The sequence below is a fragment of the Homo sapiens genome, chromosome 2, assembly GCF_000001405.40.
Source record: "Homo sapiens chromosome 2, GRCh38.p14 Primary Assembly".
In the NCBI taxonomy this organism is placed as follows: Eukaryota; Metazoa; Chordata; class Mammalia; order Primates; family Hominidae; genus Homo; species Homo sapiens.
Window position 1 is genome coordinate 166,659,966 of NC_000002.12, and position 72,089 is coordinate 166,732,054.

Genomic DNA, 72,089 nt, shown 5'->3' on the forward strand with positions numbered 1-72,089 from the left:
TAAATTAAGTTTGCAAAGATGTAAGCAGCAAAAGCTATTCTCAGTTTAGAGATTTTTTAAAAAACCAGATGATCCTCATAGGCATATGGAAAAATATTTGTGAATGATTTATGTTATTTCTGAGGTTTGTACATTTTAAAGTTCCTTGATTACTTATTCAGATTTGTTCGACATCTTAGCAGCTACAGTCAAGCACCACTATTCAAGGTGGTATGGGCAATGTGGTTGCCTTCAAGCAAAGCCAAACAAGACAAGAAAAAAAAGAAAAGCAAAAAATTTGTCATGTTTAACCCTTATTCTAGGGCCATGACTGTTCTTTTGCTTAATATCTTTATAAACAGAGATATATTGCTCGTTTATTCACTTGTCCAGCATCAAATATTTGCTGAGCAGCTACTATGTGCTGGATGCTGGGTATAAAGCAGTAATAAAAGTAGGCAAAGTCTGTCTTCATGGAGCCTGCATCTTATTCATGAAGACAGGCTGTGAAGTAAAGAATGAGCCATGCTAACACGTGGAGGAATGAGTGTTTGCAGCACAGAGAACAGCCATTGCAAAGCCCCTGAGAAAAAGCATGTTAAGCATAATGGAATAACAAAAAGGAGGTCAGTGTGACCAGAGCAGAGTGAGCAAGAGGAACAGTAGTACAAATGAAGATGGAGAAGGAAGCAGGGCCAGTTAATGTGTAAGATTTAAGCCCAAGGTAAGAAGATTATATTTCACAAACTTAGCACACGTAAAACTGTTAGATTAACACATTTTGCCACTCATTTAACATGACTTTTTCCTCAAACATTATACTTAATAAATGTGACATAATATGTGACATTTGGTAATACAGTTTCAGAAAGGCATACTCACCAACTTACTTGTTACAGGTGTTTTATTTAGAGAATAATGTATAGAACAAATATGAATTGTGCACCATGTTCAGATAAACCCATAATGTTTGGCTTTGTATAACTATACCAAAAAAGAGGTGGGCAGGGATAGCATTTTCTACAATATTTGACCTGCTAAATGCATGTGGTCTATACATGTGTTTCAAGGCATCCTTTGATTCACCTAAATTTTGCCCAAAAGTTATTTTCTGTGCTATATCTTATTTTTTCAGTGACATTTGTGTAAGGTGAAAAGGTTGTGAGGAATATGGTACAGAAAGAGGAACTTACCAATAAGAGGTGGCTCCGTTGCATTCTTCTCTCCACCACCCACCATTCACTATCAAGACTCTTTCTCCTTGGCTTTTGACTCTTTAAAAAAAATGATGTCAAATCGTATCTATTGTATTCACTTACTTTTAGTTATTTATTATTTATATTAGTTTATTTTCATTATTCAATTGGTATATTTTCTAACTTTGAAAATTGTTTGGGTTTCTTTGGTTGAAATACATTACATCATAATAATTTCCATGAAAATTAATGTTTCTTTAAAAAATTAACCACTTTTCACTTATGACAGAGTGTTATTAAATTAACTTCAGTGAGGGAAAGCTGTGTTCTGAGATGGAAGGCCCATGAAGAGCCCAAATAATTGAATATAGTTGTCTGTTTCAAGTTGACTTGCTCTCTGCAACTCAAGATACAGTGACAACTTTTAAATAGCTATTTATATTGCTAATAATAGCCTGTGACAACCACAAAAATAACAGCAAAAGTTCTGCCTTCAAGGGCACCTCACATGATTACTTAGCGAGGCACAACTGAAGTAAACTTTATGTTTATCACAACCCGGGATAGAGGTAGAATGCCAAAAATTTGAAGATTTAGTTTTGGTAAAAATTATTTTTAGAAATGGGCTTTTATTCAGAATCTTCAAATCAATGCTCCCTTTCCTTTGTATTGCAATATATTTTCATAAATTCCTTGTTTTCTCCTTGGAATGCCTTTGAAGTATTCAGGATAAATATTTCTTAATATTCATGTTATATGGAATGTTCTTATCCCCGTCACTCTTTTCCTTTTGGATCTAAATTTGGAAAGCCCCAATGTGGTTCCCATCAGATATTTATCAGAAGCATATCTGCTGGACAGAGCTGGGGCTTTCTTTGGTCCCTGTGTTCTGTCAATGGAGGTCTGCAATTCTTTAGAGAATGTAGCTCCGGCAGATATTTATCTACTCCTCATAGTCAGTTTAAATGGGTTTCACAAAACTCAAATTATCCAGTGGTTTTACTGACCCTTTAGCATCAAGGGTCTCTTTTTTCCCGCTTGAACACTGTACCAGTAATATACTTCCTTTCATTTCAAATACCTGTTAGCCATTTGTATGTCTTCATTGGAGAAATGTCTATTCAAGTCATTAGTCTATGTTTGAATCATAATATTGTTGTTGTTGTTTTTTTTGCTGTTGAGTTGTAGGAGTTCCATATTTGTTTTGTAAATTAAATAATTATCTGATATATTGTTTGCCAATGTTATCTCTCATTTCATAGGTTGACATTTCACTCTGTTAACTGTTTTCTTTGCTGTACAGAAGCTTCTCAGTTTGATGTAGTCCCATTTATCTATCTTTGATTTTATTGCCTGTATCTTTTGTGTCATATGCACGAAATCATTGCCAAGACCAAAGTCAGAAAGCGATTCCCCTATGTTTTGTTCCAGGAGTTACACAATCTCAGGTCTTACATTTAAGTGTTTAGTCCATTCTCATTTATGTGTATGGTGTAAGATGAATCTAATTTCATTTTTTTTTTTTGAGATGGAGTATCGCTCTGTCACCCAGGATGGAGTGCAGTGGTGCAATCTCGGTTCACTGCAACCTCCGCCTCCCGGGTTCAAACGATTCTCCTACCTCAGCCTCCCGAGTAGCTGGGATTACAGGTGCCCACCACCATGCCTGGCTAATTTTTTTGTATTTTTAGTAGAGACAGGGTTTCACCATATTAGCCAGGATGGTCTCGATCTCCTGACCTCGTGATCCTCCCGCCTCAGCCTCCCAAAGTGTTGGGATTACAGGTGTGAGCCACCATGCCCGGCCTAATTTCATTCTTTTGTATGTCCAATTTTCCCAGCAGCATCTTTTGAAGAGACTCTCTTTTCCCCTTTGTGTATTTTTCATATTCTTGCCAAAGATCAGTTGATCATATTTATGTGGATTTACTTTTGGGCTTTCTAGTCTGTTCCATTTGGTCTATATGTCTGCCTTTATAATAGTGTCATTCTGTTTTAATTACTTTAGCTCTTAATACATTGTAAAATCAGGGACTATGGTGCTCCTAGCTTTGCGCTTCATGAGATATAACTTCTCATCTATTAGAATAGCTATTATCAAAAAAACAAAAGGCAACATGTATTGGCAAGGATGCAGGAAAATTGGAACCCTTGTTGACTGTTGGTGGAAATGCACAATGGCGCAGTCACTATGGAAAACAGTATGAAGATTTCTCAAAAAAGTAAAAGTAAAATTACCATACAATCCAGCAATTTCAGTTCTGGGTCTTTATCTGGAAGAATTGAAATCAGGATCTTGAAGCTGTATTAGCAGTCCAATGTTCATTGCAGCACTATTCATAATAGCAAGGGCATGAAAACAACCAGCATGTCTGTCAATAGATAAAGGGATAATGAAAAGGTGGTATATGCATATAATAGAATATTATTCCGCCATAAAAAATGAAATTCTGCAATTTGTCACAACATAGATAAACTGAGGACATTAGGCTAAGTGAAATAAACCAGTAACACAAGAATAAATACTGCATAATTCCACTTATATGAGTTATATAAAAAGTCAAATTTATATAATAAAAGTAAAATTGTTGTTACCAGGGGGAAAGGAGAAATGGGAAATTACTAATCAACTGGCATAAAGTCTCAATTATGCAAGTCGGGTAAGTTCTAGGGATCTGCTGTAAAATGTTATCCCTAGATTAATAATACTGCATTATACACTTAAAATTTAAGAGGGTAGATTTTGTGTTGAGTGAGATCTACTTAATCTATTATAAAAAAAACTAAAATAAAAATGCTCCCTATCACTCTTTTGCCTTTTCCTGCCACTAAAAGGTAGCACTTTACTTTTTTACTTTTCTCTTTGTCTCTCTTCTCTTCTGTCTCCTCCAACCCCCATCTTTATCTCTGTTCTTACATCTCTTTCTTATTTCTGCCATTACCTCTCACACTTCAAATCCCTAAGAGACAATCTTTCTGAGTTTGTCGTGGGCAGAGCTTTTATACCAGACTCCCTTGGGACTCTGGTGAGCCTACAGATAACTGATTTAGTTCATACACTGTTCCCTGACCTAATCTGTTATGCCAAAGAATCAGGATAAAATGATATGAAGCACTGCAACCCAAGAGTACGAACTGATTTCTGGGCTCTTGCTCTGAAGAAGGCTGTTGACTTAGCAAGAACTTAAGGGTTTTATTTTCAGAATAATCACACACACACACACATGCACACACACACACACAGACACACACACACAGTCTCTCTATCAGGATGTACTAATCCCCCAAAAGACTTCTTGTTTTGGTCACTTCTCAAAGAATTGCTAGGTTGCTGTGAGAAAACTGTATAACATTGTTCATCTTCATTTACTTCCTGATTTTTTTTGTACAGTAGAGACATGTTCTCTAAGTAGAGACGGAAATTATTATGTTATTAGGATTAGATAAAGAGCATGACTCTGACTCTGAGGATGATTTCTGTGTAGTTGAGGTATGCAAATATAATTTTAGGTCTAAGTTGCTCTTAAACCCCAAAGATGGGAAAGGTATTAAGGATGATTTACAAGTTTCTTTTATTCATTGGGAAAAAACAATGTTCTTCTGTCTATAAGGGTAGACTACATGTAGTCTAATAATTAATCTAGTTCCAATAATGATAAAAGCAAATTTCTTCAGATAACAATATTGTTATCTTACACTTCTATTACTAGATTTTTTTTATTTTGGAAATTTTTATAGATAGTGCAATGAGTATACTGATTAATTTCAAAAGTCCCTCTTAATCTTCTATCAGATACAGCCCGAAGTCTAGGCCCAAGTTTAAAAACTTAAATGATTTAGGGACCAAACAGGTAACATAAATAAAAGAAGCAAGCAGAATTTAATATGTGTATAGTAATGTGAAGCATCACCAAGCAGAAAACATATGCCATGCCTAAAATTATTCAAAATAAAATTTATATTTCTCAAAACCTGAGTGTGGCAAAATAAATACATTCATGAGCCACGTGGGACTTTTGGACTTCCAAATTATAACATCTGCTGCTTTTTTTATTTTCAATTAACTCACCTGGTAAGAGAAGAAGAAATAGCTAGATATGGTCCAGCATAGGACAGAATTTCTTAATGTTTATTTAATTTAAAAAGATCAGGCCATGTTTATGAAAAGAAAAATGTTACAAATTATAAAGGAGAAGAGGAATAATGAATTGAACCAGTGCCAAACCTAGAGGAGAACTTTGGAGATGGACATTTAACGTTATATAAATGGATTATTTTTTCCTGAGATTCAGTGAACATTTCATGTCTCAAGGCTGTTCAAAACTAATCTCAATGAGGCCTCCTATGATCAGGTAATTTACTATTGCAAGCACCTAACATTGCTGATCCCTGTAACCTTGCTCCATTTTTCTACTTAGCTTTTACGTTAATACTGACCCATGACACTAATATCATATATATAATAACATTTATCCATTATTATTGTGTAACAATTTATGTATGTCTTGTAGTCATTGCTTAATGTCCATTATCCTTGCTAGGATGTAAGTTACATGAGGGCAGACATCTTCATTAGTTTTAGCTTCTGATATATCCTAAGGTCCTAGAAATAGACCTTGAAACATGACAGGTGCTCAGTAAAGATTTCTCAAGTGAATGAAGAAAATGTAACTAAACATAGGTATGAATAATTATTGGTAACAAATACATTTACTATTGAGTGACTTCATATTCTTGCCAAATAGGAAGGAAGGTAATCTGCTCAAAGATAAGGAACTGAAGTACTACCAGGATCTTTGAGTAGAATGCTGAAGTTACTAATACCTTAAGAACTAAAACCATCAACAGAAAATCTTCTGCTCTGCTCCACTGAAACTCTTTCTGAAGCTGAACACTAATTTTGCAATGACCAGCTTGATTCTGTGATTTTCCTCTAGCAGTACCCTGGCAAAAAAATCATGTGCTTAAATTGAACTAAAGTAGTGGATTAGTGGATTGGAAGTGGTCCAAAACCATGGAATTCTAACAATGATTCAAGCTCTTATACATTGCAGAGTCTACAGATGGAAGTAATGGCAATGTAAGACATTAGCCTGGAAGAAAATTAGGGCTTTCTTAAGCACAGAGAGATATCACAGAGGCAGCAAGCAAGTATACCTGGAAAAAGGCATGGGAACACTGTGGTTAGAGTAGCCTTTGGTAAAAGCAAGTTTTAAGAAAGCTTAGATCTGTTTAGATCATTGCTGTATGATGTACTCAGAGGTACTTGGCACAGAGTAGATGCTTAATGCATTCTTGTGGGATGAATGGTGAGGTCCAAATTGTGATCATGAGAGTAGGTTCCTATGAAGGAGGACAAGTAATATAAATATAATTATATGTAATATATATTATATAATAGGGTTCCATTCCATTAAAAGAAATGAAATAATGTCTTTTGCAAAAACTTGGATGTTAGACAAGTTATACATATATATATATATATATATATTTTTTTTTTTTTGATGGAATGTCACTCTGTCACCCAGTCTGGAGTCCAGTGGTATGATCTCAGCTCACTGCTGCTACCTCTGCCACCCAGGTTCAAGCAATTCTTCTGACTCAGCCTCCTGAATAGCTGTGATTACAAGCATCTGCCACCGCACCCAGCTAATTTTTGTAGTTTTTAGTAGAGACGGAGTTTCATCATCTTGGCCAGGCTGGTCTTGAACTCCTGACCTCATGATCCATCCACCTCAGCCTCCCAAAGTGCTGGGATTACAGGGGTGCACCACTGCACCTGGCTGAGGACAAGTAATATTTGTGTGATAAGAGGTAGAAGAGTATCTGTAATCAGATTGCAGAATAATTTACACCCAACCTTAGATGAATCTGTGATGATGTGGGAATAAAAACAGGCACAACAATGAGGGCCCATTGTTAAAGACCTTGAATAGCAAGAACATATGGCCAGAAGGTAGGTTGATTAGAAGTTAGAATAATATAATCTTGAAAGAAAACAGTTTTCTACGTGAAATTTCTCCATGAAATGATCTTGAAGTGACAAAAGCCTGTTTGGTGCATATTAATTTTGTCTACAACACCTGAAATACAAGATTATGGCTGATACATCAAATTCTTGTTCAAAAGTTACAGCAGGAAAAAGTCAAATTTTATTTAAGGCAAAGGAGTAGAAGTAGCATTCTGTGAACAATTTGAAGTATAAGACTGATTTCCAATGGAACAATTTCTCTAGATGGGGAGAGGAAAAGAACTGAGAGGCTGAGGAGGGGATAAGAGGAAATTATGTTTTTGTTGCATTTGCTTTTGGGGTCTTAGTCATGAATTCTTCACCTAGGCCAATATCTAAAATAGTTTTTCCTCTGTTGTCTTCTAGAATTTTTATAGTTGCATGTGTTATACTTAAGTCTTTGATTCGTCGTGAGTTGATTTTTGTAGAAGGTGAGAGATAAGGATTCAGTTTCATTCTTCTCCATGTGGCTTGCCAGTTTTCCCAGCACCATGTATTAAATAAGGTGTCTGTTCCGTTAAGGGGAATGAAATAATGTCTTTTGCAACAACTTGGTTGGAGCTGGAGGCCATTATTCTAAGTGAAGTAATACAGGAGTGGAAAACCAAAAACCGTATGTTCTCACTTATAAGTGGGATCTGAGCTATGGGTACACAAAGGCATACAGAGTGATATAATAGACTTTAGGGACTCAGAGGGGGAAGGGTGAGAGATGGGCTAGTAATAAAAAAAACTATACATTAGGTACAATGTACACTACTCGGATAATGTGTACACTAAAATTTCAGAATTCAAGGCTGTATAATTGATCCATGTAACAAAAAAACCACTTATACCCCCAAAGCTATTAAAATAAAACATAAATAAATGCATACATACATAAAAGATGAAATTGTGGGGGGAGATTAAATTCTTTTGATGATAAACTGTAAAGGAGACTGGACAATAATAACATACCAGTATCCCTGGAAAAGTATTAAGAAGCTTTTCTTATAAGAAAAGTGCCCAGTGTTTTGAGAGAATTCAAACTGTATTTTAGTGGCATTAGCATTTATTATTTGTAACTAAAACAAAGGTACTGTTATGCTCTGAGTATATCACTATAATTCACATCTATTTATTGAGCATCAGTATAAATACTCTATTGCATTATCAAAATTAATTCTTATCCTATGAGATGGCTATTATTATCCACAGACTGGAGCTTAGGGAGGAAGAGTAACTTGCCGGAAGTGACAGATATCAAATGGATGAATTGGGACTTAACAAGGAAGTTTGAATTCAGAGCCCTCATTTTTAACCACAGATACATCTACCATGCTTGAAATTCCAAGGTTCTTTAACTCTTAATATGAAATAGGTTTTCCTTCTTAATTTAGTTCCAGGTTTTCAGGGTACTAGAATATACGTTCCGAGTGCTTACTGCTAGCCTCCCTGAGGAACATAAACATGAAACTGGAAGCTAATAATCAACTTTGAAAACTTTCACTGAGGCTACTACATACTGTTATTTTAAAATAGAAACCCTAAATCATTTGAAATTTCTGTGGTGCAAATATATTTTTTAAAAAAACTTCTCTGAAAACAGTGGACATGTTCTAATTTGTTGTATTGGGTATTGGGAAAGGGAGTAAAGAGGAGAACTGACCTTTGTATGCCTACTATGTATTTCAGACACAGGATTCATAAGACTAATCTAATTAAATCCTCATAAAAATTGTGTGAGATGTATATTTAAATGAGGAAACAGGTTCAGAAAGGTTATGGCCATAAATTTATCAAGTCATAGAACTGGGTTTTCTTTTTTTTTAATCAAGTGCAGAATATTTGAAAACCTCCATTTTCTTCCACTACTCTATGCTTCCCTGAAGGAATGTGACCCTATTGGTAGAATTTAGCCCTGTACTCATATTTTATGGTAAACTACATAACTAAAAAGGCATCTGATTAAATATAGGGTTGTCATATGGTTTTAATACACACAGTAGATTAAAATAAGATTTGTTTGCCTCTCTAAAAAAAAGAAATATATGAGTAGTTTATTGATAACATCCAATGTATTCTTTCACATTATATTATGATTTCACTAAAATATTTTTGACCCAAAATGAAAAAAAACAGCAACAATAATTAGTATTTATTGAGCATTTATTGTGTGCCCAGTGCTATGCTAAGCACGTTAAATGTACATTAAATTAATCATCACCTGTCTACCAGGTCCTCTGTATACTGGTTGCTAATAGACTTGCCAGCTTCTTTCAGCAATTTTTCTCTCAGTGGCTCCCCAAGGCTGATGCAGATTGTTGATACTCTGGCCTCAAGGAACATACACCAGATCTAAGAAATTAAACATTCCAGGAGTGGGGCCTAAAAGTGTTCAAATTTTTTTTTTTTTTTTTGAGATGGAAGTTCACACTGTCACCCAGGCCGGAATGCAGTGGCGCAATCTCAGCTCACTGCAACCTCCACCTCCCAGGTTCAAATGATTCTCCTGCTTCAGCCTCCTGAATAGCTGGGATTACAGGTGCCCACCACCACGCCTGGCTAATTTTTGTATTTTTAGTAGAAACAGGGTTTTACCATGTTTGCAAGGCTGGTCTCAAACTCCTGGCCTCAAGAGATCTGCTTGCTTCAGCCTCCCAAAGTTCTAGGATTACAGGCGTGAGCCACAGTGCCGGCCAAAAGTGTTCATTAAAAATAAGCTTCGTTAACAAGTGAAAAGATCATGACAGTACATATCTTACTGATTTAACATGTAGTCTGATGCATTAATCAGCCCATAAATTACTCATGATTCTAAAAAATACATCTACACTGGTATGTGATGTATAAGTTGAATATTGAATATGTTTAGTAAATCTTTAGTAGTAGATTTTAATTTTCTAAAATATTGATCCAATCTCAGAAATGAAAATTATGTCCAGGGCACCCACCTCTCAAAGAGAGTGTGACTAGAGTTCTTTTTTCATGTTTGGTGATAACATCCATATCTGTTACATTTGGTCAACGGAAGATTTTTCATACCTAGTCCAATTTACAGCACTCAGAATATGGTATAGCAAATTTATAGATGGATCTCACTTCTCTAGATATAAGGGTGTTTTAGTCTATATATTTAAGTCTATTGTACTGTATTTATTGAGTATAGGAAATAAAGTATATGCCAGTCAGGTTGCTGAAATCCCTGGTGACATTGATTTGCAATTATATTCATTCCTTTGTATCTTAGGAGTAATTTAAAATATTAGTTGTCCAAATTATAGGTCTAGAAAGTATATGTCCTGAAATACATACTTATGTGAAGTAAGTATGTGAACTCAAATACAAAGCCACATTACAATACTATTGTAACTTCTTTTCTACAATATGACATTTTTTGATGTGCTGGAATACTTTTACTCAAAATTGGTTGTTTAAGGTACTCAAGATACACAACACATAAACTTTATTGATATTTATGTGCAGGATTGGACTTAACTACTGCAGGCTCACACCATGTAATTTGAAGAATACCCAGCGTTATGTTTTTTTCTTTAAAATAGCTCTCCTGCTGACCCTACCTCAGTACATACAATTAAATTTCACTCTTAATCAACGCCTTGAACATGACTGATAAAAGACACATGTTACCTGTGAAGCATCAAGCACTATCTTCACATTGGAGTTCAACTCTGTTTGATTACTTTTGAGTCACATGCTAAGACCCTATACTGACCTAAATTACAGGGCTCAGAGAATTGGGATAGGTGATATAAATGGAATAAAAAATAAAAATAAAATTTCACTATCTTTCCAACTTTAGGATATAATACAGACACACACACACACACACACACACATATACATTTTCACTCTTCTAAAATCTGCTTTATCCTCTAGAAAATATCTTTAAATAATTGCTTCATTCTTCTTTCCATATTACTTTGATTTCAATAAACTACTATGCAGAGTATAATAGTGAAGTGAATATTTAGATTAAATGCATTTAAATGATTCTTAGTTTTAGTTATAAAGAAATGTCTGAACTATGTTCTCCATGGTGGGCAAAGCTTCTGAAAATCCCAGTCCCTGAGGAATGCTCATGGTAAATACCTGATCTGAATAGTTTAATTTTGTGTTATAGCTTATTGTTGTGCCAAATTAAAGAAAGAGTTGACTGTAATCCTTTTATTATTTTCTGCCCAGGCTTATAAAATGACAGTTTAGCTGCTTTTGTTTCCCAATAATACATGGTGATGTCAGCATATAAATGTTCCATGCATTTTTGAATAAGACCCAACATTCAATAAACAAACCACAATCAAAGTTTGTACGTTGTTTCATAAAGAGGGGAAGGAAGAGTTTACTGTGCTGTATTGTTGCACGATTGTTTTATGGATGAAAAAAGGGAAATGCAGTAATTATGTGTCAGACAAGCCTATGTTTAATTTTATAGTCCTTTTTGAACTTGTAAAGAGTAGTGTATACAGGTATCATAAACTCTTGATCTAGTATCAGAATTGTGCAGAGGTATTTTGTGTTCAAGAAAGGACCATCTTTAGGGAGGGGCAAGGTGAGATGTCATTAGAATCTTCCTTACCGTTTTCAACACCTTCACATTTAGTTACCATTTTCGTTTGAATGCTTCCTACTTCCTTTCGATGACGCCTTCCTAAAATCTCATCAACCAAATGAGTTTTATCCTAGGCTCAGCAGCAAAGGAAAAGAAAATGCTTCATGCATTTATTCATTTTTTCATTCAGATCCCATTCATTGAATATCTGCCATGTGCCAGATGCTGAGAACACCATGATTAACAAGGCATGTGTTTGCACTTAGGAGCTCTCAGTCTGTTGCAAAGAAACAGACAAGAAAACCAAAGATGACAATGCAGTATGATAAGAACCATAATAGAGACATACACAAATCTTGGCTTAACTAATAGCCTGATGAGTTGGACGGGTGGAGTGAGGTGGGGGTAAATGTATTTCTAGGAAGGCCTCCAGGAGGAAGTGAAGCAAGAGCAATCCTGAAGAAAAAGCACAAGGTGATCAGTAAGGTGGAGGGAAAATGTTCCAAACAGGGAGATCAGAAAATGGAAAGAAACAGAGCCATGAAAAAGCATGGTATATTCAGGGACATGAAGTAGTTTAGGTTGGCTGATGTAGGGTGCTTTAGAGGAACATGGGTAGATATAAGACTGAAGACAAAGCACAGACTGGGTGACGAAGGGGCTTCTATATGTTGCTAAAGACTTTAAATATCATATAAAGGGCTATAGGGAACCATGGAAAGATCTTAAGCAGAGAAAGTGGGTGTTGGTTTTTAGAAAGCTTACTCTAGAATAAAAGTGGAGAATGGAGAGAAGGTCATATTGGAGACAGAGTTCTCAGTCAGAAATTCATAATAAATGGTGAGATTCTATTCTGAAGCAGTAACACTGGACATGTGAAACAGAGGACAAAATACCTGAGATATCTAGTTAAACAGTACCTTGTTACTAACTGATGTGGAGACAAGCAGGGAGAGAACGTTTTCTAGGATATGGCCCTATTTTTCTTTTGAACTTTTACTGGCAAGAAAATTATATCAGGAAAAACAGATTTGTTGAAAACTGCAGATGGGATAGATGGAGTTCAACATTGCACATGTTGACTGAGCTTCAGGACATTCTGGCCAATGGCTATGAATATAAAGAAGAGAAAAGCCCACTAGGTAAGAACACAGATTGTGAACTTAAATTTCCTGGGTTTGAGATTTAGATTTGCTATTTATTAGCTAGGGGGATACTAGGAAAAGTACTTACCCTTTGTAAGCCTCAATTTCACTGAGAGAATTGCTATAAATATTAAATTTAATATTTCATAGAAAATGCATGCCAGTGCTCAACAGATTTTGCTCTTGTTATCATTATTAGCATTAAATAAGCAGTATTATTTATGTCTTATACTCAAGAGAATAAGTGGACTAGAGAGTTGGATTTAGAGCTATGGATTTGAGAGTCGTCAGCATGTTAGTTGTTCTTATTTACTCTCTCATTTATACCACAGTAATTGCTGTATAACAACCCCCAAATTCACCAGCCTTTGGATTAGCTGGACATCTCTTCTCTTCTTAACTGGGTTCAATTTTGTTTCTTCAGTCAGTTGTGGGTTGCTGATTTGGGGCTGGACTCTCTCATATATTGGAACATTGGCTGGCTATTGGCTGGTTTAGAAAAGCCTCAGCTATTTTTTCAAATGTGTCTCAAATGCCTGCAATTTGTTCCAGTATGTGCTTATTCATGGAAGGGCAGAGGTATAAAAGCAGATAAGCCTAATTATGTATAAAAATAAATGCACATGTTTATCAAGCCTCTGCTTGCACAATGGTTGTTAACGTCCTTTTAGCCATAAGAATTCACATGTTTGATTTCAGTCATACTGGAGTAGACTACAGAATTAGAGGGCAAAGGGATACAGATATGGGGTAGGGGACATAAGTGAGACCATTATGTGCACAATTTACCCCTGTATTTATTGACCCAGAACTACAAAAATCACATTCTGACCATAAAATAAAATTAGATTTTTTGTCTTTCATAAACACGACTCTTTCTATTACATGGTATCTTCTACCCCATCTCAACCTGATTATTGTGTGTTGTTGCCCTTTTCTGTGTTACTGTAGAAGATTCCTAAATCAGATTTCTACAGAGAGCCACTTTAAGACCCACTTTATGAGAGGTAACACTCAAAACAGTGTTTTGATAAAAACCATGCCTAACATGGAATCATTTGTTCCATAAATATTTATTGAAAATGTGTGATCTTCTAAAAGATCTAAGAATAGTGCTGAACAAGAGAAACATGTTTACCTCAGAAATTTACATTCTAGTAGGGCAATAGGCAATGAACAAGTAACAAAACAAGTCATATTTTAAAAGTATTAATAAAAACTTCAGCTGAATTAAATTTAAAGAAGTTTAATGGAACAATGAACAATTTGCAAAATTGGGGAACCCCAGAATCACAGCAGGTTCACAGAGACTCCAGCACAGCCATGTGTTGGAAAAAGATTTATAAACAAAAAAGGGGAAATGACTTACAGAAATTGGAAGTGAGGTACAGAACAGCTGGATTGGTTACAGCTCAGTGTTTGCCTTATTTGAATCCTTTCATGACTTACACAGACCATTGATGACATCTTTGGACTTTTTGACTTGTCCTAAAGATCCCTCTTTTTAAACAACCACTCATTTTACTTTAGGACAAGGACAAGAATTTACCATTCAATATTCTTTCTTACATAAAATTTCTTTTCTTTATAACCTCCTTTGCATAGCTAGGGGACATGACTAATTTCACATATCCCCAGGTCTTATTTAGAATTTAATGTCTCCAAAATAAATTGAACAATTTTCAAAAGTTAAAGCAGTTTATGGCCTTAAAGCATTAAGCAAACCTAATATCTGACCTGCATAATTTAGACTAAATGTCTTTATCTTATCAATATTTTTTTTTAGATAAAGTTTCACTCCTGTTGCCCAGGCTGGAGTGCAGTGTCACAATCTCAGCTCACTGCAACCTCCACCTCCCAGGTTCAAGCAATTCTCCTGCCTCGGCCTCCCAAGTAGCTGGGACTACAGGTACCTGCCACCACGCCTGGCTAATTTTTGTATTTTTACTAGAGACAGGGTTTCACCATATTGACCAGGCTGGTCTTGAACTCCTGACCTTATGGTCTGCCTTCCTCCATCCCCCAAAGTGCTGGCATTACAGGTGTGAGCCACCGTGCCTGGCTAATTAAGCTGGCTTTTAACCATAGCACTCTTTAATAAAGTCCTTTTAAAATTTCTTATTACCTGACTTTAGCCAGGCCAAATGGCCAATATTTCTGGCTTTTAAACTATATCAAAGGTAGCCTCACAGGTGCTCTGAGAAAAGAAAATTCAAGACAGTTCACGGAGGGGAAGACAATTGAAAAATGGCAAAGCCTACCCAAATATCAATCAGAAAGGCTTATCCCCTAAGCTGGGGACTGAACCCTTAACCTGGGCCACCATTGTGAAAAGAGAAATCAAGGCCACATGGTTATAAGATCAAGCTCCCAAGGACATAACTGACCAGTTCCCTGGGCCATCTTGAACAGCAGGCTTATGGGGTTTTAGGCACACATTTTATCCTAAGGTACCCCTCTTTATGACAGAACAATACTGAAAGACACACAAAGCACACCAGAGTCACTATAGCTTAAGAACAGCCTCAGAACTCTTTCTCGTATTAATAACAGTGATTTTTACCATTCATTTAACCAGTTTGCACAGAGAAAAAGAGGGAGAAAAGCCAGAAATATGACTGGGAAGAATTCCTTCCCTTTTGCTGGCATGCTAAGTTCTGGGTTTTCTTTCCCTGAGTGGCCCTGGTGACCAGGTTTGCCTCACCATTGCCTTGGGGGCCAAACCACACCGTAAAGGAAAATTATCCTTTTCTGTTCTGACCAGAGCAAAATACGTGTGATAAAACATAGACATTAGCCACTTTGATTAGCACCCAGTATCAAACTGGCAAGGCTTAAATTTGCCCTCAGATGAGCCCTGTCATCTTTAATCCAACCTCTGACTAGGAGTTTCAACATGTGGTCTCTGGGAAAGATTGTTGCCCTAGTAACAGGAAAGATAGGAAAGGAAAAGCAGAGAAAGAAAAGCATTGCCTGTGGCAGGGTGGGGAAGGTGAAGAGCCCAGGGAGGCCAGAGCAAGACCCATTTATTGCAGCGACACTGCAAAGTTCAGGCATCCTCTTCTAAGTAGCAAAGGGATTTTTTCTAGCAGTCCCATCAGCTCTCAGGTTTACCCTTTTGAAGAGGAAAAAAGCTCCCCATGTCCCATGGTACTGTACATGCCTAATCCTGTCACCCATAGCCATCAGCAAAAAGCTTTAAGACAGATTAATCCAAAGAGAATAGCAGTTAACATCCCATAGTGACAAACCTGTTCTTAGGTGAAAGGGACTTTACTGAGAGTCCTCATTTTTAAAGGTACTTCAATATGTTGTTTATTTTGAATGTTCCACTGTAAATTATCTTTTGTAAGATTTTGCCATTTCTGTAAGACTTTACTGCTCCCAGGCCTGATGTATAACCCAGAAAGGACTCAGTTTTCCAGAAATTAAGGATTCTATTTTTACATTTTTACCTAAAATATTGGCTTTAATCTCGGGTTTTCTTGATTAACTTAGCCAATGATTTTTTTTTCCTGCTTAAGCATGCAAGAAAAATGAAACAAAGGGGTAGAACACAAAAATCCCTGTGAATTTTCAAAGGCCGAATTTTGTAAGTCCTGCAATATTACTTCTTACTACCAGTTTCCTTCTGACTCAGTCAGATGTTAAGAGGCCTCCAATTGAATCCTAGCCTGTTAATTCCCCAGATCAAATCCATTCCTGGCCTCAGCCCAGTTTCTATCACGATTTCCAAACCGGATTGGATCAGATATTTGCTCAAAGAAACTTAGAAAGCTCAAAACACAAATCTGTGGAGCTCCAAAATCCAAGAGAGAGCTTAGCCCTGATCCCCAGCTGCTCCTAGAGATCAATAGACACAAGTGGGTCCTGCAGGTACCTTGCTTGTTCACTCAGTGCTCCTGGGGATCACTAGAAGCTCTACTTCAGATCCCAATTCTGACACCATCTGATAAAAGAAAAACTTCAGCTGAGTTAAATTTAAGGAAGTTTAATTGAGCAGTGAATGTTTTGTGAATCAGGAAGCCCCCAGAATCACAGCAGATTCACAGGACTCCAGCATAGCCACATGGTGGAAGATTTATAGACCAAAAAAGAAAAAGAAAGGAAATGACCTACAGAAATTGGAAGTGAGGTACAGAATGGCTGGATTAGTTACAGCTTTGCCTTTGCCTTGTTTGAACATAGTTTGAACACTCAGTAGTGTATGACTGGTTGAAGTACATCTGCTGGGATTGGCCAAGATTCTGCTGTTTTTGCAGATACATACTTGTAAGTTAGGTTTTCAATGTTGTCTACCTATTAAGCTAGGTTGCAGTTTGTCCACAAAGACTCAAATATAGAAGTAATGAGTTCTTCTCAGGTCACGTTTAGTTCACTTTAACAGTATGATAGAGTGTATGAGAAACATAAGACAGAGCAAGTTCAAAGAGAATAAGTTGGAATTATAGAAATATTGAATGGGGTGGTTAGGAAAGGCTTCCCAATCAAGTTATCTTTTGAGCTCAGCCATGAAGAAATCTGAAGTGAGAGTACTCCAGGTGGAAGAAGTAAAAAGTGCTGAAGGCTTGAGATGGAAACAAGCTAGTTCATTAGTATATCAGAAGATGTGTCATACTCCTGAAACATAATAAATGAGTAAAATGAGATGAGAAGGAACCAGAACTTGGGGTCTTGCATGCCATGGTAGCATTTAGAGTTCATTCCAAATACAAAGTGAAGCATTGGAGGGTTTTAAGCAGGACAGAGACATGCTGTGATTATTGAGCAGTGGAGCTCTTTGGGACAGTCTAATGTCTTCAGGCCCAGAATCTCTCATCTGCCTGGAGCAGAGGATATTTTCTGTCTTCTACAGATAAACACTGTTGATATCATAATTTTCCAGTCACTGACAGATTATAGTTTCTCTAAATAAACTATTCAGACAAATTAAGGTATTACCACTATCTCCATTACTTTTCACAATTTCATACCTTTTCTTCGTATCTCTTCCTCCTGAAAAGCTCTAAGGTATTTGTCTTTCATCCATCACCTAAAGAGTGTGAATCTATTTACCTGGGTCATAGGAAATAGGAGGACATGGGATGGCTTTCTAGCTGATGTATAGCCAGTTCACTGCCAGCCCTTTCTGCTAGTGTCCTCCCTGCAACTCTATCTTTTAGTATACTTGAAAAGCACTGTACCCCACAAGAACCCCCTCCAGAGTTCCCTGCTGTTGGAAAATCTAGGAGGCATGTCCTTTATTCAGCTATCCCTCCTTCAGCAATAGGTCTACTCTTTATTCTCGGCTGATAAGATCCTTTGGTCCCAGTCAGTGGTTTCTTGATGCAGGCTGGGATGACTTGCAAATTTGCTAATATCCATGGCCTACTCTAGCTCACTGGAAACTGAGGATTTCCTGTAAAACAACAGCTGCTTTACAAGAAACTGGAGGCAAGTTTTATCTCATGTAGTTTAGCTGTAATGTTGTGTCTTCCTTCCATGTGTGTGTCCCATACTTCAGCAGCCTCCTTTGTGCTCAGTGAACTATAATGGCAAAACTACCTTTGGTCCTTATGTTTAGAACCATTCCCTGACCCCAATTTCAGAAAAATTTTCTGGTGGTTGAGAGAATATTTTCAAGGGAAGATTCATGTATGAATCAGACATCCCAATGAAAAGAAGCCCCATGAATGTAAAAATAAAAATGCCAACAACGTGACTTGCCGCCTATGGTCTGAATGTTTGCGCTCACCACCACTCAGTTCTTATGTTGATAGCTAATCCCCAGTGTAAAAGTATTAAGAGGTGGGGCCTTTGGGAGGTGGGGTCATGAGATCAAAGCCTTTATGAATGGGGTTACAGTCCTACAAAAACAAGCTCAAGGGAGCTTGTGTGCCCTTCCACCGAGTGCGAAGAGGTAGAAGGCACCATCTATGAAGCAGAGAGCTAGCACTCAGCAGACATTTAATCTGTTGGTGCCTTGATCTTGGACTTCCCAATGGCAAGACTGAGAAATAAATATTTGTTGTTTATAAATTACCCAGTCCTAAGTATTTTGTTATGGCAATCTGAATGAACTGAGACACCTCCCCCAACAGAAAATGCAAAAAATTCTAATGCACCAAAAAGACTAATTTCTCCTAGAAAACCCCTCTCTTTCTTCCAAATTCTTTTAATCATCTTCTCCTGCAGGTGGGTGAGGATCAATGCATTATATTTGTCTTGTTTCATCAATTGTCCCTGTCTTAACGCAGAGAATAACTAAATACACCTGAGCCATTTATATTCCACTTTCAGTTAAAACTGACTTGGGATTGTCAGAAGAAAAGGAATGGTGGCATGGATCTACTGCCACAGATAAATATTTTATTTGTCAATCAATTACCTATGATATATAAAGGGCACCTCTTTATGCTACATAAAGAGGAGCTTAGAGAAGAAAGAGGCAGGTTGTGGCTATGTAGAAGCTGAAACAAAGAAATTAGGAGGCCATTTTGCAGAATCAAGTAAGACAATAAATTGGACTAATTAAAACTACCTTGTATTTTCTTCCACAGAGGGACTACCAGAGAAATAGGTACTTGTAGATACTGAATGTTTCTTCTTTGTTCATTTATCACTTTTGAGGAGACATGGCTGTTCTCTAAGCCTTGAGTGTATTAGTCTATTCTCATGCGGCAATTAAAGACATGCCTGAGACTGGGTAATTTATACAGGAAAGTGGTTTAATTGATTCATAGTTCAGCATGGCTGTGGAGGCCTCAGGACACCTATAGTCACAGCAGAAGAAGAAGCAAACACATCCTTCCTCAAATGGCAGCAGCGAGAAGAAGAATGAGAGCAGAGCAAAGGGGGAAGCTCCTTATAAAACCATCAGATCTTGTGAGAACTCACTCACTCTCATGAGAGCAACATGAGGATAACCACCCCCATGATTAAATTACCTCACACAGGGCCCCTCCCACCACATGTGGGGATTATGGGAATTACAATTCAAGAAGAGATTTGGGTGGGGACACAGCTAAATCATATCATTGGGTATACCCTGAGAAAAAAGAACAAGGAACCTGTGCTGGAAAAAGTTATATTGAAAACAGCATTTTAGAGGTATTAACTTTATTTTGGAGTTATACAAGCTAGTATAAATACTAACATGAAATTGTTTTAAGCAAAGCATTTCTCCACAGGCCTTTGAAATGTCTGACTAGGCACTTAATGGTTGAATTTTATTATTGGTTTAAATAAGGTATAAACCCTGAAAGAAAACTGCAGGAAATCTAGAATCTGGGATATAAATATGTAAGCAATAGCTAGCTAGTTTGCAACTTTAAGTAGATGGATTTGACACACTGCTAGAGTCTGAATGTGTATGTCCACACATCAAATTCATATGTTGAAATCTTAACCTCCAAGGCAATAATCTTAGGAGGTGGAGCCTTTGGAGGGGATTAGGTCACCAGCATGAAACACTTCAAAATGGGTTTAGTGCCCCCGTAAAAGAGACCTCAAAGAGACCACTTCCCCCATCTGACTTGTGAGGTTACATTGAGAAGACAGTGGCCATTAAGGAAGCAGGTCCTCAGACACTAAATCCACTGGCACATTGATCTTGAACTTCCCAGCCTCCAGAACTCTGGACAATAAATTACTACTGTTTCTTAGCTACTCAGTCTATGGTATTTTGTTATAGCAGCCTGAATGGACTAAGACACACTTTAATTTTGAAGTTTTAAAAATCTGATCGTGTGTCCTTTAGGAAAAGCTGTATAGACATTACTTAACAATTTCAGTTGATTTTTTATTAAAATGGAAAAAATGGATGGTAATATTGTCTCCATTTTAATAACTTCAAAATATACATTATTTAATTTTAGGAGGTAAGGTCACAAAATAATAAAATAGAAACTCCTCTACCTTCATTAAAATGAGTAGAAAATATTATTTTATCTTGAATAGTTGTGTTATGTCAATAGCTTAAAAGTTTTAGTGCCAAATTCTTTTTTCTTTGGTATACATGTCCAGTGAGTAATGAATTTAGAATCAAACCTTATTGCACACACATGCTCACACATATACGCACATACTCATGCATGTACACACCCTAAAAACCCTGACAGGGCCCTTAGGATCAGGACAATAACCTGTTATATACATTTCTATAATACAAATTTGTCAGTTTGACAAGTTTTTTCCCTTATTAAGTCTCACTCTCATTTGTATGTTAGTCTTTTCTTATAAAAATACACAGCAGTTTAGAATGGCACAAGTGCAGAGTAGAGCTGATAGTGTGATTGATCATAGCTGAGCTGAATTAAGAAACTAGAATTACAGAAATTTGCTTTGATTAAGCTGGGGCTAGAGATCTTAGTGCTTTACCTACATGGCCTCTTGCTTTCATTCTTTTGAGAGACTCTGTTCCAAGTATTGTACTTTTCCTGCAGGGTATAAGTGACGGTAGTGAAAGTGCAGGGGTGGCAGTCAACAACAACGCAGACTTGATGGGTGGATGGGCATGTATGTCTACCTGATTGCTATACCTTCACCGTGCTTAAACACCACTACACCTTGCTTCCCATTAGTCTGCAATATATACATATTTTGCTAGATATGGCTTGGAAGAATAAAATAACTGGTCATTGTTCATATCACTTTCACAGAAACAGTCCCTCTAGAACCTTACAACTCAGAGTGTGGTCCACAGAAGGAAAACATCAACCTGACCTGGGAACTATTTAGGAAGGCAAAATCTCAGGCCCTGCCTCCAACCTACTGAATCAGAATCTTCATCTTACTAAGATGCTTAGGTGATTTTATTGTATACTAACATTTTAAAACCTGTGCTCTAAAACAGTGGTTCTCAACAATGGTTATGCATTAGAAACTTCTAGGGCACTTTAGAAAACATATTAGAACCAGTGCCCTTCCTCAGATGAATTAATATGAATAAGAAGGCTGGACTCCGGGAATCAGCCTTCGTGACATAATAGGAAATATATATTTGATCTCTGTCCCTAATTCCTAGCAAAGAGTTTCTAAAACTCACATAACTTTGAGTGATGAGGTGAGAGGAATGTATTTTGTTATAATATTCAGTCATACTCCTCAGCTAGGGGTATCTTTCTTTATAATATTTGGTCTTATTCACTGGTTCCTGACACAAGATCTTCTAAGATTTTGGAATCTCTCGAGTGTTAAGAGTATGTCTTTTTGTGTGCTAATGAGATGACTGGTGGCCAGAGGTCCCTGGATAATTTTAGGATAGAACTAGTCACCAGAAAGTGTACAATCTTAGACTATTTAGCCTTGTTCCCCATCCTCTGGGGAGTGGAGAGTGGCTAGAGATGGAGTTAATAATCGATGATGCCTATGTGATTAAGGCTCTATACAAATCCCTAAACTAAAAGGTTTGGAGAGCTTCTGGGGTGGTGAACACAGGGAGGTGCCAGGAGGGTGAAGACAGGGAATAGAATTCCACACCCCTTCCCACATACCTCACTCTATGTACCTGTTCATCTGGCTGTTCATCTGTGTCCTTTGTAATATATTTCATAATAATAGTGAAATAAGTAAATGCTTCTCTGAGTTCTGTGAACCATTACAGCAAGTTATCAAACATAATATGGAGGTTGTGGGGATCCCCAGCTTATAGCCAGTTGGTTAGAAATACAGGTGACAACCTGGGCCTTGCAAATGGTGTCTGAAGTGGAGGCAGTCTTGTAAATGGAGCCACTAATCTGTGTGTCTATACTAACTCTCAGTAGTTAGGATCACAATTAAGTTGTAGGACACCCCGCTGGTGTCTGCAGAAAAGTGGAGAATTACTTGGTGTGGAAAACCCACAAATCTGGTGTCAGAAGGGAAGTGTAACTAGATAAATAGTTGTGTTTTAACATTAGAAAAAAATGTTTCCCTGGTGATTTTAAGTTCTCTAAGTTATGAATCACTGGAGGGCTTAAAACCGGGGAGTGTCAACATTGATTCCAGCTACCTTATATGTTATATTCCATCTGTGCCAACTGATATAATATGAGAACAAGAACAAAGGAAGTCTAGTAGGGTAACTAGACTGAACTTACTGGGTCAATCAATCTTCTGCCTGGAAGAGTAGCTGGCTCTGTCACCCATGCCAACCAAGGCTCTCTGAATTAAGAGCCAAAAGTTGTAGACTGGAGGTTAGATAGAACTCAATGACTCCACATGATTTGACATGGAACTCTATAGTTACAATATTCGTGTGACATATTTTTTTCTGAGGCTGCATTTCGGCAGAGAGAAGATTATGTAGAAAGAATCTATGAGGCACAGAGGTGCAGCAACAGTTCTAGAAGCTCAAAGTTACTCTTGTAATTACTACTCTTAGGGTGGTACGCTCCTAATCTAAAATAACCTAATTGTTTTCTAAACTCTGAATTATGGGATACAGTCTCCCAGATTTGCCTAAACTATTTTCTTTGCTACACATGAAACTGAAGAATGTATGGTCTGGACAATCTACATCAGAAAACAGGGAAAGACATTTTTTTCTTGACTGTACATCTTGTTTCCTTGTCCCTTTTTCTTTTGATCAGCTTGAATACCTGTAATATCAAACTTGTGCTGACTTCCAGAAGGCAGGCAATCTCAATTCAGAATGACATTTCTGCCAGACATTTTAAATAAAGTATATGATTCAATTCTCCAGAGAAACAGACCAAATAGGATATATGTAGATATACAGGAAGATTTATTGTGATTTACTGTAAGGGGTTGGTTCATGCAATTATGGAGGCCGATAAGTCATCATATACAGAATCACCCAACTACTTGCTTCTTATAAGTGGTTAATTAGGCGTATTCAATGCAGATATTTTGCGCGTCTATAAACAGTTCACACTGTGTACTACTAGTGCTCTCTTTACTACTAGAAATAGTCACCAGCATCTTTAAATCGAATCAGACTAGAAAGCCAATTCCAAAACCCTAGAATTAATTCAGAAAACTTATTCTTAAAATTCTGTTCCTCTAGAACCACTTTTGCTACCAAAATCTACATTACTCTGGGTTCTCTAGATAAACAAAAAATAGTATCTATACCTATATACATACACATACCCATTTATAGACACTGCATGACATTGCACCCAACAATAGACTCCGTATATGATGGTAGTTTCATAAGATTTTAATGGAAGTGCTCTATTCAGATGTACCATTTTTTATCTTTTATACTGTATTTTTACTATACCTTTTCTATGTTTAGATATATTTAGGCACATAAATACTTAACCATTGTGTTACAATTGCCTACAGTATTCAATATAGTAACATGCTGTACAGGTTTGTAGCCTAGGAGCAATAGGGTTTAAGACATAGCCTAGCTGTGTAATAGGCTATACCATCTAGGTTTGTATAAGTACACTCTATGATGTACACACAGTGATGAAATTACCTTACAACATATTTCTTAGAGCATGTCTTCATTGTTAAGTGATGCATCTCTCTCTCTCTCTCTCTCTCTCTCTCTCTGTGTGTGTGTGTGTGTGTGTGTGTGTGTGTGTGTGTGTGTGTGTGTGTAGTCCTTCCTCAGTATCCATGATAGATTGGTTTTAGGACCCCTTGCAGGTACTGAAACCTGTGAATGCTCAAGTCACTTATATAAAATGGCATAGTGTTTGCATACAAGTTATGCTCATCCTCCTGTATACTTTAAGTCATCTATAGATTACTCATAATACCTAATATAATGTAAATGCTGTGAAAGTAATTGTTGTACTGTATTCTTTAGGAAATAATGACCAAAGAAAAATCTGTAAATGTTCAGTACATATGCAACTACCCATTTTTTCTCAAATATTTTCTATCCAGCCGGTTGAATCTGTGAATATAGAACCCACAGACATGAAGGGATGGCTGTACACATACACATGCATAAACACACACACACATATGGATAAATAGATACAGATATGTAGAGAAATATAGAGACTTATTGTGAAGGGTTGGCTCATGCCATTTTGGAGGTTAAGAAGTCCCAGATCTGCCACCTGCAAACTGGAGACTGAGGATAGCCTGTGATAGATATAGTTCCAGTCCAAACCTGAAAATTTGATAACCAGAGGAGCCAACAGCATAAGTCTCAGTCTAAAGGCTGGACAACTGACAGCACCAATATCAGAGGGCAGAAGATGTATGTCCCAGCTCAAGCAGACAGCAGATTCTCCCTTCCTCTGCCTTTTTGTTCTATTTAGGCCCTTAACAGATTGGGTTATGCCCATTACATTGGTTAGGGCAATTTTATTTTCACTCGGTCTACAGATTAAAATACTAGTCTTTCAGAAACACTCTCATAGATACACCCAGAAATAATGTTTTACGAGCTATCTAGACATCCCTTAGCCTAGTCAAGTTGACACATAGAATTAACTATCACACAAAGTCTTTTCTTTCTCTTTGTTACTCCATTTTGATCATCTTTATTTCAGAACCCTTCAAGAAATCTTGTGGCTGGCTTACAGATGCTGCATTCCAAGTGTTTAGAAAATCTGTGGCTGGGCGCAGTGGCTCAAGCCTGTAGTCCCAGCATTTGGGGAGGCCGAGGTGCATGGATCACCTGAGGTCAGGAGTTTGAGACAAGCCTGTCCAACATGGTGAAACCCTGTCTCTACTAAAAATACAAAAAAATTAGGCAGGTATGGTGGCGGGCGCCTGTAATCCCAGCTACTCTGGGAAAAAATGTATCAATTAGATTTTTTACCAAATTTTATGCATTAGCCATTAACAAGGAAGTAATCTAAAAAGTGTGCTTTGGAGCAAGGCAAAAATGACTAATTTTAGCTTTAAAATTTTGTTTAAGGTAAGCTCGTTCTTTTAAGAGAAAACTCTGCTCTACCTTAGGGCTAAAACAAATCTTGTATTTTGTACATTGGAAGACTCTTTCTAAACTACTCTAAATAAAAGTGTTATTTTGATTCAAAGCTTCCCATTTCCCCCATGCCATTAAGAGTGGGTTAGATTCAAGAGGGGGCCAGTTCCAAGATGGCTGATGGTCTACAGCTACCAGTGTGAGCGATGCAGAAGACGGGTGATTTCTGCATTTCCAACTGAGGTATACTGGGTTCATCTCACTGGAGCTTGTCAGACAGTGGATGCAGCCCACAGACTGTTTGCTGAAGAAAGGTGAGGCATCGCCTCACCTGGGAAGTGCAAGGGGTTGGGGAATTCCCTTTCCTAGCCAAGGGAAGCCATGACAGATGGCACCTGGAAAATCGGGTCACTCCCACCCTAATACTGCACTTTTCCAATGGTCGTAGCAAACACCACACCAGAAGATTATATCCCACATGTGGCTCAGAGGGTCCCACACCCATGGAGCCTTGCTCACTGCTAGCACAGCAGTCTGAGATCAAACTGCAAGGCGGCAGCAAGGCTGGAGGTGGGGCATCCACAATTGCTGAGGCTTGAAGGAGGTAAATAAAGCCTCCAGGAAGCTCAAACTGGGTGGAGCCCACCTCAGCTCAAGGAGGCCTGCCTGCCTCTCTAGACTCCACCTCTGGGGGCAGGGCATAGCTGAACAAAAGGCAGCAGAAACTTCTGCAGACTTAAACGTCCCTGTCTGACAGCTTTGAAGAGAGTAGTGGTTCTCCCAGCATGGAGTTTGAAATCTGAGAATGGACAGACTGCCTCCTCAAGTGGGTCCCTGACCCCTGAGTAGCCTAACTGGGAGGCAACTCCCAGTAGGGGCCGACTGACACCTCATACGGGCGGGTGCCCCTCTGAGACAAAGCTTCCAGAAGAACGATCAGGCAGCAACACTTGCTGTTCTGCAATATTTGCAGCCTCTGCTGGTGATTCCCAGGCAAACAGGGTCTGGAGTGGACCTCCAGCAAACTCCAACAGAACTGCAGCTGAGGGTCCTGACTGTTAGAAGGAAAACTAACAAACAGAAAGGACATCCACACAAAAACCCAGTTTGTACATCACCATCATCAAAGACCAAAGGTAGATAAAACCACAAAGATGGGGAGAAACCAGAGAGAAAACTGAAAATTCTAAAAATCAGACCACCTCTTCTCCTCCAAAGGAACACAGCTCCTCACAAGCAATGGAACAAAGCTGGACGGAGAATGACTTTGACGAGTTGAGAGAAGAAGGCTTCAGAAGATCAGTAATAACAAAATCCTCCAAGCTAAAGGAGGTCGTTCAAACCCATCGCAAAGAAGCTAAAAACCTTGAAAAAATATTAGATGAATGGCTAACTAAAATAAACAGCATAGAGAAGACCTTAAATGACCTGATGAAGCTGAAAACCATGGCACGAGAACTATGCGATGCATGTACAATCTTCAGTAGCCGATTTGATCAAGTGGAAGAAAGGGTATCAGTGATTGAAGATCAAATGAATGAAATGAAGTGAGAAGAGAAGTTTAGAGAAAAAAGAGTAAAAAGAAATGAACAAAGCCTCCAAGAAATATGGGACTATGTGAAAAGACCAAATCTACGTCTGATTGGTGTACTTGTAAGTGAAGGGAATAATGGAACAAAGTTGGAAAACACTCTGCAGGATATTATCCAGGAGAACTTCCCCAACCTAGGAAGGCAGGCCAACATTCAAATTCAGGAAATACAGAGAACACCTCAAAGATACTCCTCGAGAAGAGCAACTCCAAGACACATAATTGTCAGATTCACCAAGGTGGAAATGAAGGAAAAATGTTAAGGGCAGCAAGAGAGAAAGGTCCGTTTACCCACAAAGGGAAGCCCAGCAGACTAACAGCAGATCTCTTGGCAGAAACCCTACAAGCCAGAAGAGAGTGGGGGCCAATATTCAACATTCTTAAAGAAAAGCATTTTCAACCCAGAATTTCATATACAGCCACACAAAGCTTCATAAGTGAAGGAGAAATAATATCCTTTACAGACAAGCAAATGCTGAGAGATTTTGTCACCACCAGGCCTGCCTTACAAGAGCTCCTGAAGGAAGCACTAAACATGGAAAGGAACAATCGGTATCAGCCACTGAAAAAAACATGCCAAATTGTAAAGACCATCAATGCTAGGAAGAAACTGGATCAACTAATGAGCAAAACAACCAGCTAACATCATAATGACAGGATCAAATTCACACATAACAATAGTAACCTTAAATTGAAATGGGCTAAATACTCCAATTAAAAGACATAGACTGGCAAATTGGATAAAGAGTCAAGACCCACTAGTGTGCTGTATTCCGGAGACACATCTCACCTGCAGAGACACACATAGGCTCAAAATAAAGGGATGGAGGAAGATCTACCAAGCAAATGGAAAGCAAAAAAAAGCATGGGTTGCAATCCCAGTCTCTGATAAAACAGACTTTAAACCAACAAAGATCAAAAGAGGCAAAGAAGGCCATTACATAATGGTAAAGGGATCAATTCAACAAGAAGAGCTAACTATCCTAAATATATGTGCACCCAATACAGGAGCACCCAGATTCATAAAGTCCTTAGAACCTACAAAGAGACTTATACTCCCACACAATAATAATGGGAGACTGTAACACCCCACTATCAACATTAGACAGATCAACGAGACAGAAAATTAACAAGGCTATCCAGGAATTGAACTCAGCTCTGCACCAAGCGGACCTAATAGACATCTACAGAACTCTCCACCCCAAATCAACAGAATATACATTCTTCGCAGCACCACATCACACTTACTCCAAAATGGACCACCTAATTGGAAATAAAGCACTCTTCAGCAAATGTAAAAGAACAGAAATTATAACCAACTGTCTCTCAGACCACAGTGCAATCAAACTAGAACTCAGGATTAAGAAACTCACTCAAAACCGCTCAACTACATGGAAACTGAACAACCTGCTCCTGAATGACTACTGGGTACATAACAAAATGAAAGCAGAAATAAAGATGTTCTTTGATGCCAGTGAGAACAAAGACACAACATACCAGAATCTCTGGGACACATTTAAAGCAATGTGTAGAGTGAAATTTATAGCACTAAATGCCCACAAGAGAAAGCAGGAAAGATCTAAAATTGACACCCTAACATCACAATTAAAAGAACTAGAGAAGCAAGAGCAAACACATTCAAAAGCTAGCAGAAGGCAAGAAATATCTAAGATCAGAGCAGAACTGAAGGAAATAGAGACACAAAAAACTCTTCAAAAAATCAATGAATCCAGCAGCTGGTTTTTTGAAAAGATGAACAAAATTGATAGACCACTAGCAAGACTAATAAGGAAGAAAAGAGAGAAGAATCAAATAGATGCCATAAAAATTGATGAAGGGGATATCACCACCGATCCCACAGAGATACAATCTACCATTAGAGAATACTCTAAACATCTCTACGCAAATAAATTAGAAAATCTAGAAGAAATGGATAAATTCCTGGACACATACACCCTGCCAAGACTAAACCAGGAAGAAGTTGAATCCCTGAATAGACCAATAACAGGCTCTGAAATTGAGGCAATAATTAAGAGCATACCAACCAAAAAAAGTCCAGGACCAGATGGATTCACAGCCAAATTCTACCAGAAGTACAAAAAGGAGCTGGTACCATTCCTTCTAAAACTATTCCAATCAACAGAAAAAGAGGGAGTCCTCCCTAACTCATTTTATGAGGTCAGCATTATCCTGATACCAAAGCCTGGCAGAGACACAACAACAACAAGAAATAATTTTAGACCAATATCCCTGATGAACATTGATGCAAAAATCCTCAATAAAATACTGGCAAACTGAATCCAGCAGCACATCAAAAAGCTTATCCACCATGATCAAGTGGGCTTCATCCCTGGAATGCAAGGCTGGTTCAACATATGCAAATCAATAAACGTAATCCATCATATAAACAGAACCAAAGACAAAAACCACACGATTATCTCAATAGATGCAGAAAAGGCCTTTGACAAAATTCAACAGCCCTTCATGCTAAAAACTCTCAATAAACTAGGTATTGATGGGACATAGCTGAAAATAATAAGAGCTATTTATGGCAAATCCACAGCCAATATCATACTGAATGGGCAAAAACTGGAAGCATTCCCTTTGAAAACTGGCACAAGACAGGGATGCCTTCTCTCACCACTCCTATTCAACATAGTGTTGGAAGTTCTGGCCAGGGCAATCAGACAAGAGAAAGAAAGGGTATTCAATTAGGAAAAGAGGAAGTCAAATTTTCCCTGTTTGCAGATGACATGATTGTATATTTAGAAAACCCCATCATCTCAGCCCAAAATCTCCTTAAACTGATAAGCAACTGCAGCAAAGTCTCAGGATACAAAATCAATGTACAAAAATCACAAGCATTCTTATACACCAAAAACAGACAAACGGAGAGCCAAATCATGAGTGAACTCCCATTCACAATTGCTTCACAGAGAACAAAACACCTAGGAATCCAACCTACAAGGGATGTGAAGGACCTCCTCAAGGAGAACTACAAACCACTGCTCAAGGAAATAAAAGAGGATACAAACAAATGGAAGAACATTCCATGCTCATGGATAGGAATAATCAATATCATGAAAATGGCCATACTGCCTAAGGTAATTTACAGATTCAATGCCATCCCCATCAAGCTACCAATGACTTTCTTCACAGAATTGGAAAAAACTACTTTAAAGTTCATATGGAACCAAAGAAGAGCCCGCATTGCCAAGACAATCCTAAGCCAAAAGAAGAAAGCTGGAGACATCATGCTACCTGACTTCTAACTATACTACAAGGCTACAGTAACCAAAACAGCATGGTACTGGTACCAACACAGAGATATAGACCAATGGAACAGGACAGAGGCCTCATAAATAATACCACACATCTACAACCATCTGATCTTTGACAAACCTGACAAAAACAAGCAATGGGGAAAGGATTCCCTATTTAATAAATGGTTCTGGGAAAACTGGCTAGCCATATGTAGAAAGTTGGAACTGGATCCCTTCCTTATACAAAAATTAATTCAAGATGGATTAAAGACTTAAATGTTAGACCTAAAACCATAAAAACCCTAGAGGAAAACCTAGGCAATACCATTCAGGACATAGGCATGGGCAAGGACTTCATGTCTAAAACACCAAAAGCAATGGCAACAAAAGCCAAAATTGACAAATGGGATCTAATTAAACTAAAGAGCTTCTGCACATCAAAAGAAACTACCATCAGAATGAACAGGCAACCTACAGAATGGGAGAAAATTTTTGCAATCTACCCATCTGACAAAGGGCTCATATCCAGAATCTACAAAGAACTTAAACAAATTTACAAGAAAAAATCAAACAACCCCATCAAAAAGTGGGCGAAGGATATGAACAGACACTTCTCAAAAGAAGACATTTATGCAGCCAACAGACACATGAAAAAATGCTCATCATCACTAGCCATCAGAGAAATGCAAATCAAAATCACAATGAGATACCATCTCACTCTAGTTAGAATGTCAGTCATTAAAAAGTCAGGAAACAATAGGTGCTGGAGAGGATGTGGAGAAATAGGAACACTTTTACACTGTTGGTAGGACTATAAACTAGTTCAACCATTGTGGAAGACAGGGTGGCGATTCCTCAAGGATCTTGAAGTAGAAATACCATTTGACCCATCCATCCCATTACTGGATATATACCCAAAGAATTATAAATCATGCTGCTATAAAGGCACATGCACACATATGTTTATTGTGGCACTATTCACAATAGCAAAGACTTGGAACCAACCCTAATGCCCATCAATGATAGACTGGATTAAGAAAATGTGGCACATATACACCATGGAATACTATGCAGCCATAAAAAAGGATGAGTTCATGTCCTTTGTAGGGACATGGATGAAGCTAGAAACCATCAATCTGAGCAAACTATCGCAAGGACAGAAAATCAAACACGGCATGATCTCACTCATAGGTGGGCATTGAACAATGAGAACACTTGGACACAGGGTGTGGAACATCACACATCAGGGCCTGTCATGGGGTGGGGGGAGGGGGGAGGGATAGCATTAGAACTACCTAATGTAAATGATGAGTTAATGGGTGCTGCACACCAACATACATGTATACATATGTAACAAACCTGCACGTTGTGCACATGTACCCTAGAACTTAAAGTATAATAAAACTAAAAAAAAAAAAGAAATTTAAAGGCTCACCAAGTGCTTCATTGCTACTACTTACCATTACTTTCCATGATTCACAAATTGATTTTCTGGCTTTATATCTACAAGACACAGTGGGTACTGTAATACAGTAATTTTTCATAGGCTGATGAGTAGGGAGATGATGAACGAGACTTCATCCCACAGTCTCCCCTAAGTGGGCTACTTAAAATAATGTTGTCCTGTTCCATTGGTCTAGATCTCTGTGTTGGTACCAGTACCATGCTGTTTTGGTTACTGTAGCCTTGTAGTATAGTTGAAGTCAGGTAGCGTGATGTCTCCAGCTTTCTTCTTTTGGCTTAGGATTGTCTTGGCAATGCGGGCTCTTCTTTGGTTCCATATGAACTTGAAAGTAGTTTTTTTCCAATTCTGTGAAGAAAGTCATTGGTAACTTGATGTGGATGGAATTGAATCTTTATTTTAATGTTATTTTCTTTTCTCTGTATTGCTTTTCAAAGCTTTCTGGAAATTACATTTCTTTCTCTGTCAGTTATTAAGTCTTACATATGTCTTTTGTTCCTTCAAATATAGAGGTTATTTCAGTATGTGAAGCTGGAGAATGAAACAGATGAGTACTTTGTGCTAGCCCACATCTGAAGATAGGACAGGCAGGTGGTATTAATTCCAGGTTGTGACTAGAAATTATTGATTAGAAAGAAAGTTCTACAAATGAGTGATAAAAGAAATATCCTCAAAAGGATGACCAGGCTAGAGATGTGAAAATGTAATAACATTTCAGATTTCTTCCCTCCATCCTATGCTGTGTCTTTCTGTAGGTACTTATGTTAGTTACAAAAAGCATAATACAAGAAGGATCACAGTGCAGCCATCTGTGTCTTTAGTGTTTCTCCTCTCAGAATCTTCCTGCATTTATTTGAGGAAGAACCTATCTGACCGCTTGAGATATCAAAATTCCTTTTGGACACCCCGCAGGATATGGGGAGTAATATCATCCCCCTCTGCCCCCCTGGATATTACGATCAACATCGCAGGGGGTTGCACGCACCTGCGATGTGGGGAGTAATATCACTCCCGTCTCCCCCCTTGGATATTACGATCCACGGTGGACACACAGCGTATTTTCGATATTGTGATTCATATCATCTCCCCCTTTGGAAATTACAAACTATATCACTGATGGGTGTCCACCCTCTGAAGTATTGGGAGTAATGTCATCCTCTTTTCTCCTGGATATGAAGAACAATATCACAGGAGAGTTTACACCCCCTGCGATATTGGGTGTAGTTTCATCCTCTCCCACGTTGAAGTTAGGAACTATATCACTGCGGACCTGTACACCCCTGTGATATTTAAAGTAATATCATCCTCTTCTCTCCTGGGTCATGAGAACAATATCAGTGGGGGGTGGGGGGGTGTACACTTTCTGCAGTTTTGGGAGTAATATCATCCTCTCCACCTTGGAATATTGCGGACAATATCACCGGGGGTGTTCAAACCCCCTTCGATATTGGGAATAATATTATCCTCTCTTCTCTGAATATTAGGAAAAATATCACAGAGTGGGTGTACTCCTGCGACATGGGGAGTCATATCATCTTCTGGATATTAGGAACAACATCACATGGGTGTGTACACTTTCTGCGATATTTGGAGTAATGTCATCCTCTCCCTCTTTGAATATTAAGAACAATATCACAGGGCGGATGTACACCCTCTGTGATATTGGGAGTAATAACAGGCTCTCCGCCCCACCTCGATATTAGAAACAATATCCCAGGGTGGGTGTACACCTCCGGCTATATGGGGAGTAATATCATCCTCTCCCTTCCTGGATATTAGAAACAATTTCACAGGGTGGATGTACACAGCTTTTGATATTGGGAGTAATTTCATCCTCTCTCCCTCTGGATATTAGGAACAATCTCACAGAAGGGTTGTACAATCCCTGCGATATTGGGGGTAATATCATTTTTTTTCTTCTCTGAATATTAGGAGCAATATCACCGGGTGGATATACACCCACTGTTCTGTTGGGAGTAATATCATGCTCTACCCCCTGGATGTTAGGAGCAATATCACAGGGTGAGTGTAAACCCACGGCGATATTGGGAGTAATATTATGCTCTCCCTCTGTGGGTATTAGGAACAATATCACAGGTGGGTGTACACCCCTTGCGGTGTGAGGAGTCAAATTATCTTCTCTTCCTTTAGCTATTAGGAACAATAATATCACGGGAGGGGGGATGTACACCCCCTACACTATTTGGATGAATATCATTCTCTCTTTTTCTGGATATTAGGAATAATATCACTAGCGGGGTGTACACCCCCTGTGATATTAGGAGTAATATCAACCTCCCCCACGTTGAAAGTAGAAACAATATCATTGGGGGCGTGTACAGCCCCTGCGATATTGAAAGTAATATCATCCTCTTCCCTCCTGGATCATGGGAACAATATCACTGGAGGGTGTACACTTTTGGCGATATTGGGAGGAATATCATCCTCTCCGCCTTTGAATATTAAAGACAATATCACAGGGAAGGTGTACACCCCCTGTGATATTGGGAATAATATTATCCTCTCCCCCCCCTGCATATTAGAAAAATATCACAGAGTGGGTGTACATCTCCTGCGATATGGGGAGTCATATCATCTTCTCCTCTTCTGGATATTAGGAACAATATTACACGGGGGTGTACGCTTCCTTCGATATTGAGAGTCACATCAGGCTCTCCCACCCCTGGATATTAGGAACAACAGCCCAGCGTGGGTGTACACCTCCTGCTATATGGGGAGTAATATCATCCTCTCCCTTCCTGGATATTAGGAACGATATACAGGGTGGGTGTACACAGTCTGCGATATTGGGAGTCATATCACCCCCCGCTCCGGATATTAGGAACAATCTCACAGAAGGTGTGTACACTCCTTGCGATATTAGGAGTAACATCGTTCTCTTCTTCCGTGAATATTAGGAGCAATATCATTGGGTAGATGCACACCCAATGCTATATTGGGAGAAATGTCATACTCCACTTTCTGGATATTGGGAGCAATATCACAGAGAGTGCAACTGCTGTGATATTGAAAGTAATACCATTTTCTCCCTCCCTGGATGTTTGGAAAAATATCACAGGTGGGTGTACACCCCCTGTGGTATTAGGATAACATTAATATTAATAAATTATATTAATCATTAATATTATTTTTATATTTATTGATATTAATTATTAACATTAATATTACTCCCAGAACCTCATGGGGTGTACATTCTCACTGTGATATTGGCATATTATTAATATTAATAATTATTATTAATCCTAATGTTTATTAATATTTGTTAACATTAGTGTTGATATTAATTTTAATTACTGATATTATTGTTTTAGTTTTAATATTGTCATTATTAATAACAAGCGTTATTGTTTATTAACATTATTATTGTTTAATATTAATCATTAATATTGATAATCACTATTAGTTGTTACTAATATTAATAATAATTATTAATAATTTTAATATTTGGGGTTGAGAGGGTGGTAATACTCCTAATATTGCAGAAGGTGTACACCCCAATTTGATGTTGTTTCTAGTAGACAAGAGGTAGAAGATGACATTACTCCAAATGTCGCAGTGGGTGTACATCGCTTATGTGATCTTTTTCCTATTATCCAGGATGGGAGAGGATGATATTACTCCCAATATCGCAGGGGGCTTACACCTTCCCTGTGATATAGTCTCTAATATCCAAAGGTGAAGAGGATGATATTTCTCCTAATTTCGCAGGGGGTGTACACCACCCCTGTGATATTGTTTTTCATATCCAGGGGATGAGAGGATATTACTCTCAATATTGCAGGAGGTCTACACTCCCCAGTGATATTGTTCCTAATATCTAGGGAGGGAGAGGATGATACTACTCCCAATATCGCAGGGGAGTACACCCACCCAGTGATATTGTTCTTAATATCCAGGAAGGGAGAGGATATTACTTCTGATACTGAAGAGATTGTACACTCCCCCTGTGATATTGTTCCTAATATCCAGGGGGATGTGGATAACATTTTGCCCAACATCGCAGGGTGTGTACACCCCCCGCTGTGATATTGTTCCTAATATCTAAAAGTAGCGAGGGTGATATTACTCCTACTATCGCAAGGGTTGTACACCTCCCTTATGATAATGTTCTTAATATATAGGCGGGAAGACAACAATATTACTGTCCATATCACAGGGGTGGACAACACCCCTCTGATATTGTTTTTAATATTCAGTGGGGGAGAGGATGACATTAATTCCAATATCACAGGCGACTCACCCCCGTGGTATTGTTCCTAATATCCAGGGGAAGAGAGAATGATATGACTTACAATATGGCAGGGGGTGTACACCACCTCCATGATATTGTTCCTAATATCCAGGGGGGAAGAGTATGATATTACTACCAGTATCACAGGGGGTATACACATATACAGGGAAGGAGAGGATGATATTACTCCCAATATTGTAGGGGGTGTACATACTCCCCTGTGATATTGTTTCTAATATTTAGGTGGGGAGAGGATAATATTACTCCCAATATCGCAGAGGGTGTACACCCTTCCTGGGATATTTTTCCTAATATCAAGTGGGGGAGAAGATGATATTACTCCCAATATCGCAGGGGGTGTACACCCCCCTGTTATTTTGTTTTTAATATCCAGGTTGGGAGAGGATGATATTACTCCCGAAATCGTAGGGATTGTAGACCCATCCTGTGATATTGTTCCGAATATCAAGAGAAAGAGGATGGTATTACTCCCAACAGAGTAAGCTGTGTACACACCCCCTGTGATATTGTTCCTAATATACATGAGGGGAGAGGGTGATATGGCTCTCAGTAGCTCAGGGGATGTACACCACTGCTGTTTTATTATTCCTTGTATTCCAGGGCTGGAGAAAATAATATTACTCCCAATATTACAGAGAGTGTATACCACCCTTGTGATATTGTTCCTCATATCCAGGGGTTAGAGGATGATGTTGCTCAAAATATCGCAGTGGGTGTACACCCCCACTGTGGTATTGTTTCTAATATCCAATGGGGGAGAGGATGATATTACTGTCAATATGGCAGGGGGTGTACACCGCTTCTGTGATATTGTTCCTAATATTTCATGGTCGAGAGGATGATATTACTTCCAATATCACAGGGCGTGTATGCCCCCCTCGTGATATTGTTCCTAATATCCTGGGGGGGGAGACCATGATATTACTGGCAATATGCAAGTGGTGTGCACCTCCCCCTGATATTGGTCCTAATATCCAGCAAGGGAGAAAATAATACTACTCTCAATATGGCAGGGGGTGTACACTTCCCATGCGATATTGTTCCTAATATCCACGGTGGGAAAGGATGATATTACTCCCAATGTCGCAGCGGGTGTACAACTCCCCTGTAATATTGTTTCTAATATTTAAGTGGGGAGAGGATGATATTACTCCCAGAATCTCAGGGGGTGTAAACCGCCCCTATTATATTGCTCTCAATATCCATGGGGGGAGAGCATGATATTACTCCCAATATCGCAGGTGGTGTATAACCCTCTTGTTATATTGTTCCTAATATCCAGGTTGAAAGAGGATGATATCACTCAAAAAATCACAGGGAGTGTACACCCCTGCCTGTGATATTGTTCCTAATACCCCGGGAAAGAGGGGATGATATTACTCCCAAAAGCGCAGGACGTGTACACCACCTTTGTGATATTGTTCCTAATATCCATGGGGGGAGAGGGTGACATTACTCCCAATAGCGCAGAAGGTGTACACCCTCTCTGTGATATTGTTCCTAATTGTCAGGGGGCAAAAGTATGATATTACTCCCAATATCACAGGGGGTATACAACCCCACATGACATTGTTCCTAATGTCCAGCGGGGGAGTGGATGTTATTAATATGCATAATCGTAGGAAGCGTACACCATCCCCTGTGAAATTGTTGCTAATATCCAGCAGGGAAGAGAATGATATTACTCCCAATATTCCAGTGGTGTACACCCCACCTGTGATATTGTTTCTTATATCCATGGGGGAAAAGGATGATATCACTACCAATATCGAAGCGGGTGTACACTCCCTCTGTGATATCCGGGTTGGGAGAGGATGATATTACTCCCAATATCAGAGGTGATAAACACCCTCCTTGTGATACTGTTTTTAATATCCAGGGGGTGAGACAATGATATTACTCCCAATATTGCAGGTGGTGTACACCCCTCCCCACCCCGTGATATTGTTCCTCATATTCAGGGGACGAGAGGATATATTACTCCCAATACCGCAGGGGATACGGGGAATAATATCACCCCCCTCTCCCTCCCTGGATATTATGATCCACGATGGACACACGGTGTTTTTATATGCTAGCTCATCCAAAAAAGTACACAAGAACTTAATTTGAATGTGTGTAGATGATGTGTTTAATTTTGTTTTGAATTTTTCTTTCACAATAGAGTAGATTTTCAACAAATCCTAGTGTTCTTTTTACAAAGAAGATCTATATTTCAGGGTTTTGCAGTCTCTTCAAGACTAGTTTATTTTTACATAAACGAAAGACCCCCAAAATGTGAGCTTTAAGGATCAAAGATTCTCTAAATTGAGTGGCTCAGTTGAACTGTAGATGGCTCTGGATTATAGCTTAGAGAGACCTTTGTTCCCAAAGCAACAAAAGGCCTTTCGTATTTATTAGAGTTATTTGGTAAAGTGCAAAAGAATAATATAATTAATATTAATTACCAAACCTGACCTTATATATGTTCACTTTATGATTTTACACACACACACACACACACACACACACACACACACACACCATAGACAAAAGAACAAAAGTCTTTAAGTATTAATAATTCAACTTATTTTCCATATTGGATATTTTGTATTGGTGAAAATAAAATTAATTATATAGGATTGCCATTTAATTGAAAAAATATGAACCTTGAACTCACTTTGGTTTGGAAACTCTGTTCTGTTTTTACATTTTTGGTATGATTTAAGGCAAAGAGCCTACATTTTCTGAGCATGTATTTCTTGTCTGTAAAATGGAAGTGATAATCACGACCTATTAGTGTAGTCATGAGGAATAAGTAAAATCACAAATGTAAAGCATTGAGTCCTCTATTTGATATATAGGAACTGCTCAATAAACGGTAATTATATCAATGGGGTGATTTAATAATGTTTTCTTTCATTATTATCCTCTCCTAGGGAAAGCAATCTTGAACCTTGGGACAGCAATCTTGAACGTTGTTCCTGTTACAATCACACTTTTAAGGTTACACAGACAGCACACAAACAGCTGCTTCGTGCCTGTAATATCAGTTCCAACCCACTGGGCTTTTCAAAGAAATTGCTTTTATAAGCTAAACATGAGAGAAATAAATTTTCCCATCTTGATAACTCTGTTGGGGGTCTTATGACTTTGCTTCTTTTTTGTATTATACCATTTAGAATATTAAGGTCACTAAAAATCACTTCTTTTAGAGATACTATGACTTTCTATAACTGAATATTCCATTCTTCATGTAAAAATGAGTTGTAATAAAAGCTTTATTCTAATCATTTCAGTAGCACTGAGTATAGGGAAGTTCATCTAATGATATTTTATAATTATGATTCTCTAGGAAAAACATTCTGTACTACAACAAAACCATAAAGCTGGAAGTATTTTACCCTGTATATATGTGGGATATCAAAAAACTGTTGGCTATGTGACAAAACCTTATATGATGCCGCAAAGATTATAAACAACTTATTTCTAACAATTTTCCTGCAAGTTGTGCCTAAAAATAAACACATGAGTACATTTTGGAAATGTTAGAAGTATATAATATCTGCCCTATTTTATAACATGTTTCCAGAATTTAATAATATTAGGACAGAGGGAGAAATGTGCTGGAGGAGAGAAAGTGGGAGGTAATTTTTAAATATTTGCTCTAATATGTAAGAGACATGTTCATTGCCACCTTAATACTAATCAGTATACAAAAGGCAGCAGAACTGCAATGCACACTTGCAAACTATTGCAAACTTGAGCAATATTTCAGCAAAATAAATTTAGTTATTAAATACAAATACAGAATTACTAAATCAGATATAGACTTTTGTACAAGTGTGAGCTTGCACTAAAGGAAGAATAAAATGTTTTGTTTTATATTTCCTTTTTAAAAAATTTAGGTTTTTACTGTTTACTTTTAATATCAGACTCTGTATAAACTTATTTTATCCTTATAGCTGGAATTAAAGACCCAACTAGTGAGTTCACTATTAAATATTTTCCTATGACACCAGCAGAGGACAGCAGAACATAGACATTAATGCTAACCCTTAAACCTATTTTCTTTTATGTCAAGAGCAAAGTTGGAAAATGGCATACAATCTGATTTCGCTTAAGTGGGATGTATGTAGCAGATGACAGTTCTTTTTACAGGATGTTTATGATTAAATAGAAATAGTCTTGGAATCTCAAAAGACTAGATAACTCTGTCAATACAAACTGAGCAGCCGCCACTACCTTATTTTATGTTCTTTGAATTTATAAATGAAAAGGTCACTCAAGTTGTTTTTCAATGAATGTATGGCCTATTGAGTAAATAATCTATGATTTAAATTGACTAGATTAAGAAAGGTAGGAGAGAAAGACAGACATGAGAGTTGTGAATAGAGCAATATAAGCCTTGCCTTTTTTTTAAGGGCTTCTCTGCTCTTACTCAATGTCCTATGCCTTCATCTTTCTGCCTCTCGCAGACATTAACCAATGTAATATCCATCATTCTGCCTTTCTAGAAAAGTTAAATTGGGACAATCCCAACACATTCTAGAATTCTTCAGGTGAAGATGTATGACTTTGCTCCTTAAGAACAAAAGAATCAATCAGTTAAGTATAATCAGCAAACTTTGTAGTATTGTTTTAATGGAAAAAGAAGTTCATTAACACATTGATTATTTTGTGTTATAAGCAATTTACTAGCTATTTCTCCCTCTCTAACTGAGATAATATGTTCATTATCTGAAGGAATTTTATTTACTATTTAAAATAAGTATTGAAAAAGCTAATGGCCATAGGGAATGAAACTATTTTCTCCTGTTATTGGTATCAACAGGGACATCTAGTTTTTAGAGCTGAGAAGAAAGTGAAAATATACCTAGGTGTATTCTCTTCTTTTAATCCACTCATCAAACCACTGAGGGTAACAAAAAGTATGGTTATAATTATTTTGCGAATGGAGACTTTCTTTTAAGCTCTTCAGCTCGTGGGAAGTCCTCATGTCTGCTGGGGAATTTTGGAGACAAAGAACTACAGGATGTTTTTCTCTTCAACAATAGTTTCTATTAACCTGATGTTTGGCACAGAGGGCTGTAATTATGATCCCACTGATATCAGCCACCCATCAAAAATAAAGGAAAGATCTTTTGGCTCAAGCAACAAAAGGCTGAAGACGGAGGTTTTTGTACCTGATGATGTAACTGTGCAAGAATTGTGAGAAAGTATGTTGATATTGTGCTGTCCTCCTAGCTGTCTATTTGTGATGTTACTCAACTCAGCAATACCTAGTAAGTATGTACTATGGTCCTAGTAATGCATTAGGGATTTCAGGTATACAGGCATTAGACAAGTCACCTGCCCTTCAGAAGCCTTGTGGAGAGGAGGTTTCCACTGACAAAAATACAATTTAAATGCTAACTTGAAGTGACTCCTGTCAGAAAGGAAGTGTGATTTAGACATTAAATGATTCTGCTTGATGCCTAGAAGAGGAAAGAAAATTCCTCAGGCATAGAAACACATAAGATAGTATTCTACCTTGTCGCCTGTTGTAATTTACATATCTTAAGCTGGTTAAATACAAATACTCATCACTTTATACACATTCTGGCATTCTGATGAGTAGGCTCTTCTACTTTTCTCATTTTGTAAATAAGGCAATCAGAATGTTTTCAGATTAAGTGATTAGTCTAGGGCCAAAAGTGTTAAGAGTTAGGAACAGTGTTTGAATATATACTCTTTGAACTTTTTGTGTCTTGTTGAGCACAGAGTTATGGGAACCACTTCACAAACCTTCAATAATTACTATAGTAGTGGTTTTATTAAATATCCACTAAGATAAAAAATTATTTCTGCTAATTTAAAAAATCTTTCCTATTTAGGATGAGATGTTAGAGAACACCCAGAGAATAACAAAAGCAGACTAGGTTCTCCATGAACTACAACCATGCTGAAATAACACGAAGTAAGTAACTATCAAATTTGAAACTGAATGATTCCAAGCAACGCATCTTTGCAGTAAGTATTCATCATCAATGCTAAAACTATATCAGTGCTGCCAGTTTTTACCCTGTGAATCTGGAAGCTTTTCCAGGACAGACATAATGCCTTATAAAACCCTTAGTACCCTATACAATGTGATTATCTGCTAATAGGAAAGGGTTAACTTATCTAACTGATCATCTACAGGCTGGCCTCCCAGAAAAGGAGCTGGCCTCCTTGCAAAATTCCATGAAACTGGCTACGGCTGGTGCTTAGGGCAATTAACCAAGGTCAAGGGCTGTTACTTCACCACATATGATTGGTAATGTGCTTAATTTCTCCTCTACCTGCCACAATATAAAACTGCAACCACAAAATTAGGACCCAACCCCTGATCCCCCCATAGCTGAGCTGGCAGGACAGAACTAGAGCCAAAATTCTGTCACTTCATAGTGATATTGTAGCATGGTCCTTGAGCAAAGTGGGAGAGGGGTCATTGATTTTTCTTTCTTTTTTTTTTTATTATTATACTTTAAGTTTTAGGGTACATGTGCACAATGTGCAAGTTAGTTACATATGTATACATGTGCCATGCTGGTGCGCTGCACCCACTAACTCATCATCTAGCATTAGGTATATCTCCCAATGCTATCCGACCCCCCTCCCCCTACCCCACAACAGTCCCCAGAGTGGGATGTTCTCCTTCCTGTATCCATGTGTTCTCATTGTTCATTTCCCACCTATGAGTGAGAATATGCAGTGTTTGGTTTTTTGTTCTTGTGATAGTTTACTGAGAAAGATGATTTCCAATTTCATCCATGTCCCTACAAAGGACATGAACTCATCATTTTTTATGGCTGCATAGTATTCCATGGTGTATATGTGCCACATTTTCTTAATCCAATCTATCATTGTTGGACATTTGGGTTGGTTCCAAGTCTTTGCTATTGTGAATAGTGCCGCAATAAACATACGTGTGCATGTGTCTTTATAGCAGCATGATTTATAGTCCTTTGGGTATATACCCAGTAATGGGATGGCTGGGTCAAATGGTATTTCTAGTTCTAGATCCCTGAGGAATGGCCACACTGACTTCCACAATGGTTGAACTAGTTTCCAGTCCCACCAACAGTGTAAAAGTGTTCCTATTTCTCCACATCCTCTCCAGCACCTGTTGTTTCCTGACTTTTTAATGATTGCCATTCTAACTGGTGTGAGATGGTATCTCATTGTGGTTTTGATTTGCATTTCTCTGATGGCCAGTGATGATGAGCATTTTTTCATGTGTTTTTTGGCTGCATAAATGTCTTCTTTTGAGAAGTGTCTGTTCATTTCCTTCACCCACTTTTTGATGGGGTTCTTTGTTTTTTTCTTGTAAATTTGTTGGAGTTCATTGTAGATTCTGGATATTAGCCCTTTGTCAGATGAGTAGGTTGTGAAAATTTTCTCCCATTTTGTAGGTTGCCTGTTCACTCTGATGGTAGTTTCTTTTGCCGTGCAGAAGCTCTTTAGTTTAATTAGATCCCATTTGTCAATTTTGGCTTTTGTTGCCATTGCTTTTGGTGTTTTGGACATGAAGTCCTTGCCCATGCCTATGTCCTGAATGGTAATGCCTAGGTTTTCTTCTAGGGTTTTTATGGTTTTAGGTCTAAAATTGAAGTCTTTAATCCATCTTGAATTGATTTTTGTATAAGGTGTAAGGAAGGGATCCAGTTTCAGCTTTCTACATATGGCTAGCCAGTTTTCCCAGCACCATTTATTAAATAGGGAATCCTTTCCCCATTGCTTGTTTTTCTCAGGTTTGTCAAAGATCAGATAGTTGCAGATATGCGGCGTTATTTCTGAGGGCTCTGTTCTGTTCCATTGATCTATATCTCTGTTTTGGTACCAGTACCATGCTGTTTTGGTTACTGTAGCCTTGTAGTAAAGTTTGAAGTCAGGTAGTGTGATGCCTCCAGCTTTGTTCTTTTGGCTTAGGATTGACTTGGCAATGCGGGCTCTTTTTTGGTTCCCTATGAACTTTAAAGTAGTTTTTTCCAATTCTGTGAAGAAAGTCATTGGTAGCTTGATGGGGATGGCATTGAATCTCAAAATTACCTTGGGCAGTATGGCCATTTTCACGATATTGATTCTTCCTACCCATGAGCATGGAATGTTCTTCCATTTGTTTGTATCCTCTTTTATTTCATTGAGCAGTGGTTTGTAGTTCTCCTTGAAGAGGTCCTTCACATCCCTTGTAAGTTGGATTCCTAGGTATTTTATTCTCTTTGAAGCAATAGTGAATGGAAGTTCACTCATGATTTGGCTCTCTGTTTGTCTGTTATTGGTGTATAAGAATGCTTGTGATTTTTGTACATTGATTTTGTATCCTGAGACTTTGCTGAAGTTGCTTATCAGCTTAAGGAGATTTTGGGCTGAGACAATGGGGTTTTCTAGATATACAATCATGTCATCTGCAAACAGGGACAATTTGACTTCCTCTTTTCCTAATTGAATACCCTTTATTTCCTTCTCCTGACTAATTGCCCTGGCCAGAACTTCCAACACTATGTTGAATAGGAGTGGTGAGAGAGGGCATCCCTGCCTTGTGCCAGTTTTCAAAGGGAATGCTTCCAGTTTTTGCCAATTCAGTATGATATTGGCTATGGGTTTGTCATAGATAGCTCTTATTATTTTGAGATACGTCCCATCAATACCTAATTTATTGAGAGTTTTTAGCATGAAGCGTTGTTGAATTTTGTCAAAGGCATTTTCTGCATCTATTGAGATAATCACGTGGTTTTTGTCTTTGGTTCTGTTTATATGCTGGATTACATTTATTGATTTCCGTATATTGAACCAGACTTGCATCCCAGGGATGAAGCCCACTTGATCATGGTGGATAAGCTTTTTGATGTGCTGCTGGATTTGGTTTGCCAGTATTTTATTGAGGATTTTTGCATCAATGTTCATCAAGGATATTGGTCTAAAATTCTCTGTTTTGGTTGTGTCTCTGGCCAGCTTTGGTATCAGGATGATGCTGGCCTCATAAAATGAGTTAGGGAGGATTCCCTCTTTTTCTATTGATTGGAATAGTTTCAGAAGAAATGGTACCAGTTCCTCCTTGTACCTCTGGTAGAATTCGGCTGTGAATCCTTCTGGTCCTGGACTCTTTATGGTCGGTAAGCTATTGATTATTACCACAATTGCAGCTCCTGTTATTAGTCTATTCAGAGATTCAACTTCTTCCTGGTTTAGTCTTGGGAGAGTGTATGTGTCGAGGAATTTATCAATTTCTGCTAGATTTTCTAGTTTATTTCCGTAGAGGTGTTTGTAGTATTCTCTGATGGTAGTTTGTATTTCTGTGGGATCGGTGGTCATATCCCCTTAATCATTTTTTATTGCGTCTATTTGATTCTTCTCTCTTTTCTTCTTTATTAGTCTTGCTAGTGGTCTATCAATTTTGTTGATCTTTTCAAAAAACCAGCTCCTGGATTCATTAATTTTTTGAAGGGCTTTTTGTGTCTCTATTTCCTTCAGTTCTGCTCTGATTTTAGTTATTTCTTGCCTTCTGCTAGCTTTTGAATGTGTTTGCTCTTGCTTTTCTAGTTCTTTTAATTGTGATGTTAGGGGGTCAATTTTGGACCTTTCCTGCTTTCTCTTGTGGGCATTTAATGCTATAAATTTCCCTCTACACACTGCTTTGAATGTGTCCCAGACATTCTGGTATGTTGTGTCTTTGTTCTCGTTGGTTTCAAAGAACATCTTTATGTCTGCCTTTATTTCGTTATGTACCCAGTAGTCATTCAGGAGCAGGTTGTTCAGTTTCCATGTAGTTGAGCGGTTTTGAGTGAGCTTCTTAATCCTGAGTTCTAGTGTGATTGCACTGTGGTCTGAAAGACAGTTGGTTATAATTTCTGTTCTTTTACATTTGCTGAGGAGAGCTCTACTTCCAACTATGTGGTCAATTTTGGAATAGGTGTGGTGTGGTGCTGAAAAAAATGTATATTCTGTTGATTTGGGGTGGAGAGTTCTGTAGATGTCTATTAGGTCTGCTTGGTACAGAGCTGAGTTCAATTCCTGGGTATCCTTGTTGACTTTCTGTCTCGTTGATCTGTCTAATGTTGACAGTGGGGTGTTAAAGTCTCCCATTATTAATGTGTGGGAGTCTAAGTCTCTTTGTAGGTCACTCAGGACTGGCTTTATGAATCTGGGTGCTCCTGTATTGGGTGCATATATATTTAGGATAGTTAGCTCTTCTTGTTGAATTGATCCCTTTACCATTATGTAATGGCCTTCTTTGTCTCTTTTGATCTTTGTTGGTTTAAAGTCTGTTTTATCCGAGGCTAGGATTGCAACCCCTGCCTTTTTTTGTTTTCCATTTGCTTGGTAGATCTTCCTCCATCCTTTTATTTTGAGCCTATGTGTGTCTCTGCACGTGAGATGGGTTTCCTGAATACAGCACACTGATGGGTCTTGATTCTTCATCCAATTTGCCAGTCTGTGTCTTTTAATTGCAGCATTTATTCCATTTACGTTTAAAGTTAATATTGTTATGTGTGAGTTTGATCCTGTCATTATGATGTTAGATGGTTATTTTGCTCATTAGTTGATGCAGTTCCTTCCTAGTCTCGATGGTCTTTACATTTTGGCATGATTTTGCAGTGGCTGGTACCGGTTGTTCCTTTCCATGTTTAGCGCTTCCTTCTGGAGGTCTTTTAGGGCAGGCCTGGTGGTGACAAAATCTCTCAGCATTTGCTTGTCTGTAAAGTATTTTATTTCTCCTTCACTTATGAAGCTTAGTTTGGCTGGATGTGAAATTCTGGGTTGAAAATGCTTTTCTTTAAGAATGTTGAATATTGGCCCCCACTCTCTTCTGGCTTGTAGAGTTTCTGCTGAGAGTTCAGCTGTTAATCTGATGGGCTTCCGTTTGTGGGTAACCTGACCTTTCTCTCTGGCTGCCCTTAACATTTTCTCCTTCATTTCAACTTTGGTGAATCTGACAATTATGTGTCTTGGAGTTGCTCTTCTTGAGGAGTATCTTTGTGGTGTTCTCTGTGTTTCCTGAATGTGAATGTTGGCCTGCCTTGCTAGATTGGGGAAGTTCTCCTGGATAATATCCTGCAGAGTGTTTTCCAGTTTGACTCCATTCTCCCTGTCACTTTCAGATACACCAATCAGACGTAGATTTGGTCTTTTCACATAGTCCCATATTTCTTGGAGGCTTTGCTCGTTTCTTTTTATTCTTTTTTCTCTAAACTTCCCTTCTCGCTTCATTTCATTCATTTCATCTTCCATTGCTGATACCCTTTCTTCCAGTTGATCGCATCGGCTCCTGAGGCTTCTGCATTCTTCACATAGTTCTCGAGCCTTGGTTTTCAGCTCCATCAGCTCCTTTAAGCACTTCTCTGTATTGGTTATTCTAGTTATACATTCTTCTAAATTTGTTTCAAAGTTTTCAACTTCTTTGCCTTTGGTTTGAATGTCCTCCCATAGCTCGGAGTAATTTGATCGTCTGAAGCCTTCTTCTCTCAGCTTGTCAAAGTCATTCTCCATCCAGCTTTTTTCCATTGCTGGTGAGGAACTGCGTTCCTTTGGAGGAGGAGAGGTGCTCTGCTTTTTAGAGTTTCCAGTTTTTCTGCTCTGTTTTTTCCCCATCTTTGTGGATTCATCTACTTTTGGTCTTTGATGATGGTGATGTACACATGGGTTTTTGGTGTGGATGTCCTTTCTGTTTTTTAGTTTTCCTTCTAACAGACAGGACCCTCAGCTGCAGGTCTGTTGGAGTACCCGGCCGTGTGACGTGTCAGTCTGCCCCTGCTGGGGGTTGCCTCCCAGTTAGGCTGCTCGGGGGTCAGGGGTCAGGGACCCACTTGAGGAGGCAGTCTGCCCGTTCTCAGATCTCCAGCTGCATGCTGGGAGAACCACTGCTCTCTTTGAAGCTGTCAGACGGGGACATTTAAGTCTGCAGAGGTTACTGCTGTCTTTTGTTTGTCTGTGCCCTGCCCCCAGAGGTGGAGCCTACAGAGGCAGGCAGGCCTCCTTGAGCTGTGGTGGGCTCCACCCAGTTGGAGCTTCCTGGCTGCTTTGTTTACCTAAGCAAGCCTGGGCAATGGCGGGCACCCCTCCCCCAGCCTCACTGCCACCTTGCAGTTTGATCTCAGACTGCTGTGCTAGCAATCAGCGAGACTCCGTGGGCGTAGGACCCTCTGAGCCAGGTGCGGGATATAATCTACTGGTGTGCCATTTTTTAAGCCCTTCGGAAAAGCGCAGTATTCGGGTGGGAGTGACCCGATTTTCCAGGTGCCGTCTGTCACCCCTTTCTTTGACTAGGAAAGGGAACTCCCTGACCCTTTGCGCTTCCCGAGTGAGGCAATGCCTCGCCCTGCTTTGGCTCATGCACGGTGCACGCACCCACTGGCCTGCGCCCACTGTCTGGCACTCCCTAGTGAGACTAACCCAGTACCTCAGATGGAAATGCAGAAATCACCCGTCTTCTGCATCGCTCATGCTGGGAGCTGTAGACCGGAGCTGTTCCTATTTGGCCATGTTATGATGTTCGGTCATTGATTTTTCTAATCATTCACCCTAAAAACCCTGCAGTGTGAGACAATGGGAGTCCCCACCCTTACAACACTGAAGGCTGATTACAATTTTTCAGCAAATGAGATAGAGGGAATATTAGAGGAGGACACTGTCCACTCAGAAGAGGGAAATGAAGACCATCACCTCCCTATGAGTTTAGGATAGCAAAGGGGTTAGCCTGATGGAGTGGCCCCTTAGTGGATCACTAAGCAACAGATACCCTCAAGTTTCATAGTCGCTTAGTTTCCCAGAAGATAGACGGAGCTTTGTCTGTCCAAATGCTCATGTCCATACAAAACAATTCAACCACTGAATGAGTTGGAAGGGCTGGCCCTTTCCAATTGAGATATCCAGAATCATTTCCTCAGGTAATTCTTTTATTATATCACATTTTATTTTATTTTATTGTTTTAAGAACACTTGAAGTAAGGTCTGTCCTCTTAAATTTTTAAGTATATTATGCATTATTGTTGACAATTTGTACAATTTTATACAGCAGGTATCCAGAGCTTATTGACCTTGCTTAACTAAAACTTTATGCCTTTTGGTTAGTAATTCCTCATTTTCCCTCCCACAGCCCATGGTAACCATTCCTCTAGCCTTGGATTCTATGAATGTGACAATTTCAGATACTGCATAAAAGTGGAATCGTGGCATTTGCCATTCTGTGACTGCCTTATTTCACTTAGCAAAATGTTCTGAAGGTTCATCCATGTTGTCCCATATTGCAGAATTTCCCTCTTTTATAGGCTGAATAGTATTCCTTAATATATATATGCCACCAAACGTTCTTTATTCATTCAGCAATGGATATTTAGGTTGTTTTTACATAATGGCTATTGTGAATACTGCTGCAATGAACACGGGAATACAGTACTAATATCTCTTTGAGATCCGGATTTCAATTCTTTTTTGGGTAAATACCTAGAAGTAGAATTACTGCATTATATGATAGTTCTGTTTTTAATTTTTTGAGGACTCTCCAAATCTCCAGACTGTTTTCCGTAGCAGTTGACCATTTTGCATTCCCACAGTGTGCAATGGTTCCAAAATCACTGCATCACAACACATGTTGTGTTTTGTTTTTTTTTTGATAGATGTGAGGTGATAGCTTATAGTTTTGATTTGCATTTCTCTGGTGGCTAGTGACATAGAACATTTTGTCATGTACCTGATGACCATTTGTATGTCTTCTTTGAAGAAATGTCTATTAGATAGTTTAACCCTTTTTTCTTAGGATTATTAGTTTATTGCTATTGAATTGTAGGAGTTCCTCATATATTTTAGCTTTAACTCCTTATCAGATAAATAGTTTGCAATATTTTCTCTCATTCTATAGATTGCCATTTTGGTCTCTTGATTCTTTTGCTGTGCATAAACTCTTTAGTTTGCTGTAATCCCATTTATTTATTTTTTGCTTTTATTGTCTGTGCTTTGGTGTCATATTTAAGAATCATTGCCAAACCAATATGATGAAGCTTTTCTCCTATGTTTTCTTCTAGGAGTTTTACAGTTTCACTTTTGAGTCTTCAATTCATTTTGAGTTGATTTTTGGGTACAGTGTAAGATAAGGATCACACTTCATCCTTTTACATGAGAATATCCAGTACTATCACCACCATTTATTGAAGGAACTATCATTTGTTTTTCCTTGGCATACTTGTCAAAGATGAGTTGACTGTTTATGTGTAAATTTATTTCTGAGATTTCTATTATGTTCCATTGGTCTATATGTCTGTGTTTATATCAGTACTATAGTTTAAAAATTTTTATAATTTGTTTTATTTTAAATGTTTTGATACATTATATTTGTACCTATTTATGGAGTACATGGGAAATTTTGTAACATGCATAAAATATGTAATGATCCAGTCAGTGTATTTAGGATATTTATCACCCAATTATTTATCATTTCTGTGTATTGGGTATATGTCAGGTCTTCTAGCTATTTTGAAAAATACAACACATTGTTGTTAAGTATGGTCACCCTGCTCTGCTATCAAATATCCAACTGTATGTTGTACACTATAACCAACCTCTCTTCACTCTCCTCCTCTCCCCCAACACCATGCTCACAGCCCCATACACCATTCCCAGTCTCTGGTATCTATTATTCTACTCTCTACCTCCGTGTTTTCTATTTTTCTTAGCTCCCACATGTAAGTGAGAACATGCATTATTTGTCTTTCTGTGCCTGGCTTATTTCACTTAACATGATGACCTCCAGTTCCATCCATGTTGCTGCGAATGACATGATTTCATTCCATTGTGTATATATACCACATTTTAAAAATCCAGTTATCCGTTGGTAAGTACTTAGGTTGATTCCATATCTTGGTTATTACGAATAGTACTGAAATAAACATGCGGTACATGTATCCCTTTAATATATTGATTTCTTTTTTTCTGGATAAATACCTAGTAGGTGGGAGTGCAGGATCACATGGTAGATCTATTTTCAGTTTTTTGAGAAATCTCCCTACTGATTTCCATAATAGCTATACCTATTCTTTTTTTTTTTTTTTTTTTTTTTTGATACAGAGTCACACTCTGTCACCCAGGCTGGAGTGCAGTGGTGCAATCTCGGCTCACTGCAAGCTCTGCCTCCTGACTTCTCGCCATTCTCCTGCCTCAGCCTCCCGAGTAGCTGGGACTACAGGTGCCCACCACCATGCCTGGCTAATTTTTGTATTTTTAGTAGAGACGGGGTTTCACTGCATTATCCAGGATGGTCTCCATCTCCTGACCTCGTGATCCACCCTCCTCGGCCTCCCAAAGTGCTGGGATTACAGGCAGGAGCCACCACACCTGGCCCAATAGCTGTAATAATTCTAATTCACATTCCCACCAACAGTGTATCAGAGTTCCTTTTTCTCCAAATCCTTATCAACATCTGTTACTTTGTCTTTTTAATTGTAGCCATTTTAACTGGAGAAAGATGATGTTTTGTAGTATTGATTTGTATTTTGCTGATGATTAGTGATGTCGAGCATTTTTTTACATACCTGGTCATTTGTATGTCTTCTGAGAGATATCTATTCAGCTCACTTGCCCATTTTTAAATGGGATTATTTGTCTTTTGACTGTTGGATTTTTTTAGTTCATTGTATAATTCTGGACATTAGTCCCCAGTCACTTGAGTGAATTATAATACTCTTTTGGTTACTGTAGCTTTGTAATATGTTTTGAAATCAGGATATGTGATGCCTTCAGCTTCGTTCTTCTTGGCAAGATTGGCTGTTAATGAACATTTGTGGTTTCATATGAATTGTTGAATTGTCAGGTTTTTTTGTATTTCTATAATAAATGATATTTTGGGACTTCAATAGGGATTGCATTGAACCTGTAAATCACTTTGGGCATTATGTATATTTTTACAATACTAAGTCTTCCAGTCAATGAATACAAGATGTCTTTCCATTTGTTTGTATTTGGTTTAATTTCTTGCATCAATGTTTTATAGGTTTCAGTATTCAAGTATTTCACTTCCTTAGTTAAATTTAAGGTGTTTTATTCCTTTTGGTGCTAGTATGAATGAAATTGTTTTCTGAATTTCCTTTTCAAACAGTTTGTTGTTAGTGTATAAAAATCTAACCAATTTTTATATGTTGATTTTGTATCCTACACCTTTACAAAATTTGTTCATTAGTTCTAACAGGTTTTTGGTGGAGTCTTGTGGGTTTTCTCTGTACAAGAACCTGTCATCTGCAGAGGCAATCTAACATAATATTTTTAGATTTGAATGTCTTTAATTTTTTTGTCTGATTGTTCTGCCTAGAACTTATAGAACTGCGTTGAATAAGAGTGGCAAGAATGGGTATCTTTGTCTTATTTCTGATCTTGGAGGAAAAGCTTTCAGTTTTTTACCACTGAATATTATATTAGCTGTGCACTTTTCGTATATGGCCTTTATTATGTTGACATAATTTTCTTTTCTTATTGGTAGTTTTTATCATGACAGATTGTAGAATTTTGTAAAATGTTATCTTATTTTGCATGGAATTTGATGATCATGTAATGTTTATCCTATATTCCTTGGATGGTATATTATATTAATTGATTTGTGTATATTGAACCATCCTTGTATCCCAAGGATAAATACCAGTTGGTCATGGTACATGATCCTTTTAATGTGCTGCTGGATTAGTTTGGGAGTGTTTTATTGAGGGTTTTTATATCTATGTTTGTCAGGGTTATTGGCCTATAGTTTTCTTTTTTGTGGTCTGTTTGCCTGACTTTAGTATTAGGGCAATGCTGACCTTATAAAATTAGTTTGGAAGTGTTTCCCTTTCTTGAATTTTTGGAATAATTTGAGAAGAATTGCTTTAATTCTTTTTAAACATTTGTTAGAATTCACCAGTTAAGCCATCTAGTCCTGGGTTTACCTTTTTTGGGAGATTTGTGATTACTGATTCATTCTTCAAACTAATTACAGATCTATTCAAACTTTCTATTTCTTCATGATTTAGTCTTGGTAGATTGTATGTTTCCAGGAATTTAACCCTTTCTTCTGGGTTTTCCAACTTGTTGACCTATAATTATTCATAGCACTGTGGTTTATTATAATCAATTTTATTTCTATGGCATCAGTTTTTTTGTCTCCTTTTTTATTTTGTTTTTTTTTAGCATTATTTCTTTTCTCTTAATTTTTCTAGCTAAGGGTCTATGAATTTTGTTTATTTTTTCAAAACCAGTTTTTACTTTTGTCAGTGTTTTTCTAGTTTTATGTTTTTATTCATTTATTTCTGCTCTAATCATTATTTACTTCATTGGCTAACTTTCAACTTGGTTTACTCTTCTTCTTTTAGCTCCTTAAGGTGGAAAGTTAGACTATTTATTTGATATCTTACTTATTTTTAATGTAGGTGTTTATTACAATAAAAACTCCCTTTTAGTAGAGCTTTTGCTGTATGCCATAGAGTTTGGTATATTGTATTTTTGCTTTCTCTTGTCTTGAGTATGTTTAATATATAATATATAATACATTATATATTATATATATAATATATTAATTTATTATATATTGAGATATATATAATATCTTTTTATTTATATTATTATATGTATAAATTCTCTTTTTATTTATACTCTTGGACCTACTGGTGGTTCAAGAGTATGTTGTTTAATTTGCATATATTTGTGAATGTTCAAGTGTCCCTTCTATTATTGATTTTTAGTTTCATTTTTTGGGGTCAATAAAAATACTTGGTGTGATTTCTATCTCCCTAAACTGTGAAGATTTGCTTTGTGAATTAATATGTTCTCTGTTCTAGAGAAAGTTCTGTATGTGCTTGAGAAAAATGTATATTCGCTGTTTGGTGGAATGTTCTGTATATGTGTGTCAGGTCCATTTGGTCTATAATATTGCTTAAGTCTTCCGTTTTCTTATGTTCTTCAATCTGGATGTTCTGTGCGTTATTGGAAGTAATTATTGGGGTATTGATGTTTCCTTCTATTATTATATAACTGCGTATTTATTTCTTTTATGTTTTTTTTATTATACTTTAAGTTCTAGGGTACATGTTCACAACGTGCAGGTTTGTTACATATGTATACATGTGCCATGTTGGTGTGCTGAACCCATTAACTTGTCATTTATATTAGGTATATCTCCTAATGCTATCCCTCCCCCCTCCCCCCACCCCACAACAGGCCCTGGTGTGTGATATTCCCCTTCCTGTGTCCAAGTGTTCTCATTGTTCAATTCCCACCTATGAGTGAGAACATGCGGTGTTTGGTTTTTTGTCCTTGCGATAGTTTACTGAGAATGATGGTTTCCAGCTTCATCCATGTCCCTACAAAGGACGTGAACTCATCATGTTTTATGGCTGCATAGTAGTCCATGGTGTATATGTGCCACATTTTCTTAATCCAGTCTATCATTGTTGGACATTTGGGTTGGTTCCAAGTCTTTGCTATTGTAAGTAGTGCTGCAATAAACATACATGTGCATGTGTCTTTATAGCAGCATGATTTATATTCCTTTGGGTATATACCCAGTAATGGAATGGCTGGGTCAAATGGTATTTCTAGTTCTAGATCCCTGAGGAATCGCCACACTGACTTCCACAATGGTTGAACTAGTTTACAGTCCCACCAACAGTGTACAAGTGTTCCTATTTCTCCACATCCTCTCCAGCATCTGTTGTTTCCTGACTTTTTAATGATCACCATTCTAACTGGTATGAGATGATATCTCATTGTGGTTTTGATTTGCATTTCTCTGATGGCCAGTGATGATGAGCATTTTTTCATGTGTCTGTTGGCTGCATAAATGTCTTCTTTTGGGAAGTGTCTGTTCATATCTTTTGCCCACTTTTTGATGGGGTTTTTTTCTTGTAAATTTGTTTCAGTTCTTTATAGATTCTGGATATTAGCCCTTTGTCAGATGAGTAGATTGCAAAAATTTTCTCCTATTCTGTAGGTTGCCTGTTCACTCTGATGGTAGTTTCTTTTGCTGTGCAGAAACTCTTTAGTTTAATTAGATCCCATTTGTCAACTTTGGCTTTTGTTGTCATTGTTTTTGGTGTTTTAGACATGAAGTCCTTGCCCATGCCTATCCTGTTTGCAGATGACATGATTGTATATCTAGAAAACCTCATTGTCTCAGCCCCATGTCTTCTTAAACTGATAAGCAACTTCAGCAAAGTCTCAGGATACAAAATCAATGTGCAAAAATCATAAGCGTTCTTATACACCAATAACAGACAAACAGAGAGCCAAATCATGAGTGAACTCCCATTCACAATTGCTTCAAAGAGAAAAAAATACCTAGGAATCCAACTTACAAGGGATGTGAAGGACCTCTTCAAGGAGAACTACAAACCACTGCTCAATGAAATAAAAGAGGATACAAACAAATGAAAGAACATTCCATGCTCATGGATAGGAAGAATCAATATCGTGAAAATGGCCATACTGCCCAACGTAATTTACAGATTCAATGCCATCCCCAAAAAAGAGCCTGCATTGCCAAGACAATCCTAAGCCAAAAGAACAAAGCTGCAGACATCACGCTACCTGACTCCTAACTGTACTACAAGGCTCCAGTAACAAAAACAGCACGGTGCTGGTACCAAAACAGAGATATGGACCAATGGAACAGAACAGAGCCCTCAGAAATAATACCACACATCTACAACTATCTGATCTTTGACAAAGCTGACAAAAACAAGAAATGGGGAAAGGATTCCCTATTTAACAAATGGTGCTGGGAAAACTGGCTAGCCATATGTAGAAAGCTGAAACTGGATCCCTTCCTTACACCTTATACAAAAATTAATTCAAGATGGATTAAAGACTTAAATGTTAGACCCAAAACCATAAAAACCCTAGAAGAAAGCCTAGGCAATACCATTCAGGACATAACTGTGTATTTCTTTCTTGAGTTCTATCAATGTTTGCTCTATGTTTAGGTGCTCTGGTGTTAAGTGCATACATATTTATAATTGCTCTATCATCCTGGCAAGTTGATTCTTTTCTCATTATGTAATGTTCCTCTTTGTCTTTTGTAATATATTTTGACTTAAAGTCTATTTTGTCTGATGTAAGTATAGCTCCTGCTTTCTCTGGGTCATAGTTTGCATGGAATATCTTTTTTTATCTCTTTACTTGCAGCCAATATGTTCCCTTAAAAGTAAAATGAGTTTCCTGTAGCCAGTGTATAGTTGAACTTTGTGCGCAGGTATGTACAACACGCTTTAATCCATTCACCACTTTATGTATGATTGGAGAGTTTAATTCATTTATATTTAAAATAATTACTGATAAGATAGGATTTACTATTGCAATTTTATTAATACTTTTCAGTTAGTCTTGTAGCTCTTTTGCTTGACTTTTTCTCTCTTTCTGTCTTCCATCATGTTTTTTATAATTATATGCTTTGATTCTTTTCTCATTTTATGTACCTCTTATAGGTATGTGTTTTTTCTGATTACCTTATGCTTACAAAAAAAATCTTAGTTATAATGATCTATTTTAAGCTAATAAGAAACTAAGTTCACTGTCATTAAAAATTTACATTTTAACTTCTCCCCTACCTTACACACTTTATGTTGGTGGTGTTGCAATGTATATCTATTCATATTCTGTATCTTTTAGCATATTTTAAAATTATAGTTACTTTAATACTGTTAACTTTTATTCTATAAAGATATACTATAAAAATTATTTACCCATAATCTTTAAAGCAACACAATATTCTGTATTTGTCTATATGTTTACCTTTACAAATGAGTTTCACACATTCTTATGTTGTCATTGTGCTAGTTAGCATCTTTTTACTTTAACTTAAAGAGCTATCTTTAGCATATTTTGTCAGGCAGGTGTACCTCAGCATTTGTTTGTCTGGGAAGTTTTCACCTCTCCATTTTTGAAGGAAACTTTGCTGAGTACAGCAAAAATGGCATCTTTTGGCATCTTTTCTTCAGCACTTACAATACATTATCCCACATTTTTTTGCCCTGCAAGGTTTCTGTTGAAAAATCCACTTACAGTTTATAGATTCCCTTATATATGACAAGTCACTTTTCTCTTGCTGTCATAATTCTCTTTTTGTCTTTGACTTTTGATAATTTGATTATAATGTATCTTGTATATTTCTTTGGGTTAATCTTATCTGGAGCCTCTTGGGGTTCTTGGATCTGAATATCTATTTTCTTTGCCAAGTTTGGAAAGTTCCAGCCATTCCTTTATTTTATTTTATTATTATTATTTTTTTTTTGCATGAGCTTTCTGGTCCTTTCTCTATCTTATTCTTCTTCATAAACTTCATAATGTGTATTTTGGTCTGCCTGATATTGTCCTCTAAGTCCCTTAAGCTTTCTTCACTTTTAAAAATTCTTTTCTTTTTGCTCCTTTGGCCGAATTATTTTCAAGGACTTGTTCTTATGCTTACAATTATTTATTTTGCTCGATCTACACTGCTGTTGAAGAGTGGACTTTTCAATACAGTTATTGTGCTCTACCGTTCCATGATATTCATTTGGTACTTTTAAATATTTTCTAGCTCTTTGTTGAAATTATGACTTTGTTCATGCATTGTTCTCTCGACCTCTGTGAGCATTTTTATGGCAGCTATTTTGAATTCTGTCAAGTAAATCACATAATTCCATTTCATTTGGGTCAGTTTCTGGAGATTTATCTTGTTCTTTTGTTTAAACCATCTTAGCCTGATTTTTCATTTTTGTGAAATAGAAAATTTTCAGCTCTGATGTCTACACATTAGACAATGCAGGTATCTCTCCCAGTCTTCACATACTCTTCTCTTACAAGAGAAAGGCCCCACCCATTAGCCTGGCCAGAGATTCTGGGGGCCTCTATCAACTCTTTCTCTCCCTAAGGGGATTAAGCTTTTATCTACTCACTCTGTGTTGAACTGCAGGGTAGAGTGCTGGACTGTCTACCAGTCCAAACTTTCATCTACATTCTCCCCTTGGTTGCTATACTGTATCAGACTCATCAGAGATCCCAGACTGGCAAGACAGATGCCACTTCTTTGGGCAGCCCCAGAGAAATTGGGGTGCTGAATGAACGTATCAATTTCCCTTCCCAGAAAGTAGCTACGAACTTAGATTTTTTGGTTTACTCCCTCTTTGCCAGGCAAGAGAAGAAACTATGGCCTCTATCAGCCCCAGCCACTATCTTAATTCTCCTTCAGGCATATGCTGTGCTGGTCCCATTGGGATTTTTATGGGGGTCAGTGATATAGGCAGATTATGCCCATAGAACTCACTTCGGCTATTCAGACTTTAGCACATATATATATATACACCATAGAGCAAAAACAGGCATTTGTCATAAAATATATTATTAAGACTAAATTATCTGGTCAAACTTATAGAGTATAGCTTTAAGGCCTCAGAAACACAAAATCATTTTATCATGAAGAATATCCCCAGGACTCAGAAGTTTCTCCCAGGAGCTCTGGTTCCCAGTGACAAGGGCCAAAGTAAAAAATAGAATTTACAAAGTTTGAGCAACACAGGCCTTTGGAGTAAAACTTTCCTGCCCCTAAGGAAATATTTAGTGTTCTGAGAGATAAGAAGAAAGTGCATATAAGTTGTTTTGCATTGGAACTTTGGCAAGATAACTATCTGGGCTGCTTTGAATTCAGTATACCCATTCCTGACAAGTGGCCCTTTTAGATACTGTGTCATGATGTGGGACTGGCTATAGAGGACTGGATATATCAAGTAGGAAGCTATAGCCATTCCAGGATCTGCTAAGAAATTATTATGCTCTTGGGGCTTCCCAGACTTCTGGTAAATATCATTGAATTCTATCATCAATATCTGCCAAATAAACTATTAACGATGGATCTAAGGCCAGAAGCTGAGTGGTGCTCACAGCTTTTCCTTCTCCCGTCTTTGGAGGAGACTCAGGACCATGTCATTTCTCAGGCTCTATGCTGCAGCTGTGGATGGCAGATTTGTTGCCCTTTCTAGACTGGACATTGTACCTCTCTATGGGCTGCTCCTACCAAAGGACCTCCCAGCTTGTTTAGGGAAAATATGACTTGCTTCCTGGGGTGGGTCACCCACTGATTCCTTACCATCCTTTGCATTTTCTACACTGATTTCAGTAACTGGCCTCATCACTCTTATGGGTTTACATGATATAGATATCTGATACAGTTGGGCATGACATTTGCAGTTCACCATTTAGGATCAGGAGGGTGAATTGAAAGAATCCAGCACTACCTCTACAGGTGGCTTCACCAGAAAAATAAGTGGTTCTTTTTCAATTTCAATGGAAAGAGGCTATGGTCTAATGTTTAAAGAAATCGAACCTGGTTAACTATAAGGCCATGCAGAGTGAGGGTGCTGCTTTGCCAGTCATGAGTGCTTATTTAGTTAATCTTGCTGCTGGCTTGCTCAGTTACTAAAGGACCCCCGGCCCAAGCTATGAATGCTGAGCTGGCAGGCGGGAATCAGAGCCAAATTATTCACACTTAGTTTTGCTATTGAATCCTGGGTCCCAATATTAACAGGGGAGAATCTGCTTCCCTAATCATGCAGTTTAAAAATTTCCACAATCTAAGTAGATTCTGTCCTAGAGTCTCATGTCCAGCCCTGTCAGATTTCTGTGTGTTATTCCAGAAAGTATAAGCAATAGGATTCACATTCTTGTTATTGATCTTGCCTGCATAAGTTTCCCCCAATGAATTCTGCTGTAGATCAACTGAGTGGATTTTAGATGGCCAATGTAAACGACCAAATGACCTTTTATCTCAGCCAATTGTTTTCTTTATATCTTGACTATGTGCATGACAAAATTCCCAGGTATGGTTCTGGAAGGTAGTGGGCAAATGCTATTTATTTTCTTAAGGCACAACTTATTAGTTTAAGTCTGGGCTATAGGTGGTGGCAAAACAAGTTCTTTATTCTTAAACAAACTACTGTTTTCTCCTTTTCCTATGCTAGAAGCAAGTTTAAATCCTTTAAGTTATTTTGTATGTCTGGAAAAGTGGTTAATCATACTTGCTTACTGGAGATTTGGAACTATTAATTAGTTTTTACACCATATTAGCAAAATATTTATTTAAAAGGTAAATACCCTAGTGAAGAGGAAAGTACTAAGCATGCCCCTCATAAAAATAAATGCTTCTTGCTTTACTCTTTCAGGCATTTTGCATACATACCAACCAAGCATCTATTTCACTCTTCATTCTTATCTTCAAAAGCAGAGAATCTAAAAACTGAATTCGAAGGCCAAATTAGGAGATACCATGAATTGATAGTCAATATTCTAGGCGATTAAAACTATCAGAACTTACCTATGGTACATAGGGCTTTGCTATGTGATTTATGTGCTGTGTTCCTTTGATATGTACTATTGAGAAAACACCATAAAATATTATAATCAGCAGCCAGTTGCATTTGGGAGCCCAACTATTTACATACCTAGGGTATGTTACTTTCTAAGAAAAAAGGGGAAAGAGAGTTTCAGGTCTCCTCTGACAAACAAGAACAAGTTAGAAATCCCATGGTTTAGGGGATGAGAGTGTATGAATAGATTTTATACAGCTCCATTTTTTGAGTTATATATCCATTGAAAGAGAACTTGCTCTGTAAAATCCCTGTAAGCAATGAACTGTTTATTTTAGAATGAGACTCTAGGGAATAATCTCATAAGAAACACATCTTGCTTTTGTAGAAAACCCAAGAGGATAGTATTCATTAAGCATTATCCCAGCATGGGCAAAAAAAAATGACAACCAATGCAAATATATCAAATAATTGAAAAGGAAATGCTTGATTGCTGGGTAATTTTTTTCTCCTCTGCCTCATGCTCTTTCCCAAATGTATAAATACATCATTCTATGGTATAAACAGATTGATAGTCCTTTCTCTCTCCCTCCTCCTTTTTCCTACACCACTTTTCTCTGATTCCCACCCTACTATCTAAACAAGCAAACCAAAGACAAAAGTCACTACAGATCCTGAAGCTATTTTAAGTTACAAGGCAGGCCTTTTATGTCACACAGTCTCTATCGCATGCTTTGTGAATAATAATTCTTGTTATAGGTTTAACTTGTAATGTTTAACTATGGTATAGGGGCACATCGAGATCAGTTGCAAGGTGTCAGATATTCAAGTGTTTGAATGTTTGACTGTCTTATAAATTACAGTAGATTCAAAGTTATCCCTATAATAATGTCATATTCACTGACTTGTGTTTGCTTTTCAGAGTGAGAGAGAAAGGGTTGGAATTACAACTAGATAAGAGCATTGAGCTAAACTCCAAGCCTATGCAGCAACAAGCAGGGTATCACATATGTGACCTTTATCCATTGGATGTATTAAGGCACTGAGACCATTGTCCTGAATATCCATCCCTTTGCTTTAATGACAATATAGGCATATATTCCTTATTTCTTCTTTTTATATTTTGGGGACCCTCTGAAGATAGCAGAGACAAGCAGCTCCTTCTGTGTGTGTGTTTGTGTGTGTGTGTGTGCGTACGTGTGTGTGTATGTGTGTGTGTGTATAATTCTACTTACCAACCTATGAAGTAGCACAAGAAACATGTATTAGCTCATTTTCATGCTGCTGATAAAGACATAGCCGAAACTGGGAACAAAAAGAGGTTTAATTGGACTTACAGTTCCACATGGCTGGGGAGGCCTCAGACTAATGGCAGGAGGCAAAAGGCAGCACTCCTTACATGGCAGTGGCAAGAGAAAAATGAGGAAGAATCAAAAGTGGAAATCCCTGTTAAACCCATAAGATCTCTAGAGACTTATTCACTATCACGAGAATAGCATGGGAAAGACCGGACCCCATGATTCAATTTCCTCCCCCTGAGTCCCTCCCCCAACACGTGGGAATTCTGGGAAATACAATTCATTGAGATTTCAGTGGGGACACAGCCAAACCATATCATTTCACCCCGGCCTCTCCAAATCCCATGTCCTCACATTTCAAAACCAATCATACCTTCCCAACAGTTGCCCAAAGTCTTCACTCATTTCAGCATTAACCCAATAGTCCACAGTCCAAAGTCTCATCTGAGACAAAGCAAGTCCCTTCCACCTGTGAGTCTGTAAAATCAAAAGCAAGCTAGTTACTTCCTAGATACAATGGAAGTACAGATATTTGGTAAGTACAGGTGTTATAAATGGGAGAAATTGGCCAAAACAAAGGGAATATAGGGCCCATGCAAGTCTGAAAACCAGTGGGGTAGTCAAATTTTAAAGCTCCAAAATGATCTCCTTTGACTCCAGGTCTCACATCCAGGTCATACTGATGCAAAAGGTGTGTTCCCATGGTCTTGGGCAGCTCTTCCCCTGTGGCTTTGCAGGGTACAGTCTCCCTCCTGGCTGCTTTCATGGGCTGGCATTGAGTGTCTGAGGCTTTTCCAGGTACACAGTGCAAGTTGTCAGTGGATCTACCATTCTGAGGCCTGGAGGAAGATGGCCCTCTTCTCACAACTCCACTAGACAGTACCCATGTAGAAACTCTGTGTGGGGGCTCCAACCCCACATTTCTCTTCTGCACTGCCCTAGTAGATGTTCTCCATGAGGGTCCCACCCCTGCAGCAAACTTTTTTCTGGGCATCCACACATTTCCATACGTGTGCAATCTAGGCAGAAGTTCCCAAACCTCAAGTCTTGACTTCTGTGTGCCTGCAGGCTCAACACCACATGGAAGCTGCCAAGGCTTGGGGCTTCCACCCTCTGAAGCCACAGCCCAAGCTCCATATTGGCCCCTTTCAGCCACAGCTTGAGCAGCTGAGACACAGGGCACCAAGTCCCTAGGCTGCACACACCATGGGGACCCTGGGCCCAGCCCACAAAACCACTTTTTCCTCCTGGGCCTCTGGGCCTGTGATGGGAGGGTCTGCTGTGAAGGTCTCTCACATGGTCTGGAGATATTTTCCCCATGGTCTTGGGAATTAATATTAGGCTCCTTACTACTTCTGTAAATCTCTGCAGCTGGCTTGAATTTCACCTCAGAAAATGGGTTTTTCTTTTCTACTGCATTGTCAGGCTGCAAATTTTCTGAACTGTTTCCCTTTTAAAATGGAATGCTTTTAACAGCACCCAAGTGAGCTCTTGTATGCTCTGCTGCTTAGAAATTTCTTCCTCCAGATATCCTAAATCATCTCTCTCAAGTTCAATATTCCACAGATCTCTGGGGCAGGGGCAAAATGCCACTAGTCTGTTTGCTAAAACATATCAAGAGTCACCTTTGCTCCAGTTCCCAACAAGTTCCTCATCTCCATCTGAGACCACCTCAGCCTGGACCTTATTGTTCATATCACTATCAACATTTTTGTCAAAGCCATTCATCAAGTCTCTAGGAGGTTCCAAACTTTCCCACATTTTCCTGTCTTCTGAGCCCTCCAAACTGTTCCAACCTCTGCCTGTTATCCAGTTCCAAAGTCGCTTCCACATTTTCAGGTATCTTTTCAGCAAAGCCCCACTCTCCTTGTACCAATTCACTGTATTAGTTCATTTTCATGCGGCTGATAGAGACATACCCGAACCTGGGAACAAAAAGATGTTTAATTGGATTTACAGTTCCACATGGCTGGGGAGGCCTCAGAATCATGACAGTTGGTGAAAGGCACTTCTTACATGGCAGCAGCAAGAGAAAAATGAGGAACAAGCAAAAGTGGAAACCCCTGATAAACCCATCAGGTCTCGTGAGACTTATTCACTGTCACGAGAATAGCATAGCAAAGGCCGGCCCCCATTATTCAGTTACCTCCCTCTGGGTCCCTCCCACTACACATGGGAATTCTGAGAGATACAATTCAAGTTGAGATTTGGGCAGGGAAACAGCCAAACCATATCAAAAGGCTTGGGCAATAACCATAGAAAGAGAAGATTAGGGCTTCAAGCAAATTTAGGAAGAAGATAATGAATTCTGAAAAATATTTTTGGCAGAATTTAAATGGTAAGAGGTGCTTCTTACACAGATACAATGCTGTGTAAAATAATGAAAATAGCACGCTGGTGATTGGTAGCTCTCAGTAGATAAACACATATTGCCTTCCACTGAAGAGCATAGGCCTTCTTCACTTTCAGAGTAATTATAGGAAAGTTCAGAGGGAGTATGGAGATGCTGAAATAAAGATACCCAATACCCAACATGATGTCATTATACTGGTGGCTCAGAAAGATGGCCAGGTTGAGAAATGGTGATAGCCTTATTATATGTCCACTGAAGGCATCATATTGCATTACAGAAGTATATTTTGGATGGAATTATTTTTACTATGAATAGTGGGGTGGTCGAATCATTTTTCCAGGCAATTTGAGAACCCACATCTTTTAAGTAAATAAACTGCAAGACCTTGATATTTCTATTCCTCTGGCATCTTGCAAGGATTTAACCACTGCAGAAGTAGATGTGGTATTCAAAGAGTCATAAGAGTTACAAATGGAAAAAAAAAATTCAAGCAAGTCATCAACATAATTTACTTGGATCTTATAGGAGAACCTATAGGCACATCCTTTTTATTAAATTCTGTAATTGAGGTATTTCCTGTGGTGTGTGTGATCTCCTACACACATTCCATTTTCTATGAAAAGAGTCAGAAGGAAGGGACAGTACTATGCCTTGTCCTTCTCAAATTTACCCTACTGAATTGCCATAACAGGATTTTGGTCTATAAACTGACCATGAAGTATGACACATTTGACTGAGGTCAAAAAATTTTAATATTTAATGTTCATGTCTGTGTAACTTTATAGCAGAAGGACTGAATCCAAATTAATTGGAAGTTTGTTATTATGAGCTAGGGAGTACATTTTCTGTAAATCAATACTACGGAAAATTGAAAACAACTCTGACAGCTTCCATGGTTAGAACTCTCTGCTGGTCTTCTCTGTCTCCCCTTTCCCCCACTTCTCTTTTTTGTTGAGGTTTCCTATCCAAATTTAGAGATATTTTCTTTACTTATGATACTCACTCATATTACATTTTCTGGAACTGCTCTTTTTAGAAGCTGGGGGGTTCCAGAACATCCTTAAAATTTAAAGTGAAGGAGAAGCAAATGAAAGATAATTGTCCTTTAAGAGATTACCCTTGAAATAAACATATAAAGATGAGAAGCATTGTAACAGTATAGAGACAACAGGTTCCAGGCCTGTAAGATTTTCCTGTACTCTGAATAAAGGTGTTAATGTATACTACTGAAGGGATGTAATAGATGGCAAGGGGATTGATCAGTCATGGACTCATGGGATGAACCAAGCACTAACTCTAGCCACTATTGCCTTGAGCACAAACATGTTTCTCAAGAACACAACATCTGTCTGGTTCAGGTGACAGTAATGACTCTAGGGTGGAGAAAACATATACATACATTTTTCTTGTATTGTTCAAAGGTTTAATTGCTTTGGGGTAATACACTTCACCTATTCTGATCTCATACTTACCAGGCAATCTTCCAATTATAATTTAACTTTCCATAAAGCTTACTTATGAAAAGGTAACATACTGACTTTAGAATGTTACCTGCCCAGTGTTTCTCACAGTTATAGATTAAAGCTTTCATGTTAAATTTAAAAACTGACACCAAGGTTGCAACTAGACCTTCTTTAGTATTGCCTACAGGGGCAATCAGTACAAGTTAGAAAGAGGACCCTAGTGTCTTTCATTTCAGCAAGAAAAATCCTCCTCCTAAACAGAGAATTTTAGCATTCTGGTTTTGAATGCAGAATGCCAATGTTAATGTGAATCTGTTCCCAAGGATGAATTCAGGTCACCCATAGATAAAATCAGGTTTGTTAGCCTTTGAGGCTAAGGTATGCTGACTTCATACTGGCACATTCACTAAGCTAATGTCACTTCTTCTGTAGCTACTTCAACAAGCAACATGCTCTTCCTGGGATTGTTTATACTCTATTACTCAGAAACACTGCTTGGCACAACTTAGAAGGGATCCATTAATTTCAGTGACTCAAATATCTTTCTTGATATTGAATTTTCATACTGCATGATATTCAAACAATAATGATGCTGTGAATGGCATTTGCCCTCAAGCATTTGCTTTCCAGTGAATCCAAGATGTCATAAAAGGATTTGAAATTCCCAAGACTGAATGTAAGATGGAAATAAACATTCTATATCTAATAAACACATCTATTTCGAGGTGCAAAGCAAACATGTAGAGAAATGTAGATTATATTCTCAGTTATGTTTGAGCAAACTGAGATTCACCCATGTTAAATGACTCATCCAAGTTTTAAAGCCACTCTTTCTGATTTCAAACTTTGTGCTTCTGTATTTTTTTTCTTTAGACCTAGATGGAATAATTCAGTTGTGTGGATGGTGCTGGTGGGAAGGTGGTGGGTAAATGCAGGAGGAGAACAAAGTTAAATTTAACAGGTTAAACCTATTGGTGGTACAGTAAATATCTGTTGAGTGCATGGTGTAGTCATTGTGATCTTTGTTCAGTCCTCTATTTTTTTTTCACTTTACAGAACCTTTGAACTTGGCCAAACCTCCACAAACACAGCATTCTGGAAAACAGCTGAATTTTGCCAGCGCTATAACACCTGAACAGTAACAATCAATGAACTATGAATTTATGTACTAAGCCAGCTTCCTCCACTAATGATCATTCTTTCAAAACCACTTGTGTAATCACCCTCAAAGTCCTTAAAAAATACTTCTTTTCCTCTCTTTGGAACTTCCAGCCAAATCTGTGTCTCCCAAATTGCAATTCCTACGACCCCAATACGAACCTCATCTTACTGCTTTGCAGTCTAGTCATCTTTCACAACTTCTTGGTTGACAGTTTTTTATTTAACAAGTTGCTAGTAGTTGCCATCTTTCAAAAAGAGTGAGATTGTGTGTGTGCGTGTGTGTGTGTGTATCAAAATATAAACATTATAGCCATTATTCTAGGGTGTCATATACATAACATTAAGAAGACTAACTTCACCATTATGAAAAATTTGGATTGCAAATCAGATGGAATTGCACAGTTCAGAGAAGTTGTTATTTCTAAATTAGCACATTACTTCAGTCTTAAATTATCATGAGGCTGGTGGTTTGTTTGGGTGTTTAACTGAAAAGAGAAATGAGACAGCTTTGGTTTCATCTTTAAGAAAAGGGAAGTGAAATGAAGTGCTACATGGTGATGTGGGGTTTTTCACAGGCTGAAGAGTAGGGTTTGAAATAACTGTCCCCACAGGTCAGTGAGCAACAATTAATTGGGAAAAGGCGACTGAAAAAGCTAAATGTCACATACCTACAAGTATCCTATCTTTCACAAAGTCAACAAAAGCAGTGAGGAAAGGATTCCCTATTCAATAAATTGTGGTGGGATAGCTGGCTAGCCATATGCAGTATATTAAAACTGGACCCTTTCTTTATACCATATACAAAAATCAACTTAAGATGCATTAAAGTCTTAAATGTAAAACCAAAAACTATAAAAACCCTGGGAGATAATGTAGGAAATACCATTCTTGACACGGCCTGGCAAAGATTTCATGATGGAAACCCTAAAAACAGTTGCAACAAAAGCAAAAATTGACCAATGGGACCTAATTAAACTAAAGAGCTTCTACACAGAAAAAAATCAACAGAGTAAACAAGCAATCTACAGACTAGGAGAATATTTGCAAACAATGCATCTGACAAAGGTCTAATATCCAGAATTTATAGAGAACTTAAACAGATTTACAAACAAAAAGCAAACAACTGCATTAAAAGGTGGGCAAAGGACATAAACGGACACTTTTCAAAAGAGGACGTAACACTTAGCCAACAAGCATATGAAAAAGTGCTCAACATCAGTAATCATTAAACAGACACAAATCAAAACTACAATGAGATACCATCTCACACCAGTCAGAATAGCTATTACTCAAAAGTCAAAAAATAACAGATGATGCTGAGATTGTGGAGAAAAGGAAACCCGTATACACTGTTGGTGGGAATATAACCATTGGAAAGCAGTATGGCGATTCCTCAAAGAGCTAAAAGCAGAACTACCATTCAATCCAGCAATTCCATTACTGGGTATATACCCAGAAAAATATAAATCATCCTACTATAAAGACACATGCATGTAAATGCGCACTGCAGCACTATTCACAACAGCAAAGGCATGGAATCAACCTAAATGTTCATCGATAATAGACTGGAGAAAGTAGTATGTGATGAAGAAGAAGTAGAAACCCTTTGTTGAGGGAACACAGAAAGTCTTCCGGACATAGCATAGAATGCTTCTGAAAGGGGAAACATTTGAGTTCAGGGTTGAACAAAGAATAAAAGGTCTTCATGAATATGAAGATATGCGTGGGTAGGAATGCATTTAATGGAGAGGAGGGAAATGAAAAATAACTTTCTTTAGTTAATCTTCAGAGAAGGTATAATTAAAGATATCAGGGACAAACCATGTGTAGCACATTTAAGAAACTGCAGGAAGTTTAATGTTCCTAGAGTTCTTGCTGCATATGGAAAGATGATGGCTAGAGAGGGAAGATGGAAAGAAACAGGCATTACTCCCAGTGGAAAGGCGTTTTGGCTTGACTGTCAATGTAATAGCATGACTGAAGGTCTTTAAGTCAATCACGTCTTTATTTAGAAATTTGGTTGTGGTTATATTGTGGATGGATTAAATATAGGGAGCTAGAGAAAGTAGAAAGCTATTGAGGAATTCCAGGAGAGAAGGTGTAAAGGCAGAGGATAAAGCATCAGAAGTGGAATTTGAAAAGATTTCTAGGCAGTAGAACTAATAGGACGTGGTGAAAGATTGAATGTAAGAGGTGAGATGAAAGAGCCTAGAATTATTCTCAGCCTTCTTGCATGAATGGCACAATGGAAAAACGTGCCAGTAACTAAAATGGGAGAAAATATGAAAAGCTTGGGAAAAGTCTATGAAAGATACAAATGTATATTTTTGAGGCTGACTTAAAAATAAATGACTATATCTGTTAGTGGAGTCGTTAGTGTGTTGTTTGAATTACCATAGTTATTTGTTTATATGCACAATTTATATTATTTATATCTTGCCAGCTTTTGAAGATAGACATCTTATAAGTGGCTAACTTTCTTTTTATATTATCCACTCAAGTACACACAGTTTTGATGATGATAAAACTATATCTAGGAAAATCAGATACACCCTTAGAGCAGAAAACACCTCCCATTAAGTTTTGAATCTTCGCTTAAAAAGCTTTCAGTTTCTAAATCTTCTCCGTCTTGAAGATGAATGACTGTATTTCAACATTAATCAATTTCAAGCATAGGAGGAAAATAGATTTGTGCATTCTTTGAAGATAACATTGGGAGAGCCGTTTAAACTAGACAATTTCCACTTAGAATAGCACCACGTGTTTAAAATGCAGTCAGACGATGATCTGTTTTTTTGTTTCAGTTCATTCAAGGGTTCCAAGATGAGACTCAGCCACTAAACAGAGTGAAGCATGGACATTTATGATGATATCCTCATTTCCACCTACTGAAATGCAAAGGGACTGGGAAATGCTTTGTTAAATGAGTAATTGTCCAAAGAGTGCTGTACTCATCACCCTCACCCTTCAGGGAAGGGTGAGGTTTCTCCCAGAAAAGGACTAAGGAAATAATAGATGCAATCTTCCGGCCTTTTGGGGCTGATGGACCAGGTCTTTGGTGATTGTGTATCTGTTAACACACCTCCCTACTCAGTGACATATATGTCATCTTTCTTGACTCTTCTATTCAACTTAATCAGATCAGCCAAGGAAAGAATTGAATACTTTATGCCAAATCGCTTCTCTGGCATTTTCTGATTGGAACCCATTTTCTCAACTCCTCTGCCATCCCTTTTTCTTTCCCTAGGTCCACTCTAGTCAGGAGTGGAAAAGTCAAGAAGGGTATGGAATTTTAAATGAGCTTCCTTGCAAAGAAAGTAATTTTGCAAGAATTGGCATTTTGTCCTCATCTTTTTGTTCTTTTGTGTAATGACCTCTCTACTGAAGAGACACAGTCCTCTGGCTTTAAACCGTGAATGAGGGATGATACAGTATGTCTCTTGGCTCATTTGGCTGCCTCTGGATGACCCATTTTATTTTCTGCAAGTACCAGATCTTGCTCAGTATTCCTGACATTGAAATCTACACAACCCCTGTAAAGATCTGTAGACTCTCTTAAACTAAGTAATATGCATTAAAAAGCAAACATAACTTAAAAACATGACTGAGAGGAAGAAGGCAGAAGGAAGCTTAAAGGTTAAACCTAAATTACAAGTTTAAAGTCCTTATTTGGTTGAGTAATGATTTTTTGGCTGTTGAATAAATAGGAGTAAAATTTTCATTTTGTTAATTCTGTGGAAGAATGCCCAAAGCATAGCATAGGATGACAGCTTAAACTATTATACATTTGTTATCAAGAATAATGCATTTCCTGTTTCACCTGGTTTATAAGGACCTTAAAATCAATTTGCCTCTCCTGGAATTAATGCATAACCTTTAATTCTTACTGAAGGTCCTTGAGGGTGAGAAGTTGAGTTTTCTGATGTTGTCTTTTGCTTCTGAGTGAATATGAATACTTGGTAAGAGAAAGAGAAAAGAGTATTCACTGCTCTATGGAAATTTAAGGAAAATATGCAAATGAAAATTTATTTTATTACACAATAAAATGTACTGCAAAAACAAAGCTACAGCAGCTGAACTCGATTTGAAGCAAAGATATGAATATAATAATCATTATTACACTGAATTTGTTCCTCTCCAGGAAGATGCCTTCAATCTATCAGAGTTTCACACTTTGTAGAAAGGATATTAACCCTTTCAGGCTGCTGGCTATCATTTTATTTAACCCTTAGTTCTTTTGAAATAAAAGAAAATGGAAAACATTTACAAACATCACCAAAGGAAGTTATAAGTTATTTTCTCCTGCTTCACCAATTGGGCAAATTTTTATGTTTGCCGATAAAATACTGCCTTATCATATTGCTCAAATTTTTTGATATAATAAAAGTCTTGTCTTTTAATATGTTTATTTAAGAATCGTAGGCTATAAAAGATGGGAGCTGTTTTCTAATCTCAAATCTGCTGAGTCTTTCCTTGTCACAACCTTTCTCTGAAACTCAGCTCCTAGTCTGTAAAAGCAGGTACTTGGGCGACAGAACTGATGCTTTGTTTTCTACCGCTTATTACTTCTAATCATTTTTCCATAAAAATATCAGAGGATAGAAAGGGCAAAAATCTTTGGCCTGTTTGTTTCTAAAACTGATTTAGAGTATGAAAATGCACATTATGTAGATGAAGTATTTGTTATCCTCCATCTTACGTCTGTAGCCTTTGATTATGAGATAATGTCAGATGACACTTTGGACTTTGGAATAGGACTCAGAACACTATAAATCCTTCAAAGGATGTGGAGTTTGGAATAGATAAGGATAGTAAAGGAGTCTGTCTTGGCTAAGCTTCGTAGAGGGAAGATGAAGTAATCAACAGTGTGCATTAGGGTGCACACTAGAAGATCTTACTGGAAGCTGATGGATGAGTGAATGTTGACATTTTTCGTAGAGAAATTGACCTGAAATACAATATTTTTGAAGTATTGTGACATGCAAGGTTTTTACCCTTCAATAAAAATACTTAAAGGCCATAGCTGGTATATGTATGAATATTTAAAAACTGTGATGTGATCTTAATGTCCTGTCTTCTTTTTTTTTTCTTCTCCTACAAGCCATTATTACAAAACACTGGAATCCAGTTTCCAAATCTTTTTCGTACATGTTGAGAATCTCAAAGGAAATAAAATGCACATTTTCTAAGTTCTAACCTCCCTGAAGAAAAGTCATCTGAAAATGTTCTCTTT